The sequence below is a fragment of the Gracilinanus agilis genome, chromosome 2 (genome assembly GCF_016433145.1).
Source record: "Gracilinanus agilis isolate LMUSP501 chromosome 2, AgileGrace, whole genome shotgun sequence".
NCBI classification, from domain to species: domain Eukaryota; kingdom Metazoa; phylum Chordata; class Mammalia; order Didelphimorphia; family Didelphidae; genus Gracilinanus; species Gracilinanus agilis.
Window position 1 is genome coordinate 181,097,865 of NC_058131.1, and position 67,619 is coordinate 181,165,483.

At 37.5% G+C, this 67,619-nt stretch overlaps 2 protein-coding genes and 1 pseudogene across 2 annotated transcripts in view; 1 reads left to right on the plus strand and 2 right to left on the minus strand.

Moving 5' to 3' along the window:
- Nucleotides 1-8,558: 8,558 nt before the first annotated feature.
- On the minus strand, nt 8,559-20,134 carry BMP10 (bone morphogenetic protein 10). The gene is made up of 2 exons (XM_044660901.1): nt 19,801-20,134; nt 8,559-9,493 (listed from the first exon to the last, which is right to left on the minus strand). Exons 1-2 carry the CDS (start codon nt 20,132-20,134, stop codon nt 8,559-8,561), a joined length of 1,269 nt encoding a protein of 422 aa, XP_044516836.1.
- A 6,445-nt stretch (nt 20,135-26,579) lies between these two features.
- Nucleotides 26,580-27,250, minus strand: LOC123234895 (annotated as a pseudogene).
- A 31,348-nt stretch (nt 27,251-58,598) lies between these two features.
- The window catches only part of LOC123233440 (gastrokine-3-like), a 38,737-nt gene continuing 29,716 nt past the window's right edge, over nt 58,599-67,619 (plus strand). Inside the window, exon 1 of the mRNA XM_044659550.1 lies at nt 58,599-58,637. Coding sequence (XP_044515485.1) covers nt 58,599-58,637 — 39 coding nt within the window. The remainder of the gene's footprint in view (nt 58,638-67,619) is intronic.

Here is a 67,619-nt window from a genome sequence, read left to right on the forward strand (position 1 = left end):
CCTCCCCCCTCTCTCTTTTTAAAGTGAAATGAGGGGGCTGGAATAGATGCAGGAACTGAGGTTAAGGTGGAGAAGAAATCATAGTACTTAGAGCTAGAGGTGTTTTAAGTCTTGTCTGACTCTTGGTAACTCCATTTGAGACTTTCTTGGTAAATATACTGGATTTGTTTGCCATTTCCCTCTCCAGCTCATTTTACACATGAGGAAACCGAGGCAAAGATGGTTATTTATGCAGGGTCACACAACTAGTAAGTGTCTGAGGGCTGATTTGAACCCAGGTCTTTCTGACTCCAGGTCCCTCAGGCTGGTTGTAGTGGGCCTCTGCATTCTGATGAATTCTATATTCTAATACTTTCTAATCTGAATTCTAATTTGGGAAAGGTTCTTCTGCACTTTGTCCATTTCCCCTCCTCTCCTCACCAATAAAAAAAAATTGAGATAATACTAGACTAGAACCTATTAGTAGTCCCTATGAGATAGCTAAGTGATGTGGTGGATAAAGTACTGAGCCTGAAGTCAGGAAGACCTTAATTAAAATCCAGGCTCAAACACTTAGTAGCTGTGTGACCATGGGCAAATCTTAACTTCTGTCTGCCTCAGTTTCCTCAACTATAAAATGGGGATAATAGCAGCACCTACTTTCCTAGGGTTGTTGTGAAGATCAAATGAGATCATCATTGTAAAGTAAGTGCTTAACACAGTGCCTGGCACATAGTAGGTACTTAATTAATATTTATTACCCTTCACCTCTCCCCTGCAGCATTTTAGGATTAAAAAACCTAAATGTATGTGTTGTTGTAGTTAGATTGAGGAGAGGGTTAAGCCTGATCGAATAGGAAAGTCTTTTTGGTGCTTACAGTTCCTGAGTGAAAGAAAACCATAGTATAGGTTAATAATCCATCCATCCCTCCACCACCCAAAAAGCATTTACTAAGGACTTACTCTCATAGGCACTGTGTGAAGTGCTTCCTTCAGGGAACTTACATTCTGTTGGAAGAGATCATGTGCTTATTTAGTTGCATACAAGATACCTGCAAAATGAACACAAGGTAATTTTGAGGGAGAAAGACTTTAGCATCTAGAGCACCAGCAGAGTCTTCATTATGAGGAAGGTGGCTTTGGACCATTCACCTTTTTTTTTTTTTGTTATCATGAACACGACAAACAGCAAATGTGAACATTTTCATAAATGAAGAAAAAAAGAGAATATTATATGTAAAATTGGAAATTTCTATTAGGTACAACTTGTTTGTTCTTAAGCCGTTTGGAAAGAATTTAGGGATGCTAAAGGGCAGATAGGGTGGGAGGATGGCATTTCAGGCATGGAGGCTACCAGGGCAAAGGCACAGAAATAAGAGATGGAAATGTTCTGGGTGGAAGAGTTCAGAAAGAAAAACAACAACAAAAACAACAACAAAACCCAAACCAGTTTGATTGGACAATAACATATTGGTAGAGGAGCAATGTGTGTAGGCTGGCTGTAAAGGTAGGTTGGTACCAAGTTATGATGGGTTTTAGAAGCTGAAACATAACAATTTGAATTTTTATCCTAGAGGTAGTAAGGAACAATGGGAGTTTTTAGATAAGGGAGGGACATAGATAATTCACAGCTCTGAAGTTTTGGATTTTACATTGGTATCTTACGGATGGCAAATGAAGTAAAGCTTGTGTATTTTCTGATCTCCAAATGGATTGACTTATTGACAGAGATTCATTTCTCCTTGAAAATGCTCTGTAATGATTCTATGTGATAATTATCATGAATGAATCATTAAAAAAATGTTTGTCTAGACCAGTGTTGACTAAGTATTGGCACGCATGCCCAGCCAGCAGCACTCAGAGAACTGCTGTGTTCCCCCTCTTCCCAGGGCCTGAAGACCTTTTTGCATGTCCTGCCCCTCTGTCCAACTGCTCAAAGTGAGCACTTCCTCCTTTAGCTCTCTGGGGGTAATGCAGGGAGCTCACAGGCATATTGAAGTTGCAGTTTGGGCACTCAAACTTGAAAACCTTCACCAATGCTGATATAGACCAAGCTCCAAAAGGTTCTACCTGGTAGAAAGTAGAGGAGCCTAGAAATATACCCTATGCCTGTTCTAGGAATACCAGGATAGAGAAGTTGAGCACTAGGCTAGCTGCCATCCAATGTCGTTTTTTAACCCCAGAATGCCAATGCTTGGTGGGGATGCATTCTGCTTCGGTAGGGTGAGGAACCATAGTTTTGAAGTCATGGGCACTTGAAGTAGGGAAGTTGTGACAATAATACTCATTCCCATGTAGACAATAATTTAGGACTTTAGAAGAAGGGTTCTTAGTTGTTTTTGCTTTATGAACCCCTTTGGCATCCTGGCAAAGCCTATGAATCTTTTCTCTATAAGGTTTTTAAATGCATTCAATAAAATTCAGATTATAAAGGAAGCCAAATATTTGGAAATACCATTATCATTTTTTAAAAACCAAGTTTGTGGGCCTTGGGCTAAGAACTCTTGATTTATAGTATGCTCATATACATGTATGCATGATTTCACTTGATTAGGAGAAGTAGGAAGAGCAGAAATGACTCTATTGAACACATATGACTCAAGTGACACAAAAGACATTTCAATAGCCATTCCTTATTTTATTGTTTTCCCATGTCATAAGAGAGATGAACAAGTTTGCATTTTGAATTTTGTGCCCATATTGTGTTTATGATACATTTAAAATGTGGGGCAGTCTTACATTTTTCTTCCATTTCTTTCTTGATTTCAAATTTCATTCTCAATACCTAAACATGATAATCAAATATCACTGAAAACAACACTTAATGCTTTCCCTGAATTAGATATCACCCTAAGCTATTAGAAAGAGGACTGGTTTCAAAGTTAGAAGAGTTGAGTTCAAATCCCAGTTCTGCCACCTACTACCTGATTAAATTCGGGTAAATCAGTTCTTCCTGGATCTCAGTTTGTCCAACTGTACAATGAGAGGATTAGATAAGAACATTTCTATGGTTTTTTTTCTAACTCTAAAATCCAACAGCAAAAGAGAAACAAAGCAAATTTACTGAAGAATAAGACATCCAATCTCTAATCCATGCAAGTAGATAGTTGCCAACAATGAGAAAGTAACATTAGTTAGCAAAAGATGGTAGCGGTCAGCATGGGTGGTCTCAACATTCAGAGTTATCTGTTATCTGTTTCTTGAAATTATGTTTTGCTAAAGTTTTGAACTGAAATTGGTAAATGAATTTCCTAGTAATGTTCTATTCATGAAAGAGGAAACCAAATGGACAAAATTAGAAATGGCTTTTAAAGTTAAATTAAGCAGCAAACAGCATTTCCCAAAATACTCAGCTTCTATTTTTATTCTACAAGGTGACTTTTCTTGAATGCACATGTTTGGTTCATTAGCAGTTAGTTTCTGACTTGGTTTCATGCTAGGAATTAGTGTAAGGAAATTATTTTTCACAAGTGAACATGAAAGTAATGAATTAGATCCTGAATAACCATAACAACATTGATTCTTTCCAAAGGATATGTTTGTGGCTGCTCAGCAAATGAGCACCATTCCTTTATACTGATTTTTTTCCTTTTGAAAATGGATTAGAGGCTAACCAAGTCAAGTACCCACAGGAAGTAGAAACATGTTTATAATAAAAACAAACAAATATAAATTTCTGGTGAAAAACAGTATGATAATGGTGGGTAGAGAGCCCATTTTAGGACTAGGAAGGCCTAGGTTCAGGTCCTATTTTTGAAACATGTTAGCTATGTGACCTTGAGCAAGTCACTTAACCTTAGTGGCCCAATAATTCTCAATGGCTAAAGTTTATAGACAGTTGCCATTCTGCAGAGGTGGAGGGATTTTCCATGTTGAAGGTTCACTGTACTGATGAGTTCAGAGCTTCAGATAATAAACAAAACCATAATAGTGTGATAACCTTTAAGCTTTAGATTATGTACACAATAATGAATCTCTTATTTTCATATATAATAAATTATTTTCAAAATAACAAATTCAACAAACATTTAATAAGCATCTACTGTGTGTAGAACACAATGTATGAACTCAGGAAGGCACAAAGTCCAGATAAGACAGTCTGCTCTCATGGAGCTTACATTCTCGTAATTATGCAGAAAAGACAAACTTTTCCTTTCTCATTGCTTCTGATATCATATATTAATTCCTTCTGTCTAAGGCATCGATGAGAAATTTTCTTGGTTGGAGTAAGAAAAGTAAGCTAGCAGAGTTTATGCCAAGGAGTTGCTTTCTTTTTTCTTAGAATGGGGTTACTTGTAGAAATATGACTAAATTGAACCGATAGTAACTCTCTGATGTGATACTTGTAGCCTTAACAAAAGTAGGAAACATAGTATATGAATTATTTTTTTCTCTTCAGCCAGCCAATGATCATTAAGCAAACAATCAATCGATCAACATTTATGAAGCATCTACGAGGTGCCATGCACGCAGCTGAGCTCTGGGGATACAAAAAAAAGGCAAAAAATAATCCTTGCCCTCAATGAGCTCACAATCTAACCGGACAACTCGATAAAGAAAAGTAGGTCTTTTTTTGTCAGCTCTTTTAAGGATTGTCATGAGAAGCAGGATTAGGTTTGTTAAGGTTGACTCAGAAGGGTTGAATTTGGAATAATGGGTGGAAATTACAGGGAAGTAAATTTTGCTTCTATATAAAGAGGACCTTCTCAAATAGTGCCATATTCAATAGGAGAGCAGGATGCCGTGGGGATGTATAAGTGCTCCATCACTGGAAGTATTCCACTAAAGGATAAATGACCACCAGCCAGGAACATTGTGCATTGTGAGAGAATTCCTGTAATGTCTAGGCAGTGATGGGCAAACTATGGCCTGTGGGCCAGATGTGGCCCCCTGAAATGTTCTATCCAGCTGCAGGACATTATTCCTAATCTGATGGATACAATGAGTAGGATACAATACAATGAAAGAGTTGCCTTAGAAACAGACTGACAGATGTGCATTTCCTTTCCTTTGGCCCCCTCTTTAAAAAGTTTGCCCATCACTGGTGTAGGCTGTTGGACTCAATGATCTAAGATTCTACTCTTCAATTCTCAGTGGGTTTCCATAATTAATATTTCTAGTGAAGGTGATGAATCCTATAAGGAATAGTACATGATATCTTAGGAGATAAAGCTCAATTCCATTCAAACGCCAACATCTCAAGACTGAGGTTTTCAGTTAATTTTTCTCCAGGGCATATATCTAAGTCCTGCCCCAAGAGTAAATTAAATGTGTTGAGGCCACATCTATATGGGGCCCAGATGAGTCATTTGGACCAGTTAGTCAATTCCTCAGTTGATCCAAACTGCTTTACTCAGTAACTTTACAGAACTGACTGGCCAGTCCAGCAAGGTAGTCCATCTGGGGAAGAAAGTGTCTGAGGACCAAAAGAATCCCATATTAGTCAGGCCAATGGCTCTTGCTTTTACATTACTTTCAAACATCAGTAATCTGTGATTTCACTGATCCTCTCCACCCATTCAGATTACAGCCCATTTATGATTCAGAAGATGGTGTTCAAGAATTGCCATGGTTGAAAAATGCAGCATCCTTCTGTCAACTCAGTGATGAACTTCTTGCAATGAAGAAGAACCTCCTACTAGCCTTAAAGTATGTCTCTCCTTTTGGAGGCGTGTTATGTGAGCAATTACATTGCATTACAGAAAGGACAATATGATGACATACAGATATAAGACAATAGCACAAGCTACATTTACTGGCTAATCTTTTTTATAACCTTCCCACTTGAGTTCAACTTACACTATTTACAAAAAATCATTTATCTTGAGAGATTGATAGCATGCAAAATAGATGGCATAATGGGAAGGCTATCTAAAGTAATAAGAGTTCAAAGTGAGAAAAAAATCAAACTCCAGGCCACAATGTACCTACTATGAATGAGTCATTATCCATCTGAGAAAGGTGATAGTTGAGAAGCTTTGCCTAAGGTCTGATGTGTTCCATAAAAGGTTCCCCCCTACCCCAAGTGTGAAATACAAACAAAACAAAATAAACCATTTAGTATTCTACAGTATATTACAATAATAAATACATCAATAAATAGTGGGGAGAAGAGAAGAATTCACATGGGTGTTTTAGCTGTCAGCTGACAGTTTTTTTCATATGGATTCCCATAAATGGTTAGAATTAGCCTTTTAGGAGACAGTCCTTTATCACTTCCAGGGAAGATAATTTTGCCATAAAAATGTACAGCATATGCATGGATGCATGAAGTAGGAGTTGATGGTGACCAGAGAAGGGATCATCAGGCAGTTAGACTTTCCCAAGAATCTGACAAATTTGCACCTTAGTATAAATAAAGTGAAGGGTCTATTGTTTTTCAGCTCTGACACCTTCTTATCATCTCCATTTGTTGCAGAAGAGTGGTGGAAACATGGCATGTGACACCACTACACATGGGGGTGGGGAGGGGAGTGAGGAGCTTGCAGATGTTTTCATTCAATACATATGTGGATTGCTCCTTCTTTTTTTTTTTTTTTNTTGCAGATGTTTTCATTCAATACATATGTGGATTGCTCCTTCTTTTTTTTTTTTTTTCTCTCTCTCTCTCTCTCTCTCTCCAGAAGTCACCAAACTAACAGAAGAATAAGGACAAATTGCATCACAGCTCACTAGAACCCTCAATTCATCATACTTTTCTGCGTTTATTGTTTACCAGGAAAAGGCAAATCGCATCAAAACATGCTTATATCAAGGGTCTTATTAAAAATAAGACCAACAACAAAACTTCTAGAGATATCTCGGGTTTAGCCACCCATTTCACCATTCCAATCTCTCCCACCTTTATGACAGATTCTACCTTCCCTGACCACTCACCTTTCTGGGATGGGCTTGGCTGGGGTGACTATGACATTAATCTATGAAGTATCCTTTTAAAGTCTGTTCTCATCAGTGGCTGCCTCATAGTTGAACCTACAGCTGAGTCCCTCCAGACCATAATGAAATGTCCAGAAAAGCAGATACTAGCCAGGAACTCTGCTTTTCTGGGAACATGAAAGAAAAACGTAATTCCTACTGGCCTATGGCCCTGGGGATGGGTCTTGGTCTCTAAACATAAGTTCCAAATTCTTTCCTTTTTCCTTACTAAATGCCATCTTGACAAGCCTACCCATCATTTGTTCACCGTATTTGTCCCGTGTGGTCTAGGCTGACTCTAAATCAAGTAAATTCCCTATCAAACACTACCTCCCCAGTACAAATACTCAGCATCAACACTTGGTCCTTCCATTAGAGGGAAGGCCAACAGAATGGTAAAGACATTTTCATTTGAGATATGAGAAACTGTATTAGTCTGAGATAGAATTACAAAATTATGCTCAAATATAGAAAATTTTAGAGGCATTTATACATACATATAGATATACTTATCTATATCTACATGTATATACATATTTATATATATGTCTACCTGTATAGATTGATTATACCTGTGTGTTCTTGGGCAAAACATTTAACCTCCCTAGGCTTCATTTTTTTCATCTATAAATGATTGATTTGGACTAAATGATCTCTGAGGTTCTTTCTGTCCGTGACACAATGAATTTGCTATTTTGATAGGTACATATGGGTATATATTTAATGCATACACATATATTGATTACTGGAATCCTTTGATAAGTACTCTTGGTATGAAAGTGACCTTGGGTTCTTTTTTTTTTTTAATAAACCCTTACCTTTCATCTTAGAATCAATACTGTAAATTTGTTTCAAGACAAAAGAATGGTAAGGGCTAGGCATTGGGAATCAAGTGATTTACCCAAGGTGATACAATTGGGAAGTGTCTGAGTACAGATCTGAACTCAGGACCTCCTATCTCTAGGTCTGGCTCTCAATGCACTGAGCCACCCAGCTGCCCCTGGGTTCTTGAAGGCTACCGAACACAAATTCTAGCAGGTCCAATCAAATTGAAAAGTTTTGGAATACGACCCCAGCAATGGACTCTGACTCGGCTTCTGAAGGAGTAGGCTAACTAAATGCCTGGAGGCTCAACACTAGAGGACTAGCCACAAATAATGAATTTTCTTGGCCATAGCAACTAATAAAAACATCTCCCAAGGGGTGTAGGCATTTGAGACCTATAGCAGTGGGGGAACACAGAGGCGAAGACATGGTTCCTTGAAGTGCTATAGCATCTACATATACATACAGGTGTTTATGTACATATATGGATATGTATGTAGATGTACATATAAACTTTACTTTTCTTCTTGGGGACCATTTGTTGCATGAGACATTGTATGGAGGATGTGTAGAAATTGTATTTTGAATTTGCCATTTTCACTTTGAAGAAGATTGCCTGGAAATGGCCAACTATAAGGAAAACCCCCCAGAAGAAGCAGGCTGAATAGCAAAATAAACATTTTCTACAACCAGTCAACCTACCTATTCTTCTGAGTAAGTCTCCTATTTTCTTCACACCCCTCTTTAAATAATCTTATTAAATAGGCACTCAAAATGTACAAAATTTACAGTTCTTAAATATGCTACCACTTGTACGTGTCTGCTTTCTCTCTCCTTAGCTATCTACAGCCACATTCTGACACAGCCATGCCTTCATATTTAAACTTGTAGGTGACAACCCCTTTGTCTAAGTAGAGGATAGAGATGGGATCCAGTTTGGTGGGCACACAGCAAGCTTTGGCAGCTTTCTGAGGATTCTTCAGGTGGACTAGAGCTTGGATGATGGCATGTTTTGTGGGTGTTAGGTGCTCTGCCAGAGGGTAAGAACAAACTCCCCGGCACTCATATGCTTCATATCCTGGAGGAGCTATGATCCAGGAATCCCAACCAATTTCCTTGAAGTCAATATAGAGTGGTGTCTTTTTGCAATAGTTTCCCTTGGCATTTCTCCTAATTCGGGCAGTGGAATCATAAATAATATTGGATCTCATCTGCAATAGAGCTTCTTCACCAGGACCATCATGGAAATTATCGGTATCTAGGTTGTCCAGTTCCAGAAGGTCCTCATGATCTATCATGTCACTCAACTCCTCTTTCTCCTCCTTTTTGTCATTGCTCTGGTCATCAGAAAACACAATAAGCAAAGGGACATGCTTGTTGTGGGCACTGACATCTATCTCTGGCTGACTTCTTTCTGAAGGCTCAGCCCCCTCATTTCTGCTCTCTATGTGGACCTCTAGCCGGTGCGTAGTAGAATCTGACCTTCGCCAGTGTCTGATGGCATCCGTGACATCAAAAGCCTCCCACTCACTATTGGTTCCATAGATTTCTCCTGACACCAAAACCAGCATTTTTCTTTCCTCTCCTTCATTTTCTTGCACTTCAAAAATGGTGACTTTTCGTTCCAACCCATCATATAGTAGGTGGTTCCTCTGGGCCAAGGCATAGAGTCTGAGCTCAGCCATGACAATCTCTTCATGGTGTGGGATGGACACATTGAAGAGGAGTTGATATTTTTGGAGTCCATTAAAGTTGGTTGGTTGGGAAAACAGATCTGGAAAGGGACAAAAAAAACAGATGGTAGCTATTACCTCAAAACAAAGTAGCATCATTGACCATATGTAGGAAAAAAATGTTCAATATAGAATAGATGTTTAAGCTTGCCCCACATGAAAAAAGACCTATTCAGGGCCTCTTGTGTGTAAGACCCTCCACTAGACAGAGAGAAATATAGTACAGGTCCTCCAATCTGTGCCAGTTTATAATTCAAGAGTGATGGGATTGGTATGGGGTATGATATGAGTGAGTTGGGGAAAGGACAGCTATATGAATAATTATGATGTAAAGAAGAGTGAAATAAGTATAGAGGATTGTCCCAGGCAAAGATCAAAGAGAAAAATAAAATATGAGATATTTCTACCCATAGGGTTAATGTCAGAGAAAGCTCTTTTTAGGAGGTGACACCTGAACTGGACCATAAAAAGAGGGAGAGTTCAGCAAATGAAGATATGGATTGGAGAGAGTCAGGGGGTCCATTTCAGGCATGGGGAATTGAGAACAAATAAGAATGGACGATGGACAATATTCCAGTCTGGCTGGAAAAGCATCAGAAGAGGAGGGGGGTAGGAGATAAGGCTAGAAATGTAGTTTGGAGCCACATTATAAAGTGCCTTCAATGGAAGAGTCAGGCATTTTTGCTTTATTTGGTAGGCAATGGGGAACCATGTTCATAGCTCAGGAATGTTCCCTTTGTTATGCTCATCCCATCCCCATGGCGTCACTTCCTATACTTTTATTTTTTCATCCATCTGCTTTCGTTTTGCACTGAATCCTCCAACCATAAAGCCAGCCCATGTGAACTTTCTTGCATTGAGTAAACAGCTCTAATGGGAGCTAGAGGATTACATTCCCAGGAGTCATTTCATTCCTTGAGTTCTCATCTACCTCTGTAAGCTCAGCTGTCACACTCCCATCCAGCCCCCAAGGGAGGACAGCAACCAAGGCCCAGTGTCTCTGGTTTTTGCTGTATATCACCACCCAGTGGAGACTGTGAGCAGTACAACTTATCTCCCACCCACCACCACTGCTATGGACAGAAAACTCTCACCCCCTATAATCTCTACCCCCATAATTCTCAATTGCTCTGTACTTAGGAGTAAACTATCCTTAACACCTACTTCCTATTCTCTCTTCCTTATCCTCCTCAATACCACCTTTCTCATCTCCTATTTCAATTCTTCTCGTGCCTTCCACTGAGCCTTCAGGAATTCTCATTTCATAATAAATATACTTCTCTTCATTCTGGACTTCTCCTCATATTTCTTCCATCTACTTGCTCTCAGAGAACTTGCTTCCCTCACATAACTTTGAATCCCTGATCTTCCCCTCTAGACTGCCTAGAGTATATTTTCTTCTCTTACTTTTTAAGACATTGCATTCTGGAAAGGGTAGGGGTGTCTCAACATCCTTTGCTACCCACTTCTTCTTCAAAGTATTTTCAGTCTTTGTGGTTCTTCATTTTTCTGCTTCATTTGAAAATATTGACTACCCACTCTTCCTGAGTATTCTTTCCTTTCTAGGTTTTTGTGACATTATTTTCTCCTGGTACTCCTACTTCTCTCTCTCTCTCTCTCTCTCTCTCTCTCTCTCTCTCTCTCTCTCTCTCTTTCTCTCTCTCTTTCTCTCTCATCTTTGTTGGTCTCTCTTTTTTTCTGTCTCTGTCTTTTTGTCTATCAATCTTTCCATCTGTTACATTAAAATACCCAGTTAACTCCCTCTCTACCCATTCTGATTAGAGAAGACATAATTTGATAAAAATATACATATATATATAAAACTATAGCTTGTTTGTTTCTGCTTATCAATTCTTTCTCTGCAGGTGAACATACACAAGTCATTCTTCAAGCAACACTTTTGTTGCTGTATGCAATATAAAATGAATGTAGCCAAGATGAGAAAGAAATCCAAAAATATGGGGGAAAATTTTTATAGACAGTTTCTCAGATAGAAGACTCATATCTAAAATATATAGAAAACACTGTCAAATTTGTATGAATATGAGCTATTTCCCAATTGATAAATGGTTAAAAGATATGAATAGATGGTTTTTTGATGAAGATATCAAAGCTATATATATAAACAAAATATTAAAAACACTCTAGATCATTATTGGTTAGAGAAATGCAAATAAAACAACTGAGATATTGGCTCACACGTATTAGATTGACTAAGAGGATAGATGGACAAAATGACAAATATTGGAAGGGATGTGGAAAAATGGGGGCATATACACATGAGGGGCACTGTGACTAATCCAACCAACCATTTTGGAGAGCAATCTGGAATTACATCCAAAGAGTTATTAAACTGTAAATACCTTTTATTGAATAACTGTTCCATGGTGAGTCAGTTGCTCTGCCTCTGCCTGATAATAAATAACTTTAGAATCCCTGATGTACAGAAGGACCTCACACATGCACACATGTATAAATTGTTGCATATTGTATAGTTTTGAAAATAGCTTCAATTTAGAAATCAAGGATTGGGTCTGTACTTCTTACCTTCCTTTGAGATAACTCACAATTTAATTAGCTAGTTTCAGCATCGATGCTTTTGTGGAGGCTTTGGATTAACTTGTGCTTGCCCCAAGACAGGTCAAATTGGAAAAGGAATAATTTCAAGAATGCAGGGTTTTTGCTTTTGTTTTACAATTAGTTCAGGTAACATCTGAGTCACAGAATCAAAGAATCAAGCAATTCTAGCCTAACGTGACTCTGAATAGGGATGCCTTCTATTTTATAATTGACCATTATCATCTGACCACTACCAGGGAAGGAGACTCCACTGCTTCCTTCTCAAGGCAGTCTATTCTACTTGCAGATAGCTCTAATCAACTGGATTTTGTATCAAGCTCTTTGGGTAGCAAGGAGGCATAGCAGACAGAATTCTGAGCCTGGAGTCAGGAAGACCTGAGTTCAAATCCAGAAAACCACTTAACCCTTTTACTTGTAAAGGCAAACCACTCCAATATCTTTGCCAAGAAAACCCACAATGAGGTCATGAAGAGTTAGACATGTTTGAAACAACTGAATAACAATCAAACTCTAATCTATCTCATTTTGATTTGCAAATTGCTTTTTCTTCTGCCTTTTCAGCCCCGATAGAACAAGTTTCTCCCCTCTTTCAGGACACAACCTTCCAAATGCTTGGAAGTAGTTGGCAGATTTTTTCCTTCTTCCCCAACAAGTTTTCTCTCAGCTAAATAGCTCTAATTTTTGAACTTATCCTTTTGACTTCCTTTTATCAAATTATTTGCTTCATTCATAATGGTTTTTACCTTCATTTATTCCTTTCCTTTTCCATTGCTCCCATTCTAATTCAATTCAATCTGATTCATTTCAGTTTAATCCTGCCTCTACTACTTAATATCTGTGTGATCATGAATAAATCACTTAAACTCTTTCTGATTCACTCTCATCTTAAAATGAGGGGCTGGGCTAAATGCTTTCTAAAGTCCCTTCTAGCTCTAAATTTATGATTCTATTCAATTCAGTAAGCATTTATCAAATGTCTTCTTCGTGTCAACACTATTAGGCAGTGGGCATATAAAGACAGGGATAAAGCAGTCTCTATCCTCAAGGAGCTTATATTCTTCTAGTTTTTGTCACCTCCTACCTAGACTACTAGGTAGCATTGTATTTATTTGCTCTACCTGCCTCTAATCTACTGTCATATTTATTTTTAAAATATTTACTTTGATGAATATAATAATAATAATTTATATTTATATAGGAATAACAAAAATTTATATAGCACTTAAAAGTTTATGAAGCTAAGTCAGAGAGTGCAAATACATTTTACATAAGGGGCAACTGAGGCTCAGGGAAGTGAATTGACTTGGTTATCTAGCTAATAAGTACTGGCACTGCAACTAAAGCTCAGGCCTTCTTCCACTAACTCCAATTAACATTCTTCCTCTTACTCAATATCCTTATGGACTTCTCATTCAATACCTTTTGGTGGCTTTTCACCAGCCAGTGACTATTCCAAACACCATCTGGCCATAAAAGTTCCCCACATTATGCCCCTTAAAAATTTTCCCAAGCTTATTCCTTCCTCTTCCATGACATGAAATTCTGTTTCAGATGTCAACTTATTACGTCTTGAGCATGTCTTGCTTTTTTGTATTCTCTGCACAGTTGCTCAAGCCATTCTCCCTTTTTTAAAAAACCCTTACCTTCTGTCTTAGAATTGATACTAAACATCAGTTCCAAGACAAAAGAGAAGTAAGGGTTAGGCAAATGAGGCTAAGTGACTTGCCCAGGCTTACATAGCTAGGCAGTGTCTGAATCCAGATTTGAACCCAGGGCCTCCTGTCTCCAGACTCTATCCACTGAAGCACCTAGCTGTTTTCATTCTCCTCTAGAAATGCCCTCTCTTCTTTCTGCCTATTTTTATAATTAACCATCTTTGAAGCCAACCTCACCTCTTCATCTTCTTTGCCCCTTCCCCATGAAAATAATCTGCTTTTTCTGAGTTCTTACCCTCTTTGTCAAACTTGTACTTCCCATTATTTTAGTTACTTTTTCATACCTAGCTAACTTTGGAGAAGTTCAATATTATATGGTCACAGACTGACTCTCACAGGATGATGAATTTGGGGCTCCATGGAAGGTCTCCAGAACATCTACTCAGCTATAATATTAATGCATTGCCATATACATACATGTATTTATAGTGTACGTGTTTGTTGAATCAAATTGAGTTGAAGAGAGGAGCGAGAAGTTGCACTGGTGGAGTGGAGCCAAATTATAGTCCTTGAGGACTTTTCTAAGTGGGGGGTTTCTTCTTGTCATTAGAGGACAAGTTCCTTAAGGGTAAACATCATGTCCTAATCATAGATTTAGAATGAGAAGGAATATTAGAGACCATCAAGTCCAGCTTCTTCATTTTATGGAAGAAGGAACTAAGGTATGGAGGGAAATGATGTGACTTGTCTAGGGTCATACAGCGAGTATATGTTTGAGATGCAATTTGAATCCAGATATTGTTGACTCCAAACTCGGTGCCCTTTCTGAATGCTCCACAGCATGGGGCTGCATCTCGTAAAGTAGGTAGGTTAGGCAGCAAGACTCTTGCCTTTTAGTCAGGAGATCTACATTTGAGCCGTTTCTCTGACACCAATAAAGGGTGTGATGTTGGGAAAGCCATTTTTTCTTATCTAAGACAAATTTTTCTCATCTATAAAATGGTAAAAATAATAATCATTATTTTATTTCCTACCTCAGAGGGTTGTTATGAGGAAAATACTTTGTATACTTTGGAGTACCATAAAAATGAAGATTCTGATCATTAGTTACAAGCCATAGGCCATATACCTTTGCTGATAATGGGAAGTTACGTCATGTATACTTGCTTCAATATGGAACAGAAGAGTCTTAGGCTCTGGAGATGGAAGTCATTTAAGGATTATTGGATCCAGTGGTTCTCAAAGGCTGTGGCAATATCATTCAGGCATGGTACGAATTATGTGGAATGTTTTCACTTGCATTCAAATTTGCAATCTCCTTGGAACTGATGAGAGTTTACACTTGTGATCACAGGACCACTCAGGAGGCCCTACTGTGTGCCATGATTCTTCATGGTAAAAGATAACTACTGTGCTGTGAGCAAGAAACAGATTAAGAACTACATTTCTCATCCAACCTCTCACTTACAACTTAACTTTGCCATTATTTCCACTTAAGGAAATAAATTTAAATGCATAAGATATCATAATAAATCAATATCTCTTCATGGTTTCAGAGCTAGAAGGGACCTTAGCAACCAACTAGTTAATCCCCTTACTTTACAGATAAGGAAGCTGAGGCCAAGAAAATGGATTGACCCAAGGTTACATCAGTTGTAAGAAATTTAGACTCAAAGATAGGAAGTCACTTGGCTATGGTCATTCAGAAAATGAGCAACAGAGCTAGGATTTGAACTCAGGACTTCTTACTCATAGCCTGAGGTTCTTTCCACTGCAGCATTTTGAGAATTAGAGATGGCCTTACTCTGAAACTTTCTACTTGTTATAGAGTTAAGGATAACAATTATTTGAGGAGGACCAAATATGGGAGAAGAGAAAATGTTTTGTTTTTCTTTAAGATTAAAAATGTTTGAAGTTCTATAAGTATGCAAATGTAATAGATAGTCAATAAGGGTAACCACAAATTTATACATTTCTAGGGAGATTAAAAAATTCTTTATAATGATTTAATTTTTATAAGCTTTATATAAAGGAGACTGAAAGGGAAATAATAATAATAGTATTGAAAATAACAATAGCATTTATATATCACTTTAAAGTTTGCAAAAATGTTTTTTATATCTCATCTAATCCACAAAACAACCCTTTGAGATTTGTTGATGTTCTTCAGTCCTTTTTAGTCATGCCCAACTCTTCCTGGCCTCACTGAGTTTTTCTTGGCAAAGATACTAGAATGATTTACCATTTCCTTCTCTAGTTCATTTTACAAATGAGGAAACTGAAGCAAATAGGGCTAGGTTATTTGCTCAGGATCACACAGCTAGTAAGTGTCTGAGGCCAGATTTGAACTCAGGAAGATGAGTTTTCTGGACTCCGGGCCTGGCATTGTGCCACCTAGTGGCTCCAAAAGATGAGAAAACTGAAGCTGTGAGAAATTAAGGGACTTGCCAAGAGTCACTATTAACCAATAAGTAAGTATCTGAGGCTGGGTTTGAACTCTGGTCTTCTTGACTCTAAATCCAACTCTTTTACCTACTCGTCATTACTTAGCAGCTTAGTACCAGTGTTATCATCCCCATTTTACAGGAGAGGACTCCAAATCTCATATAAGAAGTGACAGGGCCTAAGGTTGACACAGCTGATAGGTTTTCAGACCTGTAATAAAATCCAGGTCTTCTGACTTCATGTCCTGTGATCTATCTGCTGTCTGCATTGCTGCCCCACTGCTGATACTTTACCTTTCTTCTACTGCTTCCTATGGCCGTGATATGGTGGCATGAGCTCTGAATTTGGAAATCAGAATGCCTACATTTAGCCATCAGCTTTGTTCCTTAGCATTTGTGTAACTTTAGCCAAATCTCTCCTATTCTTGGGGCTTTTGTTGCCTCACATGCAAAAATGAGGGAATTGACCTACATGTTCCTAAGTTCCTTCTAGTTCTGGATCTTATGATCCTTAATTATCTGAGATAGACTTTGGAAAAGTTTGATGTGCAAGCTGAGTTCAATTTTCAGGCTTTTGCTATCATTGGACGATTGTGGGATCTTTAACTCAAAATCTTTGGCTTGCATCTATAATAGATTCATTTTTACATGAGTTATTATAGCTAATCTGAATCACTAAGTAGAACCAATTCAATTAACTTTGCCATTATTTCATTTAAAATAAATGATTTTAAATGCATGAAATGTCATAGTGAATCAATCTCTCTTCATTGTTTAAGAGTCAGTAAGGACTTTAGTGATCATCTAGTTAATCTCCTTATTTTACAGATTAGGAAACTGAGACCCAGAAAAATGGATTGGCCCAAGGTTACATAGATTATAAGTGGTGGAGCTGAGATTCAAATCTGATTTCAAGTCCAGAACAATTTCTGCTACACATCCCCTTTGGTGTACTTTGTTTGCTCCTTCCAATGTGTATTTCTCCTTTTGTAAACAAAACAAAACAAAAATTCCCTTATCTTCCATCTTAGAATCAATACTGTGTATTGGTTCCATGGCAGAAGAGCAGTAAGAGCTAGGCAATGGGGATTAAGTGACTTGCCCAGGGTCACAGAACCAGGAAGTATCCAAGGTCACATTTGAATCTAGGACTTCCCATCTCTAGACTTGACTCTCAATTCACTGAATTGCCAGCTGCCTCCTATTTCTTCTTTTTTTACAATAATAATGTTCTCCACTTTCCTGATTCTGTCCTTCCCCCCAAATGTATTTGTTAAACATATTCCTTCTGGATTCCTTTATATCTCTCACTTTTATTCATCTTAATTATGATATTGCACTCCATGAACATATATATACATATACATATATATTGGAGTTTATTTAATCATTCTCTCACAGTTAGGTTTTGAGGTTATTTCTAGTTTTTCACTAAAATGTTAGAGCCAACAATAAGAATCGTGGATGGTGGAGGGGCTCCTTTTCATGCATGGATATGAACGATAGCACTCTCCAGTCTCTCAACAGATCAGGAGCCCTTAGGAGTAAGCACAGAGGTATGCAGCAGCACTTCAGAAAAGGTTCTGGAAGTGAGATTATTACTGAGTTTGAACTTGCCTGCTTAAGGTGTCTGTAGACATAAATGTCATTTGTCTTCTTTCACAAATTAGCGAGCGCTAAACCTTTTTTCCCTAAAGCTCCAGCAAAACTTAAAGGCAGGGAGCAATTACGATGCAAGAAAATTTATACTGTTTTAATAAAAGACACTATCCAGAATTAAAAGAACATTAAAAATAAACCTGTATGAGCAGAATCAAATATATTTGAGCTACTGGGTGTATGAATATTGGTCATGGAGTCATAGATTTAGTGCCAGAAAGGACCATTGAGAGATTATGGGCATGGTGGATAGAGGGTTACTCTTGGAGTGGGGAAGAACTGGGCTCAAATCTTGCTTCTGACATATTCCAACTGTGTGAAGGAGAAAAGAGAGAATACAAATTTCATAAGCTATATACCAATGTGATAGGATTTTATTATTGAAAAGCAGGAGACTGCTACTGAATCTAACAGTATGGATAAAGGCTTGTTAACCTTTCCTTTATTTCCTACCCATACCCAGAAGGCTCTTCTAGGCATTAAAATTTGATAATAATAATAGGTTCCATATTTAATTAAAAACTATAAGTAGTATTTTTAAGCCACTTGATCCAATGAATAATTTCAGTTCCATTCCATTCAATTCCACAAATATTTATCAAATCCCTACCATGTGAAAGGCAAAGTGTCTGGTCCTGGGAAACATAAAAAAACCAGTATTGCCTCTTGGAGGAATGCTGGTAAAGTGGAAAGAGAATTGACTCTCAGATATGAACACATGGATTCTAGCCCAACTGAGATCCTTACTACCTGTAATGCCCTGGGGGAATCACTTAATTTCCATGGGTTTCAGTTTCTTCATTTGTAAAATTAGAAGGTTGGACTAGACAGTCTGTGATGGGATTTTCAGCTCCAGATCAGTGACTCTCTGGAACTTCAAGGAGCTTCTTAGTTGGGATACTACTTGTACACAAGTAAATGAGGTAGCCTATAACAGAGGGAAAGGAGATAGGAACCTAAATTATTAACAAAAAATTTGGGGATATAAATCGTTCCAATTTGGCTGAATCATAGGGGGAAAGTTTTTTCTGAAGTGTGTGAAGATGTTTTTTTTCCCCTTCACTAGCATATTTGATTTAACTGCCCCTTCATTTCTACACCATTTCAGCTTTTCTTCAATTTAAATGCAAAGTAGACCTATTCCCTAGAAAATTGCCAGTCACATCATCCTGCTTTTTGGTTTGTGTTTTCAGAATTTTCTTCCTATGCTAGATTGACAAACTGAAGCCAATAAAAAAAGCTTGTCTAGCAGTGAGAGCTCATAGGCAGACTGACACAAAGGCCAATCTGTATGTTAAGGTATTCAAATAGAAATTGATAATCCAATCAGAAGAAAACAAACCCATTTCAGAGGTGGAATTATTTTCTCAGCTTGAAAGGTCTACTGGGACATCTAAAACCATGTGAAAAAATATTGTAAGCCCTTGCTGGCACTATATATATTTGAATATGTATTTATATAGAGAGAAAGACATCAATATATGTGTATATATGTATGTATCTATAGATACTACATTCACGTATCTCTCTCTCTCTCTCCTTCTCTGTCTCTTTTTCTCTCTCTCTTATCTATAAGGCTTTAGGGAGTGTGTGTGTGTGTGTGTGTGTGTGTGTGTGTGTATGCATGTGTATGCATATATATTGATATCTGTCTATCTATATCTATATGCAGTATGACCTCATGTCTATAAAACCATCCCTGGAGCCAGGAAAACATAGGTTCAAGCCCCCTTTCTGACATACACTGACTGTGTGATCCTGTCTAAGTCATAACCTTTCAGAGCAGTTGGGAATTTTCTAAGGCAATAGATTGTAGAGAAGATGCAGAAGCAGATACATAGAGTTTTCTCAACCCAGGAATTGGTTATGGTAGTGAAATATAAGAGCTAGTTGCTATCACTATCCCTATGTGTGTGAATATAATTTCTATAGTATGTATGTGTATATAGATAGTCCTTGATTTAAAAAAAAAACTTAGTTGAATTTATGATAATGAAAGCCCCAACTTACCTTCGTTTTTGAAACTTCTGATGATGTTGGCAGATGGCATGGAGGTCCGATCAGTTGCAAACCTGTTATATAGCTCTAACATGTACTCTGGTGGGTCGACCTTGGCCGAATTGTGCAGGGGGATGTCAGACAGGTTCAATGTCTTCAGAAATTCATTTTTCACGCTCTCTAGCAGAGTAGTAAAGTCAACACCATCCTGCTCTGAAAAAACATCATCCAGCAGGGGCAGATCTTCTTCCAGGGGAGAGACCTCCAGGCTCATGATGGGACTGCCAGATCCCAAGGAGGCTCCCAGACAGAGGACTACATACAGCTGTAAGACTGGGGAGCCCATGGCTTTGCTCAAGCCCCCAACCCCAGTGAATTTTAGGTGTCAGTCGTCTGAGTGGTCTGAATCCTCTGGAGGGGATTTGACTTATGTCATCCGGAGTTGCCAAGTTTGGAAACTCTTTCAGAAGCATTCCCTCACTCGGTCTGTGTCTCTTTCCCTTCTGTTCTTCCTCCCCTCCACCCCCCAATTGCAATAATTGGATGGCGGGATCGCCTATGGGAGCCTAGCCTTCCTTATCTCTCTAGTGTAAACTTGTTCACCAGATTTTGTAGCTATCTCACAATTCCTTTTTCTTTTAATGAGCATTTTGTAAACACTTCTACATTCTGACACTGGTGAGAAGATAGGACAATTTTCTTCTTGAAAGGGCTCTGTCTTGCTTCCTTTCAAGCAGCCTCACTCAGCGGACATGGACACTTTGTGATCTTAAAAATTTCTAGCTCAATGGGAAGAATGGAGAGTCGTGCCCAAGAATGCCATAGATATCAAAAATGAACTTACTTCATGTTTCAATACTTCTAGAAACTGTGATTTCATACATATCAACACCCTGTTGGTAGACACAGATTTTGACACATTTATGATTTAGTAGATATTTCTTAATAGTCATTCCCTTATAGCTAACTGCTGGGTGATGAGCCTCAAATAATAGGTATCCAAATCCATTGTCCATCTGTACTCAACGCCTTTTGGCTTGGTCAGGGATGACCAGAGCTTCTCTGCTCAAGACATGGCCATGGGTAGCCCAGGATTACCTTCAAATCATAGTGAATCATTAGAAGAGGACTTTGGTCAATGCTGTTCACTCTCACTTAAGTCATTCCTCCAAGGATCCAGGATTTCATTGCTCCAGATCCCTTTTCTACTGTTAGTTCCAAAACTCTCCATGCTTTAGTCATTGCCATTCTTGAGTTGCCTGGGTCTAAACAAAATTAACACAGTACACGAATTTATTTTTTAAAATAGTGACCCTTTCACATTTCTGAGGAACTGCCAAATACCCATCATCACTGAGCTAGTGAAAACTTTGCAAACACTGGATCATTTTTTTCAAGTCATTCTTCAGAATTAAAGTATTCTTCAGAATAAAGATCTGAACTCAAAAACCAAAAAAGAAAAGAATCTTATATTAAATAGACAAGAGACAGAAACAGACAAACAGAGAGAACCAAAGAGAAGTAGAAAGAGACAGACAGAGAGGGAGAGAGAGAGAGAAAGAGAGATAGAAAACTGAAGCACTCACAAATGCTACCTAGCATTTGTTTGGATTTAATTTTTATTTCCTGCCTGTCAGTCTGTCAGTCAACAGGTATTTTTAAAGCCCTTATTATGTACCAGGTGGGGCACCTGGGTGGTGCAGAGGATAGAACGTTAGGCCTGGAGTCAGGAAGATCCATCTTCCTGAGTTCAAATCTGGCCTCAGACACATACTAGTTGTGTAACTCTGAGCAAGCCACTTAACCCTGCTTGCCTCTGTTTCCTCATTTGTAAGATGGGTCTGGGAAGGAAATGGCAAACCACTCTAGTATCTCTGCTAAGAAAATCCCAAATGAGGTCACAAAGAACTAGACACGACTGAAATGACTGAATGACACTAACCACAAATGTGCCAGGCACTGTGCTAAGCAATGGAGAGAGGAGGAAAGGTGAAAACAGTCCTTGCCCTAAAGAAAAACACATTCAAATGGAGTTGGGGGGAATGACATGCAAACAGTTATTTACATACAAACTGTCAGCAGGCTAAATGGGAGGAAATCTCAGAGAGATCTAAAAGTGCCTTGCTCAACAACCAAATCAGATCTAATTGAGGCACTCATTTACAGAATAAAGAGAGAAGAGGTCAGGGCTTGTTCAGGGAGCCATTTCTACAGTGCCATTGGAAAGCCTGTTGGATTGTCCCTGAACTGGTCATGGTCTACAGAGCCAAGGGTGATAACTATTAGGATGATGTTGGGCTAGAAGTGGAACTTCAGTTCTGATTCTGTAATTTCTCTAAGGTCTCAACTGATTTAGAGGTGTGAGGGAGCTACCCTAGAGATCATCTGGTTTAGTCCCCACATTTGACAAGAAGGAAACTTATGAGAGCAGAAGTGACTTGTCAAAAAGCACAAAGCTATAAGTGGAGGAACCTGCATTTGAATTAAAAATTTTCCATGACACCATATTGCCTTTCTTAATATAGTACAAGCAACAGTAGGGGCGGTAGATTTGGAGTCAGGAAGATCTAAGTTCTAATCCTGCTACAAATACTCCTTGACTGTGGAATTCTGGGCAAATCACTTACCCTCATGAATCTCAGTTTCTTGATCTGTTAAATGAGGGGGTTGAACTTGATGACTTCTAAGACCCCTTTCAGTGCTCAATTTAAGATCCTTTGAACTATTGAAACCATTTCAATGACCCACCAAGTCCATTAGCTTTTATGAAGGCAGGGAAAAAAGGAATTGTCTGGTTGAATTGATTTTGCCTATTCCCTTTCATCTCTGCCTCAGTCTCTTTCTGACCAAGGTTCCAGTTCCTCCTCTCATCCCTCAAATCTGCAGGCTAGCTGTCCTTTTGGCTCTTTACTCCTTGTTTTCCAGAGAACATCCCTTCATTGAGATAACTTGCAGATATTGGTTCAAATGAGATTCTCTGGCAAAAGTCTCCTCAGTAACCTCAGGCCCTAAACTTGTTATGCTTGTTAAAAAAAAAAACTGTCAGTTATAGATTCCCAATAGGAGGGGCTCAGAATAGCCCCACTCCTGGGACCCAGGACTGGTCCTCTTTGCAGTGGTGCTAACATTTTAACATGAAGGTCTCTGACAGCACATTAGCCAGGCCTTGATTATCTCAGTCTGCATCAAAACAAGCATCCAACTCTCTTCAGCAAACAGAGGCTTGTCAACACACACTTCAGCAACCTGAATGGCAGGCGTATGCATATGGCCTCTATAGGCCTCCATGTGGGAGGAGCTTCACTCGTAAGCTGTCTCTCCTGGTCCGGGGAGGGAGGAATACAGACAGACAGAGACACAGACAGACAGAGACACAGAGAGAGACACAAAGGAGAGAGGAGACAGAGAGATACACAGAGAGAGAGAGACAGAGACAGAGACAGAGACAGAGAGAGATACAGAGAGAAACACAGAGAGACACAGAGAGAGAGGAGACAGAGAGAGATATACAGAGAGACAGAGACAGAGAGAGACAGAGACAGGAGACAAAGAGAGACAGAAATAGACAGGGAGAGACAGAGAGAAATAGAGACAGAGACAGAGAGACACGGACACAGAAAAAGAGACAGAAACAGAGAGACAGTGAAAAATAGAATCAGAGAGAGACACACAGAAAGATGAAGGAAGACAGTGACAGAGATAAGGATTGAGGCAAAGAGAGACAGAAAAATAGAGACAGAGAGAGACAAAGAGATGGAGAGATATAGACAGAGAAAGTCAAAGACAGGGAGACAGAGATAGACATGGAGAGGTATGAGAAACAGAAATAGGGAGAGACAGAGAGGCACACACACAGGGACAGAGATAGAAACATAGGAAAAGAGAAAAATAGAGACAGAGAGACACAAATAGAGAAAGAGAAAAAGAGATATAGAGATAGAAACAGAGACAAAGATAAAGAGAAACTGAAACAAAGGGAGACAGAGGGACAGGGATTGAGACAGAGATATAGAGACTGAGAAAGGCAGAGAGATGGAAAAAGACAGAAAAAGGCAGAACTAGAGACAGATGGGAAGAAACATATAGAGAGATAGAAACTGTGATAGAGACAAAGAGTCAGAGACAGATACAATGAGAAACAGAGAGATGCAAAGAGACAGAGACTGAGACACAGACAGAGACAGAAATAGTGAGAGATAATAGAGACATACAGACCTGCACAGAGGTAGAAAGTAAGATGTACAAATATATAATATAAACATATATTTATAAGACTGCAGAAACCAGTCTTTATGTTCACAAGAGTTCAGATACAAACTGATTTTGAGTGTCTCATATGTTATTCATAGTCTTTTGTTTACTCTGGGCTGGCAACAAGGCATTGTGGTGCAAGAGTAAGAAAAAGTCCTGGGATCAAGCGACCCTGGGTACCATTGTGTCCATGGTGTTTTCTTGGCAAAGATACTGGAGTAATTTGCCATTTTCTTCTATAGTGGATTAATGTAGAGACTGAGTGACTTGCCCAGGGTTACACAGCTAGTAAGTATATGAGGCTGGATTTGAACACAGGCCTTCCTGACTCTGAGCCTAGCACTCTATCCACTCAGTCACCTAGTTGCCTCATATACTCTACTATAAATGGGACTAATAAAGGGAAAAAGATTACTTGCCCTAGTTCAAGCCCTAGTCATCTCTCACCTTGATTATTGCTATAGTCTCCTGATTGGTCTCCTTATCTTAAGCTTCTCCTCTCACCTTTTCCCTACTCAAATCCATTTCCCATACAGTTGCCAAAGGAATATTCCTAAAAACATAGGATTGACCATGCCACTCCTTTCCTCAGTAAATTCCAGCAGCTCTTTATTACCTCTAGATTCAATGTATTTGGTGTTTGGAGCCCTTCACAAGCCAATTCCTACCTACCTTTCTAGTTAATGCATTTTCCTCCTTCTCACACGGTCCAGTCAAACTGGCCTTCAAATTGTTCCTCCCATGAATGCACTTGTTTCTATCACTACAGCTGTCCCCATGCTGTTAATGCACACCCTTCTCATCTTTACCTCTCAGAATCCATAGTCTCCTTAAAAGCTCTGGTCAAGAACCACTACCTACATGAAGCCTTTCCTGATTTCCCTAGCTGCTGCTGGCTCCCTGCGTTTTCCCTTCCTACTCCAAATTATCTTGAATTTGTTGGTGTGCGTTTTCTTTTTATTGATATGTCCTATTTCTTATATCACCCTATCCCATGTATCTTTCCCCTTCCACTCCTAGAGAACTATCCCATATGAAAAAGACTATTTTTGGGGAAGGAAAAAAAGTAAGAATAATTGATCATATATTGAAGAGGTCTAAAAATATGTGCATGTGTACCACGGACCTCCCACCTCCATGTAGGGATCAGTTAGGCGTATTCTCTCATATCTCTTCATCTGGTTCCTTTTTTTTTTTTTTAAATTTAGAATATTTTCCCAGGGTTACAAGATTCATGTTCTTTCCCTCTCTCCAAACCCCTCACCCCCATAGCCGACACACAATTCCACTAGGTTTTACATGTATCATTGATCAAAACCTATTTCCATATTATTGATAGTTGAACTAGAGTTATCGTTTAGTGTCTTCATCCCCAATAATATCCCCATCAACCCATGTATTCAAGCAGTTGTTTTTCTTCCGTCTGGTTTCTTTTTAAGAAAAACCCTATTATAATTTGGGACATTTACTTTTTAAAAATCCTAGTTTAAACATTTACTTTCTGACTTAGAATTAATATGGTTCCAAGGTAGAAGGGCTAGGCAATGAGGATTAAGTGACTTGTCCAAGGTCACAGAGCTAGGAAGTATTTGAGGCTAGAGTTGAACTCAGGACCTCCCATCTCTAGCCCTGGCACTCTATACACTGAACCACCTGCATTTACTTTTTGATTTCTCTGATGTATTATTCTTTCCATTTACATGGTTGTGGTTTCTCTATATTTGATTTTCTTGATTCTGCTAACTTTATTCTGCATTAGTTTATATAGATCTTTCTATGCTTCTCTGTATCACACTCATCATTCCTTGCAGCGTAAGAATATCCCAATATCTTAATATACCATAATTTGCTTAGCCATTCTCTAATTAATGGGCATCTATCTTCCACCAGTTTTTGGCTGTCACGAAAAGCAAAACTACAAATGTTTTGGAGAGTATGGGAATTTTTTTTAATCAATAGCTTTCTTGGGATATAGTCCCAATAATAGAATTATTGATTCAGAGGGTAAGTATATTTTAGACACTTTGTTTATGTAATTCTAAATTGCTTTCCAAAATAGTTGTACCATTTCACAGCGCCACCAACAATATATTGGTGTACCAATCTTTTCACCACTTTTCCAACACTGACTATTGCCACTTTTTGTTATTGTTTCCAAATTACAGGGTGTGAGTGAAGCCTCAAAGTTGTTTTGATTTGCATTTCTCGTTATTAATAGTGATATAGAGCATTCTTACTTGTGTATCACCCACAGACTTTCCATTTCCATGAAGGGGTAGGTTGGGGGTGTCTTTTCATATTTCTTCATTTGGGTCCTTCTTGACCTTTATAATTTTGTTACACCTACTTTTGATTTCTTTGGTGTGCTATTATTATTTCCATTTACACTGTTGTAATTTCTATATATATGTTTTTCTTGGCTCTGCTAACTTCATTCTGAAATACTTTGTGAATACTTTGCATATTCTTTTTTTTCAAATCTCCAAAGTTAATGATATTCATGTAGGTTTTAAGTGGGGTTTTTTGGTATGCAGAACACATCTAAAAACCAAAATGTCCATATCTGTCCAAAAATTCAAAGTCCGTTTTCTTCTTTCACATGAATTCATCTGAATCATTGCCATCCTGATTTGACAACATATTTTCAGATTTCATTCATGAAGAATAACTCCTAAGTTCATCCATTTCCTTCCTCTTCTTCAATTCTTCTTTCTCTTTCCTCTTCATTTCTTGGATCTGGGCTTTCTTCTCATTCCTTTCCTCTCCGTCTCAGCATTCCTTCTCTGCTGCTAGGTCTGGAAACAGCTCCATTTTGGTCTTTTCTAATTGGTTCAGAATCTCATTTACTTTCTTCTCTACAGTTACAATTTTCACATCCTTTTGTCTGTGAAATCCTATCTGTCCCACATCTATGTCTGCTGTTTTCTTCAGGTTAGACCATGGTGTATATACCACATTAACATCTTGCATCCTTGAATACTATTAGCCTTCACAAGGTGTGCACAGTCCATCAGCACTTCCTTTGAATGTCTTCTATCCTTTCCCCCTTGTGTAGCCGAAGATACACATGAGCTGAAGACAGTTCGTCCACATGAAACCGAATATCTTCTGGCCAGCCATATTTTATTAGATCTTCATTTACATATTTATCTTTTCTCATATAAATGGTGTAAACAGATGAATCAGCATGGATGGTGAAGTAGAACACCATGATGCCGCGCTCAGCTCCGAGGCAGAGACTCAGAGCGGCAAGCCGGGAAGCAGAACCAAGACCGTCCACTTTGCAGTTATTTTTTTTAATTTTTTAATCATTTATTAATATTCATTTTTAACATGGTTACATGATTCAAGCTCCTACTTTCCCCTTCACCCCCACTTTGTAGTTATTTTGAGAATACCTTGTTCCCATCTTTTGACCACATATTTTGTGGAATTGCTCTTAGTTTTATGTATATTTATTAATTGTTTATATATCTTGAATACCATACCTCTATCAGAGAAATTTGATACAATAATTATTTTTTCTCTTTCAACTACTTCTCTTCTTCTCTTAGATACATGTTCCTCCTCTAGTTTTTTTTTTTTAAACCCTTAACTTCTGTGCATTGGCTCCTAGGTGGAAGAGTGGTAAGGGTGGGCAATGGGGGTCAAGTGACTTGCCCAGGGTCACACAGCTGGGAAGTGTCTGAGGCCAGATTTGAACCTAGGACCTCCCATCTCTAGGCCTGACTCTCAATCCACTGAGCTACCCAGCTGCCCCTCCTCCTCTAGTTTTAAAGTTGCATATCCACTGAGAATATACTGTGAAGTGTGGTGTCAGATGCTAGTTTAAGTCTAATTTATGGCAGATTGATTTCCAGTTTTCCAAGCAACTTTTTAAAAATCAAAAATGGAGTTTCTCCCTTAGGTCATTTATATTTTCTACTTTGTCAAACAGTAATTTATCAAGTTCTATTGTTTCTGAATCTCCCTTGTTTAGTGTGTTCCATCAATCCATCTCTATTTTTTAGCCAAATCTAGATGGCTTTGATAACTCCTGCTTTATTATATAGTTTATGGTCTGGGTGTATTATTTCCTTTTCATCCCTATTTTTTTCATAGTTTCCCTTGATATTCAAGATCATTTGTTCTTCCAAATGAATGTTGCTATCATTTCATGAAGAACTATACACTATCCCCTTGGTAATTTGATTGATATAGTATTAAAATAAAAATTAATTTTGGAAATATTGCTATTTTTATTGTATTGACATAATCTACTCATGAGCACTGATCATTCCTTTAGCTATTTAAGTTATTCTTTATTTCCTTAAAAAGAATTTTTATAACTGAGTTTATACAAGTGTTTATGTGTTTTGATAGGTAGATCCACAGATTTTTTTTTTTTTTTTGCATTTTGTAGTTATTTGGAATGGAATTTTCCTTTCTATTATTTTTTCTTGTGTTTTGTTATTGTTATATAGAATTGCTATTGATTTTTGAGAGTTTATTTTATAGCCTACAAATTTACTAAAGTTATTGTTTCAATAGTAATTTTGGTGATTACCTAGATTTTTAAAGTAAACCATCTTATCATTGGTAACTATAGATTGCTTTCTCTCTTTTTTTTATCTATGTTCATGCCTTTAATTTCTTTCTTATGCTTATTGCTGTTGCTAGCATTTCCAGAGCTATATCAAATAATAGTGGAGAATGTGGGTTTCTTTGCTTCACTTCCATATTTATTGGAAAAGATTATACTATATCTTCATTGCATATTATGCTTGCTTTTGATTTTAGGTAGATGCTTTTTATGATGTTAAAAAGGTCTTTATTTATACGTATACTTTGTAGTATTTTTAGCTTAAAAGAATGTTGTATTTTATTAAAGACTTCTTCCACATTTATTGAGATGATCATGTGATCTTGAATATTTAGGTTCTTAATATGATTACGTCTATTGTTTTCCTAATGTTGAACCATCTTTACATCTCTAGTGAAAATTTCATTTGGTCATAATGAATGATTTTTCACTATGGTTAGTTTGAAAGGATTTTGTTTAACATTTCCGAGTCAGTGAAATGATATTGGTTTATAATTTTTTTCCTGTGTTTTATCTGTCTCTGGTTTAGTTATTAGGATCATATGCATCTCATAAAAAGTTTTAGTATAGTGCTTGATTTCTCAATTTTTGGAAATAATTTGTAAAATATAATACTAACCATTCTTTAAAATTTTGATAGAATTATCCTCTAAATCTACGATGATAAGACTGTTTTTCTTGGGGAATTCCTTTATAGCTAAACATAGTTCCTTTTCTGAGGTTGGGTTATTTAGGATATTTATTAGGTCTTTTGACAGTTTGTGTATTTTATATTTTTAAAGATATTCCTCTATTTATTTTGAGTTCTCAGTTTTTAAAAAGCATATAACTATATGTTCTGATTTTCTTTTATTCTAGTTTTATTGTGATTTCACCTTGCTCATTTGATAATTTATTGATTTGATTTTCTGCTCTCTTCTTTTTAATCAGACTAGTTAAGGGTTGATCACTTTTATTCTTCTAAAAGAACCAATTTTTAGTTAACATTTATCATTACTATCTTTTTGTTTCTAATTTATCTATTTCTCCTCTAATTTTTAATATCTTCCCCTTTTTTTACTTATCATAGACTTATTTGTTGGCTTTCTAATTTTTCCAATTTTTAAAAGTACATGTTCAGTTTATTAATCCTCTCTTTTTCTATTTTGTTGTAAGGATCTGATCACTCTACCAAGGAATGTATTAGTTGAATCCTAGAAATTTTGGTACGTTGCTTCATCATTATAATTTTTAAAAATCACAATTATTGTTACTATGATTTGCTCTTTAACACATTGCTCAGGATTTAATTTTTAAGTCTCCATTTGAGTCTGCATCTTTCGTTTATGGTCCCTGAACTAATGACTATTTTTAGTCTTATGTTCTATAAAGGATATATTAACTATTTCTGTTTTTAAAAAAATTGTTTGCAATATTTCTATGCCCTAGCATATGGTCAAATTTTGCAAAATTTCATGTAGTACTGAGAAATATGTATCTCTTCTTTTGCTATGCCATTTAGAAAATGCCATAGTTTTTTTTTTTATTTTATTTTTTTTAATTTTAAACCCTTAACTTCTGTGTATTGACTTATAGGTGGAAGAGTGGTAAGGGTAGGCAATGGGGGGGTCAAGTGACTTGCCCAGGGTCACACAGCTGGGAAGTGTCCGAGGCTGGATCCGAACCTAGGACCTCCCGTCTCCAGGCCTGGCTCTCAATCCACTGAGCTATCCAGCTGCCCCCAATGCCATAGTTTTTTAACTGTAGTCTCTCTAGCAGTTTGTTCAGTTACATATTTCCCTTTTTGTTTTTTCATTAAACTTCACTACAGCTGAGAGATGAATATTGAAACCTCTTGTTACTATTGTGTTACTATGTTTTCTTATAGAATGTTTCTTTAAGAATTTGGATGCTAAAGCATTTGGAATGTATAAGTCCATTACTGGTATTGATTTCTTGTCTATGATTCCTTTCAGCATAATATAGTTTCCTTTATTATCATTTTTTATTTTTTAATATTTGTTTTTTTTCTTTGTCAGAATGCATCATTGCAAATCTCACTTTTTTAGATTGCTTTAATGCACTGTAACAAAATTTTCCCCCATTCCTTCAGTTTTATTTTGTAAATGTCTTTCTTTTTGAGATGTGCATTTTTGCACAAAAGAGATTGTAGAGTTTTGTTCTCTTATCTAATTTGTCCCTTTTCATTTTATTGGTTTATTTTAGCCATTCACATTTTTAAAATCCCCTTTACCTTTTGTCTTAGCATTGATTCTAAGACAAGATTGCAACAAGGGCTAGGCAATTGGAGTAAAATGACTTGCCCAGGGTCACACAGACTAGGAAGTACCTGAGGCTAGATTTGAACCCAGGTTCTCCCATCTTTATGGCTAGCTGTCAATCTACTGAGCTACCCAGCTAACCCCAATCCATTCACATTTAAAGTTATGAGAGTTAGGTTTCAATTTTCCTCTGTCTCTAATATTTTTTCCATCCCAGAGCATCATACACCTCTTTCTATTCCCTGAAAACTTCTCTACTTCACATGTACCTTTCCATATTATAATGTACGCCCTGGAAAAAAAATAATTAATGAGATAATAATATATAGTTAGAAATGTCCCAGGCCCACCTAGTCACTTGGTGGAGTCACTCCCACCAAACTTCTACCTTTGCCCCTGCTTCCATATGTACATTTAGAAAGAAGTTTTTTTGCTGGTCTCTCTGACACTCTATTGCAGTTGCCCTCTTTGACGGTTGCATTTCTTTATTCCTGTATTTCTGTTTGGGTATTTGAGAAGCAAATAATCTCTTGATTTATAGTTTTCTTTCTGCCGGAAGCCATCAAGGCTGTGAGGTTAGCACGGCTACTCACAAGCTCTGACAATCCAGCACGGCAGGTTGTCAGGAGGATGGAGATTCCACACTCAGTTTACCCTATATGATTCTTTTTACAGTGACATTCACTTGCATTGAAATTATTGCAATCAATATCCTTATCCAGCTCAAAGGAGACACACAAAAACAATACAGGTTCATGGCAAGAACAATCACAGCCAAAGACTACCCACTATCCAAAAATAAACCCCTGCACAACCCCTTAGAGTATAGAAATTTCCCCTAGAATCAGCCCAGTAGAAAACCAGCAGTTAGTGAGTTAATGCAAGTTTCTAAAGTTCCCAGCAAGAAAATACCTGGCCTGAGTTTGTTCCCAAACTCCTACAGACCATAGAAACAGTGAAACACAAAGAAATTAAGGCAATGACAAATTAGCACAGAATCACCCTACCAGAACTGTATTCTTAGTGATCCTATAACAGAAAAAACACCATGGTAACAAAACATTGGACCAGACTGATATTATTGTATCTTATTGGATGTAATCAACTACCATAACTATCTCCTTGATTGATGATAGGAATGAATAGTATAACATAACTATATGCATAACATAATTAGTTAAAATATAATTAAATATTATGTTTAGCTAGGAACTGATGTACTTGTACCTTACGCATGGCTGAAAAGAATAAGTTCAAACTAAGCCACACTGTAATGAATAATTTTTGACAAGCTTGCTTCTTTGTTTAACCACAGTAAGATATTTGGTAAATGTCAATCTTGTGATGTTTCAAAAGTTAATATGTGATTTTGAATGTATGGGAAGAAAAAAACCTGTATGAGATCATAAAGAAAAGAGGGTATAAAAATTAAAATCAGCAGATGGCATGAGAGAGAGAGAAGGAACAGCTTCTGCAATTTTGACTTGTACTCTGGCTCATTTTCATTTCATTCTTCACCACACCACCCTACCTCCAGAGACCCAACCAAGCAAAGAGCAGGCTCTTCACATCTTTCTAAAGTCCTTTCAAGCTCTTCCTAATTTTAAAAACTCTATCTTTTAGTCTATATGGTTAAGTTCATATTTACCAGGCACATCGCTCTGGGCTGCATCCTGAACTTCATTGCTCTTTGAGACATAATATTTCATTCGTTTCTATGTTTTCTGGCAGGTACAGAATAGTCTTGCATTATTTCTATTTCCTTTCTTTTGTTTTTGAAGGTCTTTCTTTTTATTGTTTGTAGGACTTACTGTTTCTGACTATATGGAGTTTATAGCTTTGAATTTTTTTCCCCTCAGAGGAAATATGTAAATTCTTTCAACTGGTATTTAATTTCCTATGGTCAAATATTCTGGCCAGTTCTATTTTTATTTCTTTCATTATGGCATCAAGGTTTTTCATTCTGTCATATTCTTCCAGGAGACATGGGATCCTTAAGTTATCTCTACATATCCTCTTGTCAAGATCAATATGTTTTGCTTTTATAGTGAGGACAGTTTCAAAATGATATTGGGTTTTTTGGTTCTCTTCTTTTAGATTGTGTTTCACTCCTTTATATTTGTATTCTCAATTTTCATTTCATTCTTCACCACACCACCCTACCTCCAGAGACCCTTTGTTTCTTTGGTAACATTCTCTCCTTTGTTTCTTTGGTAACACTATAGCAGATCTTACTCTGCCAATTATTTTTGCTCTGTAGGTCATAAATTCTGCTCTTATGATTCTCTTTTCTCTTTGGAACCACTCAGGAACAGTAGATTGTAATTCTATGTTGTTCACAATTCCATGAGATACTTTGTCTCATAAAGTGTTCAGTTATTTTCCTTTCTTTGGAAGTATTTATTCATGGATGCCTAAATTCATTTACTAGACCTGAAGGTTGTATTTTTCTTCTGGTGTTATTGTTCTATCTGTTGATTTCTCTTCATAAGATCAAGGTCTTTGATTTTTCTTCTCCCAATCTTTGGTAATTTTGGTCTTTTTTGTTTTTCCTTTCCTCATTATACCCCTTTCACTTTCTGACTCTGTCCCTTCTTAGAGTAGTCTCCTTGGAGGCTGGCTCTCTAAGCCTCCTTCCACATGGGGCAATTCAAAGTTCACCAGTCTCTGCCCCATGTGTTTTTTGGGTCATCAGAACTGACCCTAATTGGATTCTGTGTTCCTTCCCTTAGGTGTGGTAGAGTCCTGAAATACCCAAGCCTACCCCTCTACCTAACACATACATGGTATTCTTCTATCTTGGTGACCCATACCACTCCCTCTCTTCCTCAGTTCTCTGGCTTATCACAGGTAGTTCAGAGCTTTGTGGTGCTGATGCTAATGTTTGTTTCCCCCAGCAGCCTTTTGCTTCTGAAGGGCTATTGCCACTGGGCTGTCACTGAGAGAAATTAAATACCAGTTGGAAAGATATGAAGGGGATGGAAGTGTAGCACATGGAACAGCTGAAATTGTTTTATCTTTTGAGCATAATTTCTGTTTCAAAGAGTTTTGAGAGGTCGGGGCGGGGGGGTCAGGAGAATCAGAGAAAATGTCCAGTTCCCCATATTGTTGCTCATATAACCCAGGACATATATTCCCAACCAAATAATAGATAGAAGAAAATTACAAAAGGTAACATAGATAACTTTGATTACATGTACTGAAAAGCTTCTTTAAAGACAGAATTAAGGCACCTTGGATAAGAAAGAAAACAGTCAAAGAAGAAAAAATATATGTATAAAATCTCTCTGATAAATTTTCTATGCTATTAAACATTTCACAGATATTATATATGTATACATACACACATATACATATATATCTATACATATATGACCAAAAGTCATTCCTGTGTCATTTGAAATTAATGTAAAGCCCTGAAAGACTATATCTCCCAGGGATCCCTGCTACAACTTCCCCGACACCTCCCACTTTTTTTGTGGAAAAGTCTGGCGCCTTTTCTTCCCCTCCCGTCTCTCCCTCCCCATCCCCCTCTCCCCTACCCTGAGACCCTGATCTCTCTCTTGGCACCTTTTTCCCTTTCTTCCTACCTCCTAGTTTTTCCTAGACCTTCCCTTTTCTAATCTAAATAAAACCTAGCTATTCAAATCCTAAAGTTGCTCTCTGATCATTAATTTGATCCCCTGAAGGGCTCTGGTCAATTTCCCACTTCCCCAGGGGCTGGGGACCTAAACCTTCCTTTCCCTTCCCGTTTCTTCCTCTCTCCTTTCTCCCATTCCATCCTACCTTCCTCCCTTCACTTCACCCCAATAGATAATAGGCCAAAGGATATGAAGTTTTCAAAAGAGCAATTACAAACCATTAACTACCACATAAAAGGACGTCCCAAATCACTAATAATAAGAGAAATGTAAGTCAAAACAACTCTGAAGTTTCACCTCTCATCTTGCAACCAGAGAGAGATAACAAAAGATGGGAAGAGTCAATGTTGGAGGGTTTGTAAAAATATGAACATATTAGTACATTGTTGATGGAATTGCAAATCAATACAACTATTTTGAAAACAATTTGGAATTATAAAAATAAAGAGATTAAAATGTCAATACCCTTTGACCTGGAGATTCTGTTGTTAGGTTTATACCAGGCTTATATACAAAGGAGGCCATTGTTAAAAAGAAAAGACTCATAAATATCAAAATATTCATAACAAGGGCAGCTGGGTGGATTGGCAGTGGATTGAGAGTCAAGCCTAGAGAAGGGAGGTCCTAGGTTCAAATCTGACCTCAGACACTTCCCAGCTGTGTGACCCTGGGCAAGTCACTGGACCCCCATTGCCCACCCTTATCACTCTTCCACCAAGGAGCCAATAAACAGAAGTTAAGGGTTTAAAAAATATTCATAGCAACACTTTTGTGGTAGAAAAGAATTGGAAACAAAGTAGTTGCCAGTCAATTGGTGAATGGTTACATAAATTATGGTACATGAATGTAATATAATATTGTCCTATAAAAATACAGAAAAGCATTGGAAGATCTACATAAACTGATGAAAAGTAAAGTAAGCAGTGCCAAGAAAACAATATACACAATGACAATTATGGAGGTGGAAAATCATTAAAAACATAGGAAGTGAATGTTGCAAAATTATAAAGAACAAGTACATATTGAAAGAAGTCATATAAGAAGAGACTCCCATTCCACATCTTTGCAGAAATGGGAGATCCAAAAGTTTTGCATATTTTACATGATTTCAAACATTTTTGAGATTTTGATCAGATATGCCGATTTTTCTCCTTTTTAATCTTCAAAAATGTTATTTGTTAAATGGGGTGGCTCTCTAGGAAAGGGAATGGGAGAAATATTGGGGAGAATTACGGTGACCTACAATACATGAATGAAACATTTTAAAATGAAAAAAAAGGCTAAACACAGGAATTTATATTTTATCATCAAGGCAAAAGAAAGCCACTGGTGTGACTTGAAAAGGGGAATCAGCTGTTCAGGTCTTTACTGAAGGTAAATTATTTTGGTAACAGTGTGTTGGATGTACTTGATTGTTGAAGGAACTGAATCAGAGGCCAATTAAGAGGCTGTTGCAATAATGTAGAAAAGATGTGATGAGGACCTAAATTGAGGTGGCAAGCTATCTGAATGGAAGGGATTGGATGCTCTAGAGCAGTGATGATGAACCTTTTAGAGGGGCTGGTGATGTGAGAAATGACCTCAGGTGTGCATAGAGAGGGAGAGGGGAGCAGCCTGTCCTTGTGCCCCTCTGGCTTTCTAGTAACAAACTCTGGTGAACTTTGTGCTGGGGCAATGGTGTGTGTACCACAGAGAGGGCTCTGAGTGCCCCCCCCCCCCGGCACATGTTCCATAGGTTTGCCACCATAGCCCTAGAGAGATGTTGTGGATGTAAAAATGGCAACAACTGATTTGCCAACTGATTGGATATTTGGAGTAAGGAAGAGTGATTCTTGAAGAAAACTGCCAAGGTAATGAATCTGAAAGACTGGAAGGATAGAGGATAGAAGACTGGAAGGATAGAAAGAGGGAGATCTAGAAGAAAAGAAAGGGTTTTTTGCAGATGTGGGGAAGGCAGGAGGAAGATAATGAGTCTAATTTGGGACAAATTTTTAAATTTAGTTGTCTTTGGAACCTCTAGTTTGAAAAGTTCAATAAGAAATTATTGATGGAAGACTCAAGCCATGGGAAGAAGGCAGGGACTAAGACTGGGATACACAACTAAGGTCTAGAAATATTAGTTGGCAATTCAGAGATGTTGAAAGATGAGGCTGAATAGATAGTTATAGTCAAGGATCAGGAAAGAGATATCCAAAATGCTGCTCAACACAATGAAAAGGAGATATCTGTATGTGTATATATGTTTATTTTTAAATTGTTGGTGCTTTTTTAGTTTATACACTATCACCATTCTCCAACAGAAGTCTCTCTTGATACAAAACAATTTGTAACTTTGCTAGAAAAGTGACTAAATTATTCAGGTTATTGATTCATCAATACAACCACTATTGGTCATTTGCTTCAGAGGACAAAGACAAAAAGACAGGTTCCAATCTGTACTAGAATATTTATAGCAGCCTCTTTTGTGGGAGCAAGAAACTGGAAACAGAGTGAGTGCCCATTAACCTTATGTAATAAATAGTATACTGGATTTGGAATCAGAAAGAGCTGGGTTCAAATTCTACCTCATCTATGTTGCTTGAATGTGAACCTGAGTCAGTCATTTAACTTCTCTGGACCTTAGTTCTTTATCTATAAAAGGAGAGGTGTTGGGTTAGATGTTTTATTAAAAAATCCTTTTTTTAGATCTAACTTGATGATTCTATGATTGATTAGGGGGATGACTGGATAAACCATGCTATATGAATATGTTCATTGGAATATTTTTGTGCCAAAAGAAATGGCGAATATGAAGAATTCAGAAAAAAATGGCAAGACTTGAATCAGATGAAACAGAGAGAAGTGAATAAAGCCAAGAGACTATATATACAAATGTGTATATACATAATACAGTGTAGTTAATATAACATTATATCATAATATGATATTAATGACACAATGCAACGTTATATAACATAACGTAACATACTATATAACATAACAACATAACACAATCTAATATAATTGTAATGAAAAATAACTCCCAAAAGACATCATGGTTCTGATCAATGCAATGACCAATCTTGGCTCCAGAGGGAAAATAATAAAACGCATCTCCCTCCTCTCAGTAGTGAGGTGGATAATTTTAGGTGCAGAATGTGGAGTATGCTGTCAGATATGGTCAATGTGTCTGTTTGCTTTATTTAACTGCATACTTCCTTAGCAAAGGATTCTAGGAGGAAGGTGTATGGGGGAATTCATCGTTATTATCATATTATCATTTTCATCATCCCTCCTGTCCATTGTATTCTCTAGAGGAGAAGTAGTAGAAGTAACTTTCTCGGTCATCCTACTTCCATAATCTTGATCCTATCCTATACTATTTCCTTCTTTCCCACTAATCATTTGTTACCAAGGTGAGGACTTGGGAGTAGAAGGAAAAAATCTGGCAATTATTCCTAAAGCTCTCTCTCCTAATAAGCCCCTGAATGCTGTGAATGAAAATACCTATTGCTCATGGAAGCGTTAGCAACCTTCCTAGGGAGGAATAAACTGTCCACCAACCTGCATCTTGGGCTCATTAGAGGTGTGTGACAGCCCCATTAAACTGTAAGGCAGAAGCTTCAGACAAAGAAGTAAGCCAGGGCTCTCTGCCACTAAATTCAGATAAGTTAAGCCCTTTAGCACCAGGGCCTGCTAAGGGTTTATTCCATCCTCTCAAAGAGATAAGCTGCCATTCACGCCTCACAAGACACTCAGATCTGGAAAGTAGCTCTGAGGAAATGCTATAAGATGTGAATAAGGATCTTTATTGCGAGGAATGATATTTATTCTTTCCAAACTAGTGTGGAGTCTGGCTTATTGGGGGAGATGACATGGAAAAGGACTTCGAAATAACAGATCCTGTTTGCAAATATAATAGGACCACTCACTCTCCAGATATCAGGGGAGGAGACAAACACTTGATGTATAGAGCAATTATATTGTTACATGCTATATGTTGTTGGCTTTGACTCACTGAATATCTGAATTCACATATTAATAAATAATAATAAAGTAGCCAAAGACTTTCTAAAAGCCTTATCTCATTTGATCCTCATAACATCTCTGAGAGATAGGTGCTATTATTATCCCTATTTTATAGATGAGGAAATTGAGACTCAACAAGGTTAAGTGACTTGTCTAGGGTCAAACACTTATTTATCTGAGGTAGTATTTGAACAAATAACTTCCTGACTTCAGGTCTGGAAATCTAGTCACCAAGTAACATTGCTTCTCAAAATAAGTAAGGAATATTAGGATGAGATTCTGCTGCATTAACTGTAAATTGGATCATTGATGGCAAATGTAGCCTTCAGAGTTGCTTGGTAAGCTTAGCTAAAATACTAAATCACTTACAGATTGCTTTTTAATTATATTTATTATTGTTTTGAGTTGTTGTTCAGATTGGGGTTTTCCTGGCAGAGACACTAGAGTGGTTTGCCATATCCTTCTCCAGCTATTTTACAGATGAGGAAGCTGAGGCAAACAGGGTTAAGTGACTTGTCCAGAATCACACATCTAGTAAGTGTGAGGTCAGATTTGAATTCAGGAAGATGAGTCTTCCTGACTCTAAGCCTTGGTCCTCCAGCCACTGCACTACCTCGATGCTCCTTTGCTCAAAATAGAAAGCTCCAATTCTGTTGTGCTTTAAGGTTTTATGAACTTTTCATAATTTCTTTATCTCTGATCATCTTTCCCACAGTAAACTTATGAAATTATGGAGTGTAGTAGTATTAGCTCTGTTTTACATGTGAAAAAACCAAGGCACTAAGAGACGATGTGATATCCCAAAGTCACACAACATCAAAAACTACATTTGCCAAACTCAGTTCTGAAACTCTTGGAGATAGAACAAATACTGTTATTCATGTCTTATTGGGAAAGGAAAAGAGTGTTCTAAAAGGGAAATTGACTTGAACTGACAATACACTACTCAGATTTCTACAGCGCTTTAAGGTTTTTAAAGTACTTTCTATATAACAACCCTGTAAGAAAAGATGGCACAAGTATTATTATCCCCATCTTACAGAGAAAAGACTAAGGCCTAGAAAAATGAAGAAACTGCCCCTTAGTCATTTAAGTGTCAGAGCTGGAATTCAAAGCCGGGGTTTCTGACTCAAAGTCCACACACTTTTTATAGGGCCATTTTGAGATCATTATCACCATCGACGAGGTTTACAATATGAATGGACTCTTTCTGCTATTTGAACAATCCCTTTGTATAAATTTGGAAAGAGCAGAATTTGACCATTCAAAGGTGGAGAAGATAAACAGGGACAGATCACACTTTGTGGTCCATTGCCTAAGATTTATATCCAGGTGAGACTTTAAAATGATTATCACAGGTAGACTGGGAAGAAAAAGGGGAGTAAGGAAGTGTCCTCAGAGGGAAACATACAGCTGGAAAGATGACTGTGGAAAAGGATCAGAGATGGTTGTTTCCAATCATGTGGCCCCAATCTTGGTTCTTTCTCCCCCTGCCCTCTCCATCATAGCCTGGTTTAATGGTTATGGGATTCAGAGTTTTTGTCATTGGTGGTGGTTTTTTTGCTTTCGTTTGTAGCTCTAGATGACAGGGCACCGGCAACATGCCCCCTAAACCTTTTTTGTTTTATTCCTCCTCCCCAGTGTCAGCTCTCTGGTCCTCCCTTCAGAATCACAAATCAGTATAGTAGAACATTGGACTTAAAAGTCTACAGACCTGACCTAGATCTTTCTCGCAAGGCAAATGACTTGATTCCTCATCTATAAAATGGGGGTGCTAATACTTCCTCTCTTTATCTCAGAGGGTTGGCATGAGGATTAATAATACCATGACTGGGAAAGACTTTATAAACTTAAAGATACTATTATCCTGGAGTTTCTCCAAATGTATGATCTACTGTTAATTTCTCCAGTTTGGTGTATACCCTAAGGAAGGTTCTCATGACCTCATCACATTTGTGTCTTTAAGATCTGAGAGAAATGCTATGAATAGTCTAAGGAAATTGGACTGATCTAAATGTATCCCAGGCTTGTCTGGACGTGTCTAGCCCCCCTAAATGTGGAAGCTCCCCCTGGGCCTTTAGAGCATGTCCAGATTACCCAAGTAGAGGCCTCTACTTTACCTATTCCATGGGTTAGTATATCCTCCTTTGCCTGGCTTCCTGCATCGTTATAACTGAAGAGACGGAGGTAGCCACTCTCTTTTTCTGCTGAGATTTTCTGCTTCTTCCAGGGGGTGAAGATTCCAATTCATCCACAGAGTGGAGGCCACGAACTAAATGGGTGATGAGAAAATTAGTTTTCCCGCTCTCCTTTTTTGACCCCAGCTCAGAAATTGATCTGGGGGTTATTTGTGTTGTTTGTCCTCCAAAGTTTCAGGTGCCAGTGGTGATCCCTACTGGACGAGAGTTCAAATCAAAGTGACCTTGGAGCTAGGGTTGGTGAGATGGTTAAGCCAGCTCTGCCAGTATGGAATCCCTGAGAAGCCAGGTTGCCTGGGACTCAAGATTAGGTGGGTTTTTGGACCAGAAACTGGGACTGTGCTCTCTAGGAACTAAGCTAAGCTATAAACCTAATCCTCTCATTTTCCCTAGAGGCTGAGATGGTACAAGAGGGGGAATGATAGCATTATACCTCCCATCTGGGGTAGCAAGTTTGTATACTTGTCTATTTTTTGAAGTAAATATTTCTTTGTAAAGATTAATCTGTTAATGGCTAAAAGGAACTGGTGCACAGAGGATTGAGACTCTACAAATGAGGGAACAACAGTAGTGGGAGCTAGAGCCATTGGTAGAGATCATAGATAGTTCCCAATCTCCTTAAGGGTATTAAGGTGATCAGGAGAAAAGGGAAAGATTCTATATGTTCTAAAATATTTATAGCAGCTCTCTTTGTGGTGACAAAGAACTGGAAACTGAGGGGGATGCCTATCATTTGGGGAATGGCTAAACAAGTTGTGGCATATGGTTGTGATGGAATACTACTGTGTTATAAGAAGTGACAAATAGGTTTAAAGAACATGGTAAGACTTTCATGAAATTACGAAGAGTGAAATGAGCAGAACCAAGAGAATGTTCTATACAGCAGCAGAAATATTGTTTGAAGAATGACCTGTGTATGTCCACCTCCAGAGAAAGAACTAATAAACAGAAATAAGCAAGACATAGTTTTATATATACATATATCTTTTTGTCAAATGATGACTTCTCTAGGGTGGGGAAGGGAGGGAGGGAGATATCTGGGGATTTTAATGTCACAAAAATAAATAAAATTTATAAAAATTTAAAGGGTTCTAGAAAACCTAGAGGAGGAATGAAACGAGAAATATCTGGCCTTAAGGTGGTGGGGACCAGAGTAGTCTGTTACATAAGGATAGCATGAGATCATGTATGTTATATGGATTGAAAGTATTCTGGTTCCAAATACCTTGTGGTTTTTCCATATTTAGTAATTTGAGTAATGATAAAGTCTAATTGAAGACAGAAACACATAGAAGTCTATTTAACAGAAAGGAAGCATTTTCATTTTGCCATTTGAAATACAGTCACCACAATGCCCAAATGAGAGACTCAGACAGATGAATATCCTGTATAGGCCGACACCACATTACGCCACCTCCCTCAGTTTAATTACTTTTAAATATCTTCACTCAGGACAAATGAATTCAATTGTCAGTTTGTGACTCTAGGCAAGTCACTGAACACCACATTGCCCTGTAGTTCTCTAAATTACAGAGGTGTTGCCAGTCTGAATCAGAGAGGGAGTTTCCACACCAATGAAATTATAATTCTGGTAGAGACAGAGAGGAAAAGACAGACAGAGACAGATAAGCAGAAAGATAGAGAGACAGAGAGATAGGAATAGAGGGAGAGAGGGGGAGACAGAGAGATAGAAATAGAGGGAGAGAGGCAGAGAGAGAGAGAGAGAGAGAGAGAGAGAGAGAGAGAGAGAGAGAGANGAGAGAGAGAGAGAGAGAGAGAGAGAGAGAGAGAGAGAGAGAGAGAGAGAGAGAGAGTGCACACAGACTTCAGTGAGCAACAATCAATTTTTCTGTCCTAGAATCATAAAATTTTCAAAGGGCCTTAGAGATCAACTTGTTTAATATTCTAGTCAACATAGAATTATGGAATTTATGAAAAGTGGGGGCCAGTTGGTGGCCCAGTGGAGAGAGAGCAAGGCCCAGAGATGGGAGGACCTGGGTTCAAATATGTCCTCAGACACTTCCTAGCTGTCACTTAGCTCCCATTGCCTAGCCTTTAATATTCTTCTAACTTGGAACCAATACCTAGTATTGATTCTAAATTGGAAGTTAAGGGTTAAAAAAAAAGAAATCATAAAGAGTGAAGGAATAGTGACCTTTCTATATTATTTGTAAGCTACTTTTGTGACTGTGCTCTCAACTTCACAAGCTCAGAAAGCTGCATACCACAAAGGGCTCCTTGAAGATCTACCATATCAGAACAATAGATAGCTTAAGTATGTTTTGCATCAGCTGTTGCTTAGCACCCAACATGTCTTTGTTCAATCAAAGTCTGTCTATCACTAGGGTCACTAACTCACATGAAACAGAATAGACTAGGGCCAGTAGAGCTAGTCTTCAATTGGGGCAATGTCATTACCAAAAATCCATTTGTAGACTCAATCCAATATCAAAACAGAAGAAGGAGGCTTTCTGAAGAATCTAAGAATTTCTTTCTGAAAAACGAATGTTTAGCACAGAATAATCCCTGAGCAAATCACACCTACCTCTACCCACACCATATGTATATATGTGTATAATATATGTATATACATGCATATGATGCCTCTGATACACACTGCCTGTGTGAACCTGGACTTAATGTCACTTAAGGCATTTAATATCTCAGTATTCCAAGGCAACTCTTTGAGAGAATATAAATTCCTGAGCAGGTACCAATCTGCCGTGGGATAGAAAAATTTTCTCATTGAGAGTCTCTTACATGTATGTAATTACAAGTTTTGTAAAATATATAACTGTGTGTATATGTACATTATATATGTGTGTATATGTTTGGATATATGCATGTATCTGTATAGGATATATAGGGTATTGGATACACACATATATGATACATATACGTTATATGGTTTGTGCATGTAAATATATATGCAATTATGTATCTTCATATATATTGATATATCAGAGGGTGGGAATTTTGCTCAAGAGCTCCTTACAGGTGAGTCGACTATAAAAAACGATGCAAGAAGATAAAGTGACTTCCCAGTTGTCACATCCAATATTGGACTTAAACTTGTTTGGGTGTAGTACTACTAGTATCAGAATCCTAGTCCTTCACATTTCTTTCAAAATTACTAATTGTTTCCCCATTGACACCAAGCGTGTTCAGGACACAACTGTTAATTCCCTGGGAATTTTGTGGGTTTAGTATTGATAACAGTCCTTCAATGGAATTCTCATTAAGAATAGCTACAAAATTCTTTAAATACTCAGCTAGACAGCTAAGGGGAGATAGGGCAGCCAATCATGGAGCAAAGTTGGAAATTTTTGTTAAGAGATTTCCGTCAGTCATCTTGCTTCTGTCACTGTCACCAGGGTTGTTATCCATTGACTTATCAAAGATGCAACACTCAAATGAATCCCGGAATGATGATGGGGAGAATTCCAGAGAAACTATGTATGCTCAAACCCTTCTTCTGGTCCATAGGATGGTCTCTGATAGAAACAAAGCAAATATTTATTAAAGGCCTAATGAATAGAAAATTTCCAGGAAAGTCTGAAAAGAAAAGCATTTTCTTTTGATTAAACCAAGAGACTCTATAGTCTTGTACAGAACTTCTGGTGCATCTTTTGTGGAGGAATCCAAATGACCTTAATAAGAAAATTCAATAATTAAATAGTATTTTACATGGTGTGCCTACAAATAATGAGAAAAAAATATTAGTAAGATCAGAAGTAAAAGTACTCTTTTCCCTTTTTGTTAAGGAACAGTTGAGGTCAATTCAGAGTTAAGCAATAGCATGACATATCACTAAACACTGATCTGCTCTGAGCTCATATCCCCAATTATTCCTAGTATAGAGAAGTTAGAGCATATTATTATCAATAATAACTAACTAGTACTAATGTAGGAACAGCTAGAGTGGCACAAGTGGATAGAGTCTCAAATCTGGCATCAGGAAGACATCTTTGTGAGTCCAAATCTAGCCTCAGTCACTTACTAGCTGTATGACCCTGGGCAAGTCACTTAACCCTGTTTACCTCAGTTTTCTCATGGGTAAAATGAGCTAGAGAAGAAAATGGCAAACCATGACAGTATCTTTGTCAAGAAAACCCCAAATGGAGTTATGAAGAGCCAGAAATAACTGAAGAGTGAGTGACAAAAAAAATTTATATAGCACTTTAAAATTAGCAAAGCACTTTACATATATAGAACCTCATTTGATTCTCACAGCTACTTTGTGATACAAGAGTTATTGTTACTCTCATTTTATAGCTGAATACATTGAAGCTTAGAGAAATGATTTGACCAGGGTAATATTAGTATTTAAATTTTGGCTTTCCTGACTCCAGCTTTAGCACACTATCCATTGTACTACCTAATTGCCTCTAAACAGAAACTTTAAATTATTTCCTAAATTTAGAATCTGAAATCTAAAACTAAGCATAATTCAGTTAGAGTGAATGTGAGTTCTGAAGGAAACCAGTTTTTCCAAACATCCCAGCTTCACAGAATCATTGGATTTAATACCAGATTGGACCTTATCAATTGTTTCCAATCTCTACAACATTGCAAAGATTACTGACAACTGCACAGCAATCGCATCTTGTTCTTTCAGCAATCTGGTTTACCCAGTTTTTCATAATAAGTAGCATTGTTTCCAGTTTCTACAAGGATTTCTGGGAATTACCCCCATTGATAAATGGTCAAAAGATATGAACAGACAGTTCTCAGATGAATAAATTAAAACTATTTTTAGTCAGATGAAAAAGTTTTCTAAGTCACTACTGATTAGAGAAGTGCAATTTATGGCAGCTCTTATTGTGGTGGCAAAGAATTGGAAAGTGAGGGGATGTTCATCATTTAGAGAATGGCTGAACAAGCTGTGATATATGATTGTAAAAATATTTGCCATTAGAAATGACAAACAAGACAATTTCAGAAAAACCGGGAAAGACTTCTGTGAACTGATCCAAAGTGAAATGAGGAGAACCAGGAAAACATTGTACACAGTAACAGCAATATTGTCCAATAATCAACTATGAATGTAATGCAAGGATCCAAGAGAACTCCAAAGGACTTATGATGAAAAAGGCTATCCACTGCTATAGAAGGAACTTATGGAGTCTGAATGTAGATCAAAGCATAACATTTTTCATTTCACTTCTTTCATGAGTTTGTTCTTGAATGTGTGATGTGTCTTTTTTCACAAAATGACAAATATGAAAATATATATTGCATGATAGCACATGTACAACCTATATCAGATTCCTTACTGTCTCAAGGAGGAGGGAGGAAAGGAAATGAGGGAAAGAATTTGGATTGCAAATTGTCAGAAAACAAAGGTTAAAAAAAGTTTCTATATGTAATTGGTGAAAAAATACAATAAAATATTACTGAGAAAAAACAAAATGAAACAAAAGAATTTCTGGGAATTGTTAGTGGATTCAAGTCCTACTTCTGACAATATGCTTCATAAGACACAACTTTCTAGTTCCCAGATAACTCTTTATGGTGAAAAATTGTAAAGTGTGCTTAATCTGTATTGGTAAAGGGAATCCCCTTCCCTACTTGGTGGTGTTAAAGTCAAATAGAAACAATCCTTCAGGAGGCTCATTGACTTAGAAAACTGCAAATTAATGTTATCTATGTTTTATTTTTATTTATTTTGTTAAATATTTCCCAATTACATTTTAATCTGGTTCTGACTATTGGGGGCCACAAGGAACCTGCAGGCATGATTTTGATATCTCTATCCTACATCAACAAACTCAAAGTTCTAGTACAAACCAACTCTCCTATACCCCTCATGAAACAAAATTATTTTCCTATTCTCTGATCCATTGTTGTTCTTTAATCATTCTTTAAAATATCTCTTGCAGCTTTGTTTTCTTTTTTTGGGGGGGGCTTCCATTATTTTTCTGCAGTAATATATTGAGGTCATTTTTAATTAAATTGACACTTATTTTATGCTACCTATTATGTATAGTATATGGGGAAAAATCTTGAATTTCAAAGAAAAGTAGGAATGAAAGGGGCACAACCAGATCTCAGTATTATAAAACAATAGACATAAGGACTGTTTAAAAAACAGAAAAGTAGGTCAGTGGAAGAGACTTTTAAAAAAGTAGAAGCAATTAACAATGGCATTAATAAACCCAAGAACTTAAATTAATTGGAGGACTCTTTTCAGCAAAAACTGCTTTGGGAAATGAAACATTAGTCTGACAGAAATTAGATTTAGACTAGCATCTTATACCACATAGTATAATAAACACAAATCATTATGAAACTTGATTATTTAAGGTCAAATCATTAGAAAAAAATTCAGAAGGGAAAAAGATGAGCATGGTTCACAAGTATGATTTGGGTGGAGAATTCTTTCGGTAAACAAGAGCTAGAGATCACAAAAAACAAGATAAGCAATTTTGACTACAAAAAATTTTAAGTGTTACATGAATAGAATCAAAGTAAAGAATAAACAGCAGAATTGTTCATTGAGAATATATTTGCGTTAAATATCATTGACAAAAAAAATCTGGTATCTAAAATATATAAGGAACTAAAATAAATCTATAGCAACAAGAATCATTCCCTGAGTGATCAAAGAATAAGAACAAAATTTCAAAAAAGAAGAGAAAGCTATAATCTCTTTAAAATATTCTTCAAATTACTACTAATAAGAAAAATGCAAATTAAAATAATTTGGCTTTTATCTTCTATTGTGCAAATTGGTAAAAGTGCTAAAAATGGTCACCAAATATGGAAGGAACTGTGGAAAGATATATACACAGACATAACTCTAAATGTAGTTGTGAACTGGTCTATCCATGCTGCCTTTCAAAATGGAATTTAGCAAGAAAAGTAATTCTATCCTGCTTGAGTCAATAATCCTATTATTCTTGGGAATATATACAAAGAGACCCAAAGGTCCAGTGTGCCCCAACCATGAATAGCAATCTTTTGTGGTACCAAAGAACTGGAAACAAAACGAACACTCACTCATTGGAAGTTTAATAAATTATGTTATATTTTGGAACATTATTATATAGTAAGAAAGAACTAATATGATCAATTTAGAGAAACATAGGGAAGGACAGCTATGTAGCATAATGGAAGAATGGCAGACATGGAATTGGGAAGTCTTGGGTTCAAATCTGACCTCAGATACTTTCTAGCTGTGTGACCCTGGGCAAGTTGCTTAACCACCATGGCCTAGCCCTTACCACTCTTCTGCCTTGGAACCAATACACATTCTTGATTTAAATAATAATTTTATTAATAATGGATGTTCTTATTTTAATTGATTATTAATAAAATTATTATTTAAACCAACAATGTGTATTGGTTTTATTATTTATTAATAGCATTAATGTTCTTAATGTCAATTTTACCATATTAGCTTTATTATTAATGTTATTTTATTACTTAACTTTATAATTAATTAACATATAACAATTAATTAATATGAAACAAAAATAATCATAGTAAAGGGTTAAAAAATAAGAATATTGATGTTAAAAATGTAGACCCTTATTTCAGGGAAAAGTGTGGGTCATTAAAAGAACTTTGCTATTTCCCAAACAAAATGACCTGTTCTCTTTCTCTTGTTCAATTCTGGACCTGCTCATTGTTTCCTTCTCCTTCTCAGAGGAAGGCACTTAAGTGGTCATTCATCCCCCTTTCCCAGTCCACACTCCAGTGCTCTCCTCCCCCCATCCCTTTTGACTCAGCTGGCAACAGCAGCCTGGCAAGCCAGAGGAAGGGCAATAATTCCAGCTTTCAGTCCAATTGCCTCTGGAGCAGCAGCACCCAACTCTTAATGTGGTGTGTGAATTATCTGGGACAACCAATGGTATTGATGACATTTCATTTTGTGAAGGTAATCAGAGTGGATGTGGGCTCCTTCTGACACTAGCCTGACTTCACAATGCCTAACCTTGACCAGATAAATCGAATTGAACTGACTGGTTTCCCTCACCTTTACTTATCTTTTTCAAGCAAATGCAGAAATTCATGCTATACGTGTATTTTTAATTGTTCTTTTAGAAAATGTTTTAAATTTTTGTAGCTTTACTAAATAAAAAATAAAACTTTAAAAAATATTGCTCATTTCATCTTTATCTCATCCTTTAAATAATTTATATATTATCAACAATTATATGATTTACAAAAATATATTGTATATACACAATAAACATTATATATGGATTTTCGTGTTTACACATTTGCATTGGTTTTTGATTTTTTGTGTATATCTAAAATTTTTTTATTGATAAAGGTGCACATTTTTTAAAAGTTTGGAGACCTCTGGTTCAAATGATGTATATTCTTCCACCATTTCATCCATTTCCTTTAGGAAGTAGGTCAAATTCTTTCAAATGATTATAAATCTCAGGAGGCGCTAAAATGTTCTAGAACTTCATGGAATCAGCCCAATAATATCATCCGCAAATAGAAAGCATGTGGAGGAACTCATATAAATGATATAAAATAAAATAAATATAAATAAAATAAGAAAAACAAAAAATAAAATAAATGTAAATAATATAAAAACATTTCATTAATAAAATAACAATAAACTTTATTTGAAATAATAATAGTAAAATTTTACTTTAAAAATCATGCTAAAAGATGATGGAAAGTTTGGAAGTAACCTTCATTGGGTTATTGTGAAGAAAACACTGCAATTTTGCAGTTGTTTAGAAATAAGAGACAGGTAAGGAGTGTGTAGAGTGTGCACTGGACCTGGAGTCAGGAAATATGGCCTCAAACTTTTACTAGCTGTGTCACCCCATGTAAATCACTTAATTCAATCTTATTCAGTTTCCTAATCTATAAAACTAGGGATTATAATAGCAGCTACCTCTCAGGGTTGCAGTGAGAATAAAATGAGATAATAATCATAGAGTACTTTAACTATAACACTATATAAATACTAATCATTATTATTATTTTTATTTTAGAGCAATGGGCTTGGATCAGAAAGACCTGAGTTCAACTTTTGCCTTAGACATTTACAAGCTGCTTGATGCTGAGCAAATCATTAAACCTGTATCTGCCTCAGTTTCCTAATCTGTAAAATAGGGATTACAATAGCACCCAGTATTTTGAGTTTCAAATGTGATATATGTATATATCTTTGGAATGCTTTGGAAACTTGAAAGAACTATCTAAAGACTAGATATTATATGAGTTACTACTATTACCACTCTTTTCTTAACTACGATTTCAGACCAGGAATTTATTGTAGATAAAAGTAGCATCACTTTGTGAAGAAAGGTCTAATGAACTAAATCAATCTGTAATTTTAAGGCAATAAAGGATCATCCTTTTTGAAAATGGGGTAGAACATACTTTGGGTCCATCCTAAAGGAAGATCTAGCTACTCTGCAGAGAAATTGCTTGATGGACTGAGCTTGCTGGGATGGAGGGCCCTGGGCTTTGTAAGCCTTCTAGCACTACATTATTATTAGACACCTGGTCTAAAGGAAATCAGGTCATTCCAAAAATAGTTCAAGTAATAGGTGAGAGCATTGTAACCGGATCAAGGACCTTGGATTTAGAGCTAAAAGGAGTCTTAGAGAACATCTCACTTAACTCACTCATTTAAAAAAAAAGAAAAAAATGGGGATCAAGTAAGGTTGAGATGTCTAAGGTCACACAATTAGCAAATAGCAAATTCAGGTCTCGTCTTGGTCTTTTGCTTCCAAATCTGTTGTTCTTCAGACTGAAAATCTCCTCCAAAGAGCTGTATTGGAAATTTGCACCATGGGAGTAATTTTAAAATCACTATCTACTCGATAGTGCTTCAATTAAAACATCATTTAAATAATAATTTTAAAATCCCTCTTTGTACAGCGTGTACTTATTTAAATTAAAATCTACCTTTGGTGACTCATAATAGTGTAGAAGTGACTGCATTCCTGAAGATGTTAGCAGGTGTTACTGAGATGGAATTTGTGTTCAGGCTCAATAATAGATGGCGTTCTGGACTAGTCTTGACTCAGATCAGTCATTTTGTAGTTTATGTTCCATATTGGATCTAAATGACTTGTAGTTCATTAAATAGTTAATAAAAGGAGTTTTATTTGACCATAGCAGGATAAAGATATTCCGCAAGGATATAGCAAATCGATTCAGCTTAACAAAACTCCCTAGACATCTCTGAGTTGCTATCAACCAAGCATCGGATTGAGGTTTGAGCTCCTTGGTGCTGTTTTGTGTTAAAAGGCTAGGAAGCGATAGTAAAAACCTTAACCTTTAGTCCCTGAGTCAATCAAGTCTAGGATAGTTTCAGCATCTTTTAAGGAAAAATTAGCATAACTTTCATGAAGGATATTGTTCTCACTAAAACCAGTATGTCTATCATTTGTGAAAAGGCTGGCTTAGGTCAGAAAAATTATCCCCATGCTGGATCCAGGGTAATTCATTTTTTGGTCACAGAAATTCTCTTACCCTGTCCCCCTTTCTTCTTTCCCCCCTTTCTTCCCTATCCTCTTTTCTCCGAGTAATTCTCAAAGACCTCCTACAAAACCATAGATTGCTTGTGATTGTCATAGACTGAGGGAGTTGTAGTTTTGAAGTGTCTGTAGTGTTAACTTGAAAATATTAAGCTATATTTTTAATTATCTCAAGATTGGTTTGTTAACATTTAAGAAGTAGAATAATGAGCAAAAGGAAGATAATAATACAGCATTTCCCTTTTAAAAGAAGCTTTTGTGGTTTTTTTAAATCAGTACATTTATTGAGCTATAAGGTATTATACTTCATGACTGAGAGAGAGTAGGGAAATCTACTTTACCACTACTCTCTCCTTCAAAAAATATCCATTTTAAGAATGTATCATGCATAGTGGTATGTAGACATCCATTCAGGAATGGGCGAAGCACTCAGCTACCTACACGATGGGTTAAGGGCAAGCCAGCTGTGCCATAGAACTGTTCTTGGGGAGTATCTGTTGCTGGCGATGGACTGATAGGGTGATGGCTGGAAAACTATAGAACAGGATGAGAATTGACAAGAGAATTCAGTGTTGGGGCACCATCTTGTAAATGTATTATGTTTATCTGGGTTATTTCTTAATAAGGGCAGATGAAGAGAATGCTTCTTCTCCAGAAGGCTATGTAAAGCTTTTTGGTTCTCTGCCTTGCTGTCCATCTGTTGTGTTCTCTTATTAGCAAGAACCTTAGGTAGCCTTGCAGAGTAGTTGACATTTGGACCACTCAATGAGAATCCTTTCAGAATAGACCATGTATGGGGAAAAAATATAGAGGATGACTGTCATTCCAGAGAAGACGGAAATGAGAATCCCAGATTGGAAACTAATTTTAGCCATCTTGCCACATGCTCATCCCACTGTCACGTCCTTCTGTATCTCTCCTGTCTCGCCGAATGGTAGCTCATGTGGCAGTCAGTCCTGCATAACATTTGTAGGCATCCCCATAATAATCCATAATAATTTCCCCAGCATGCTTCAGGGGAACTTTTTGTTGTCCATTGCCACTGTAACTATTTACCCAAATGGTCCGGGCATCACCACATTGCCCCAAAAGGACAATACAGGAGCAGTTGTCAGCATTCTGAAGCAGCTGAGAAAGTAGCGGCTGGCATCCAACTGGCAGCCAGAACTTTCTGGACAATGGATAAAAATGGTAGTCCTCTAGGAATGTGAATTTATCATGAGATATTTTATCATTAGATGAATATTTTAAGATGACCTCAAAAGTTTCCAGCAAAGGGGGAAACTATTTCCTGACTGAAGGCTGCCAGAATCATATAATCAATGAAATCCAAATACGGCGCATACCAGATGAGGAGAATTCACTTAAAGCTCTTGGTGGCACTTCTTTCATCCTTGTTTTGTTTTGTCATTGCTACTTAGAGGGTAAAGCATTCTACTGCCCTCTGGCTTCCACTCAAGACGTCTGTGAATGTTTAGACCAAAGTGCCCTTCCTTGACTACCATCCTGGATACTCGCTGCTTCTCCTTAATGGGATGTATATTTTTTGAGGTCTGTTTCACTTTTGTTGTTGAATCCCTAGCACTTAGTTCACAATATGCCTTTAAAAAAAACGACAAAAAACCCCCTAACTTCCATCTTAGAAACCATACTAATTATTGTTTTTGAGGCAGAAGAATGGTAAGGGCTAGCTAATGGAGGTCAGATGACTTGCCCAAGGTCACAAAGCCACAAAGATTTGAGCCCAGAAACTTCTGTCTCCAAGACCTGGCTCTTTATACACTGAGTCACCTAGCTGCCCTCCCATAATATACCTTGAATAAATGCTCATTAATTGATTAATTTAGCTTGTCCTCAGTCTGTGTCTTGTCTCCCCAACTAGACTGCGATGTCCCAGAGGGCAGAGACTAACTCTAATTAATCTCAATTTTCTTCATACTACTTAGCACAACTTTAAGAAATGTATTGATTTTATTTCCTTCACTGAGAGTTAAGGCCAAGCCAGAAAGTGACCTATAGACGTGGGAAGGGATTAGACTCATGAATCTGCGTTTCAGTTTCTTGGAGTGGCAGTCAAAGAGATCAATAGCATTTCAATGAGCATTTATTAATTAAACAGTTGCATACCCATTGGGTGTACCATTTTGTGCTCACCCATGAGAGGCATAGAGTTTTTAGAGGATGCTCTACCTGGCCTCAAGGAGCTTACAGTTGCCAAGAAGATAACTAGAATGCATTATACACCTCTCCTTTCTGGGTCTCAGGTTCCTTAACTGAAAAATGGGAGTGGTGAATTAAATGACCTCAAAGGTACTTTCCAGCACCAAATCTAGGAACTGCAGCGTATCAGACTTCAACTAAAGACCTATGATAACTTGTTTGGTGTGAAAAGGACTATTTCCAGTAGAGTGAAAGCTAGGGTAGGCTCTAACAAGAGGGAAAAGCTTCAAGTATGGGCTTGATGATGTTATCTAAATTTTTTTTAAACCCTTACCTTCTGTCTTAGATCAATACTAAGTACTGGTTTCAAGGCAGAAGGGCAGTAAGGGCTAGGCAATGGGGACTAAGTGATTTGCCCAGGGTTATACAGCTAGGAAGTGTCTGAAGTCAAACTTGAACACAGGACCTTCTGTTTCTAGGACTGTTTCTCTATCCGCTGAACCACCTAGCTGTCCCTAACTTAATTATGTTTTGAGGGAACCTTCCTTAGGTTAGACTCAGGGTGAAGAGTCTTTCAGCTAAAGTAATTCAATTATTTAAAATTTTTTCATTGATATCTTATTTTTATGACATTTTCATTCCAAATGGCAAACTGTTCTTGTATCTCTGCCAGGAAAACCCCAGACAGGGTTGCAAAGAGTTGGACATGACCGAAATAATTGAACAACAACAACCGGAACAGCATTGAGGGTGGTGAGAGAAGGTCAAAAACAACTAAAGGAATCCTTTTTTATCCTGAAAGGATTCATAGAGAAGATAACATCTGAGTTTGGCAAAACCACACATGTGTTTATACTTGTAGGGTTGCTGTACACACTGCTTTACCTAAAACCAGTGATTTCTGGATCCTGTTGACAAGTGGTGAATGAACACAAGTAAGAGGAAAGCACAGGGTCAGAGATGAAAGTTTTTGGTGTTTTAGGGCATCTCTGCTGCACTTTGAGCTAGAAAAAAGTGAGATCAGGTCCCTCAGGGCTGCTGCCCTCTCTCCATATGCAGTGACACCGATTCCTTGGGGAATTGCATCACAATTAGGGGGATCCACAGATGAGAAAGCTAAGAAGTGCTCAGTGAGAGAAAGAACACTAAGGCTGGTGTTGGAAACTCAACTTTGTGTTTTAGTTCATGGAAATTGTCATCTCTCCAGGTTTGCTTCACTTCTGGGGGCTGGGTTTCCTCATCTGCAAAATGAATGGGTTGAATTAAATGACAGCTAACATCCTTCTAGTGTGAACATTCTATTATTCTGTAATTCTATTGACCTAAAATGGTGAGATCCTGGTCATTGGGGGTGTTAAAATAGAACCTTTTGGGATGTTTCTCAGGTAGGGGTTAGACTGGATAACATCTGAGGATCCATCCAGTTCTAAAATCTCACGAGTCCATAAGTTCCTCCAGACATTCAACACAGGATGTGATTTATAAATATTTAATTTTTCTCCTCACTTTTTACCCAATTCAAATGCTGCCTCCTCTATGAATCCTTTCAGGATAAGAAAGGATTCTTTTATTGGTTTTTGAGGCTTCCTTCCCCTCCTTCAGCCTGGTTGTTGTTCAGTTGTTTCAGTTATGTCTGACCCTTTGTGGTCCCCTTGGGGTTTTCTTGGCAAAGATACTAGAATGGTTTACCATTTTCTTCTCTGCTTCATTTTATAGATGAAGAAATTGAGGCAAACTCAGTCTCATCTTTGTTTTTAACTTGGCAACTTTATTGGCCCCTGCATTAATAGCACATTGGACTTGGGGTTTGGAAGCTTGGGTTCAAATTTTGCCCTCAGACACTGATTATTATGGACCACGAGAAAGTCATTAAACCTCTCTGAACCTCAGTTTCTTCATCTATAACAGTGATTCCCAAAGTGGGTGCTATTGCCCTCTGGTGGGTGCAGCAGCAATTCAGGAAAGTGGTGATGGCCACAGGTGCATTCATCTTTCCTATTAATTGCTATTAAAATTTAAAAAAATTAATTTGAGGGGGCTAAGTAATATTTTTTCTGGAAAGGGGAAGGTAGGCCAAAAAAGTTTAGGAACCACTGATTTATTAAATGAGATACTAATACTTGCATTGTCTACCTTACAGAGCTATTATGAGGAAAACTTTTTTTTTTTTGGTGAACTTTGAAGCTAGGTAGTGCAATAGATAGAGCACTGGACTTCGAATCAGGAAGACTCATATTCATGAGTTCAAATCTGACCTGAGACACTTGAGACACTAGCTATGTGACCTTGGCCAATTCACTTAACCATGTATGTCTCAGTTACTCATTTTATAAAACAAGCTGGAGAAGGAAATGGCAAACCACTCCAGTATCTTTGCCAAAAAAACTCCAAATAGGTTCACGGAGAGTCAGACATGACTGAAAAGACTGAACAACACTAACAAAAGTGCCTAAATATGAGTTGTTATTAAAATGGGTCACAGATGATAGAAGAACTCAGGTAAGTTGAATTGTGAAATTAGCTAAAGGAACATTGAGGAATACTTAGCTACAGACCAAATGCAAAAAAAATCTAAAGGTAGAAAAAAATAGAGACTTTTAGGATTTCAGGAATAAAGAAACCCGTAGCTCATTAAAAAGCCACTGATTATCTTAATCTCTGACACTTGGAATTTGGGATTTACTGTGGTGCCCACTGTGGAAATGGATAAATTATAATACATAAAGACTTCTGTGGACCCTTGCTTAAGGATTAGTGTGGTTCAGTTACGTCCAACTCTCCATGATCCTGTGGACCATATATCCATGGGGTTTTATTGGCAAAGATACCAGAAGGGTTTGCCATTGACTTCTTCAGTAGGCCACACAGATAATAAGTGTCTTAGGCTGATTTGAATTCAAGTATTCTTGAACACAAGCCCAGCACTCTATCCACTGAGCCATCTAGCTGCCCTTGCTCAAGGGTAACCAAATGCAAAAGGTTGGACATCTCTACGCTGGAACTTAGTCCTTTGGGATTCTATTCCATGTGTTCAAAGATATAGATCTGGAGGAGAGTTCATGCCAATCAATTCCCTCATTTTATAGATGAGGAAACCAAGACCCATGGAGGTTGTGACTTGCCCAAGATCACATTGCTAATAAGCATTAGAAGACAGATATGAATCAAAGTGGATTTTTTTTTCCCATCTACAGACTCATAGATTTGGGAAGGTTCTCAGAGATGAACCCAACTCTGTCATTTGACAAGAAGAGAAAACTTGGTTCTAGAGAAGGGACTTGGCTTTTCTAGGGCTACACCGCTAGTGAGTAGCAGAGCTAACATTTGAACATGACTCTTTTGACTTAAAATAATATCTGACATTTATGTAGCAATTTAAGATCTGCAAAGCATTTTACCTACATTAATTCATCTGAATCTTCCTGATTCCACTCCCAGTGCTCAATGTGAGGTAGCTGCTGTTATTCTCATTTTAGAGATGAGGAATCTGAGGCTCACGAAGTATTTTACTCAAGTCTTCCTGACTCCAGGTCAATAAACTCTAGCAGCTCCCTATTACCTCAAGGGTCAAGTCGAGGCTTCTCTGATTCTTCACAACCCTCTACCATCTTATTTTTCAATTCTTCTAACATATTACTTCCCTCCTTGTTTCTAAGATGCTGATATTCTGGCTTCCTTTCTATTCTGGTAAATAGGGCAGTGGACAGAACACAGGGCCTGGAATCAAGAAGATCTGAGTTTGAAGCTTACCTCAGGTAATCAGTAGGCGTATGATCAAGTCTCTTAGTCTCTGCCTGCCTCAGTTTCCTCATCTGTCAAAAAGGGACACTAAATGACCACACCAATGTAACTATCAATAATATGTAAATAAGTCTTGACTGATTACCCGTGTTAAAACCAGTGGAAATGCGCATTGGATAGGGGTGGGGTGTTAAAGGGGGAGTGAAGGGGAAAGTAAAAACCTGAATCATGTAAAAAAAATAAAAAATAAAAAGGGATAATAATAATAGTAGTGAATATAAAATGAAAAAAGTCATATATATATATCAGTGAGCAAGATATTTGTAAAGTGCTTTGCAGACCTTAAAGCATTATGAAAATTCCTTTATATATATTTATCAGTGAGCATGAAATAAAATATTTGTAAAGTACTTTTGCAGACTTTAAAAGCACTATAAAAATTCTATTATATATATTTATTAGTGAGCATAAAATGAAATATTTGTAAAGTACTTTGTAGACCTTAAAACATTATGAAAAGTCCATTATGTATATTTATCAGTGAGTATAAAATGAAATATTTGTAAAGTATTTTTGCAGACCTTAAAGCACTACAAAAATTCTAACTATTATTATTATTATTATTTTATAGAGAAGGAAACCGAAGCCCCCAGCATGAAAGAGACTTATTCAAGGTCACATAGCACATAACAGCTGGGATTTGAATCCAGGTCCCCTGATACCAGTTTCAGCACTTTTTGCTTTGCATATCTGATCAGTGAGGCCTTTACCTCTTCCTCTTCCTCTTCCTCCAACAAGAACAAAGGTCAGCAGAGCCCTTCTGAAAGGCAGTCAAGTCTCAGTCTAGGCTGAAGCAGCTGGAGCTCCTTTCCTCCACAGAATTGCTAACCTATTTCTCAAGCTCAGGAGATTTCTTCTAACATGCACAGGTGCTCTCACATTCCCCAACCGCAGCATTCTTTCTGTCTATTTATAATCCAAATTTAAGGCAAGAGTTCAGGATCTAGGGCTATCAGGGGACCTGTCCCCAAGTTCGAGGGAAGAGCCAAGCCAGTGATTGATTCTCTAAAAAAAGAATTTCCTTGAAGTGAGGCATTGTGGTGAAGGGGTTGGAAAAACATCAGAAACCAGGGGTTGGAGGCTTGACTGATGCTTTCTCTCTATGTGACCTTGAATAAGCGACTTCCCCTCTCTTTCCTCAGTTTCCTTCCCTCCAAAACGAGGTCTCCTGAAGGTCCTTTCTTAGCTCCAACATTGAATGATTCTGCAGTTTCAGAGGTGAGAAGTCATTGAGCCTGGCCCTCCCCCCACAGCCTCTTAGCCCTCATGCGGATCACACCCTTTCCATCATGGGGTATCATCAACCCTGACACGTCCCAAGCTCTGCTTCGCTTTCCAACCTTTCAGCACCAAGCCTAGGACACACATTCCTTCTGAGCCCAAACACAGCCCCGTTGCCTTGTGCAACAAGGGGCCCAGCAAACAGATACACACCAGAGTCCGCCATGAGCAGAGTGGAACAGGTTATCGGAGATCAAATTCCTGTGAGAGCCATTTCCTCCCAAACTGAAATCCAGGTCCTTTTTTTGAGGGCAAGGATGGATGTAATCCTTTGCTATCCAGGCTCGGGCACAGGAGGTTTCTTTCTCTGGAAATCTAATCGTCTGCTTGCAGCTAAGGCCAATATCAGATATTTTAGAAGATATCATGGAATTTGACCATGGAATGATAGACTGAGAACTGAGAAAGAATTTAGATAATACCTCAGGTCTAACATGTTGCAGGGAAAGGAGCCTTGTGTTTGAAGTTGGAATGGGTTCTAGTCCTGGCTCTGACATTTATTAGTGATTTGTCCTTGGAGGGGGGAGGACAAAGAGCCTGGTAGAGAAGGGAATAAGCATTTATTAAGTACCTCCAGATGTGAGGCACTGTGTTAAGCACTTTACAAATGTCTCATTTGATCCTCACAACAATTCTTTGAGGTAGGTAGTGTTATTATCATCATTTTGCAGTTGAGGAAACTGAGGCAGAGTTTTAAGAGACTTGTCTAGAATTAGGAGTGAGCCTCTTTGAAGCCAGATTTTGAACTCAGGTTATGACAGTTCATGAAAGGGATGTACTGTGCTATTATAGAAAGAACATTGGATTGGAAAACTGGAGGATCTAAGTTCAAATCCCACCTCTACTACTTACTAGGGGGCAGATAGGGGTCCAGTGGATAGAGTATTGGTCCTAAAGTCAGGAAGACTCATCTTCCTGAGTTCAAATATGGCCCAAGACACTTACTTGTTATGTGATCTTGGACAAGTTATTTAACCTCCTTTGCCTCAGTTTCCTCATCTGTAAAATGAACTGGAGAAGGAAATGGCAAACTATTCCAGTAGCTTTGCAAGAAAACACCAGATGGAATTGCAAAGAATCAGACATGACTGAAATCTTCTTGACCTTAGTTAAGTCACTTAACTTCTTAGTTTATAAGAGATTTATAAAATTTTTTTATAAATATATAAAACAAAAGGGTTGATCTAGGCAACCTCCAAGTTCCATTCCAACTCTGGACCTATGATCCTATAAGCCTGTCCCAACAGTGTTTTGAAACAGAAAAAGGCTATATAGTCAGTCAGAAGGCATTTATTGAGCATTTACTATGTGTCAGGATTATGCTAAGAACTGGGGATGCAGAGAAAGACAAAGGAAGGTAGGGGACAATATACAAATAACTGGGTGCATACAAGACCGTGCTTCAAAAGTCTGGCTACAATTTTAAGGTCTAGGAGTTTAAAATTGCACTAAGATGGCAAAGAATTGGAAATTGAGGGGATGTCCAGCAATTGGGGAATGGCTGAACAAAATGTGGTACATGTTGGTGATGGAATACTATTGTGCTATAAGAAATGATAAGCAAGATGATTTCAGAAATAGCTGGAAAGATCTACAGGAACTGGTGCAGAACAAAATAAGCAGAACTGATAGGACATTGTCCAGAATAACAGCAATATGAGACAATCATTATCTGTGAAAACTTGGCTCCTTTCATCAATGCAATGATCTGGGACAATCCTGAAAGACTTATGATGAGGAATGCTACCCACCTCCAGAGAAAGAACTGCTGGAGTCATCTTTTGCACCAGTGTTATTTACGGTTTCATTTTTTAAGAGTTGTGCTCTTACAACAATTACCAATATGGAAATGTGTTTTGTACAACAATAAAAATTAAATTAAATAATAAAATTTAAAAATTAATACATGTATTCTATACCCAGCCCCAAACAAGAAATTAGCCAACAGCTCAACTATATAAAAATAAAATTTTCATCTCAGAGAAAAAAAAACTACACTGAGACTTTTGGGACACCTTATATCTCTGGTATAGATGGTAGGTAATTAGAAATAGGAAAGCATTTCAGCTGAGGGCACTGGCAAAGACTTCCTGTGGAAGGCAGGGCTTTTAACTAGTTTACAGATGATACCCAGCAAGGAAAAGTGATTTTTTTTCCCGGGCCACAGAGTTATTTACTGACAAGACAGACCTGGAACCTAGATTTCTTGACTCCTAGTTCAGTACTCTTTTTATTACATCATTAATCACTGCCTTTGGACTTTGCTAGAGAAATTCTCTTAGACTCCTCATTCCAAAATAGATTCTCTAACTTCAAGGTCAGGCAACAGCAGTATGTTAAGACGGACCTGCTTCAATGGAGGTCTTCAGTAGAGTTACCAAAGTTTCTGCCATTAGACTTACGCTGATTAACTCTTTTATTAGTTCCTTGGATAAAGATATGTCTGGTATCTTTGGTAGATTTTTCAGATGACACAAAGTAGGGATGAAGAGTTAAGATCAAGGATAGCAAGATTAGGAACTCAAATTAGAAACAAGGCTAGAATAACAGGATGTATCCAATAAGATTAAAAGTGATAGGGGCAAATGGAAGGTCCTACCATTTGGTTTTAAGGAATCTACTATCCATATAGATATATGGATATAATGAGGGTGACTGGACAAAAATTCATGTGAAAAAGATTTGGGTGGGCAGTTGTATTTACTCTAAACTAAAGATGCCATTCTATCTCTATCAGCAAAGGATGTGTCAGCCAAGAAAAGCTAATGCCATTTAAGATTGGATAGTCCCATTATCATTTGCCCTAGTCAAATTCAATTTATGACATTGAATTCAATTCTGGATATCGCATTACAATGAGAGTGCTAAAAAGCTAGAGTGAATCTAGAGAAGAGTGATCAGAATGGTGAAAGAAACTGGAATTATGCTATATGAAAACAGATCAAAGAACTTATGAATTTTAAATCCAGGAAAAAGAAGGGTTGGGGGGTAGGGAGTTAGACTGATACCTGTTTTGAAATACTTAAAGGAACCTTGTAGAAGAGAAATAAATTGTTATTCTTGACTTCAGAGAATAAAATTAGAGAAAGCGATGGAAATTGCCAATAGACAGATGTTAGCTCTAAGGGGAAAAAAACAAACAAGTTTTAAGATTCAGTTATCCTGAAATGGAGTTTCTCCATTACTATAGGATGAAGGGATGTTTGTTTGAAATATGTGGGATGGGCTGGACTAAATAGTTTCTGCAATCTCTTTCAACTCGGAATGTTTTTTGATTTTTATTATTTGGTATGATTGTCCTGAGATACTGGACCCAGGGGTTCTAGGAGGCAAGGTTCTGAAGATCTATTTCAGAAATACAGAAGCCCTTGATTAAAGATGCTCTTTCAAAGTCCAAATTCTTCCCTTTTCCCATTTCCTTAATAGTCCTCAAAAAATATTTTCCTTGTACTGTAAACCAATGAATGAGCATTGGTAGAAGTTTGAGTTTCTACATTTGATAAAAACCAGAGATTCAGTCCAAAAAACTATATATTTCAGGTATTATGGTAAGCTCTAGAGATACAAAAGTTAAAAAATAAAATTGTCCTTGCCTTCAAAGAGCTTACTTTTTAAAAAATATTTTTAAAATCTTTATTGATTTTTTTAAATCAGCAATCCATTTCCCAAGTTTTCTTCAACTTACCTTTCCAGAGAACCATCCCATATGACGAATATTTTTAAATACAAAAAAGGAAAAGAAAAAATTATCAAAAGTTTATCAATACTTCACAGAAGTCTGAAAATATAGATAATGTTCCAGACTCATGGACCCCTGCAAAGGGTGGCATAGGGGCATCTTCTTTTTTTTCTTTTTCTTTTTTTTAAACCCTTAACTTCTGTGTATTGGCTCTTAGGTGGAAGAGTGGTAAGGGTGGGCAATGGGGGTCAAGTGACTTGCCCAGGGTCACACAGCTGGAAAGTATCTGAGGCCAGATTTGAACCTAGGACCTCCAGTCTCTAGGCCTGACTCTCAATCCATTGAGTTACCCAGCTGCCCTTGGGGCATCTTCTTGAATATCTTATATGGAATCATGCTTCTTTGTATTTTGCAACATTTACTTTTTCTTTTTAAGCATTATTAAGTTAATACCATATTGTATTAACTTTGACAATTTGCAGGGTGTGATGTGAAACTTCTGGATTGTTTTGATTTGCATTGGTCTTAATATTCATTAATGACTTGATGTATCCTTTCATATGATAATTAGTAGTCTGCAATTTCTCCTTTGAAAACTTAATGTCTTTTGACCACTTAACTATTGAGTAGCGTTTTTTGATTTGAACTGTTAATCATTTCTATATCTTGGATCTCAATCTTTTTTTTTTTTTTCAGAGAAATCCCCCCACTGTAGTTGATTGTTTCCCTTCTTACTCCAAGTGTATTGATTCTGTTTGTGTAGAGCTTTTCAATGTTGTATAATCAAATCAAAGTTTTATTTTTTAATTGCTTCTGTCCATAACTTGTTCCTATTCATAACTATGAAAGCTATATGGCCTGTTTCTAATTTTTTTAGTGGTATGGTCTTTAATATTCAGACTATTTAGAATGTATTGTAGAATATAGTTCAAAATTCAATTTCTTTAAGTAATTTTAAAAAATTCTGAACTTTAACACCAAAAAAAGAAACATTTCCATGCATGTAGCAGAAAACAGAACATATAAAAAACTGTGAGCCTCCATTTCATATAGCAGTGAAGGCAATTGGATCATGCACTGGAGACAGGAAACCCAGAATTCATCTGGCCTCTTAAACCTTATAACAATTAGTATTATAATAATAACTAGCATTTAGGTAGTTCCTATATGTGCCAGGCATTGGGCTAAATATTTTATAAATATTATCTTTTTTGATCCTCACAAAAGCTCTGAGGGGGTAAGTGCTAGCTGTGACCCTGGGTAAACCATTTAAACTCTGTTGGCCTCAATTTTCCCAACTGTAAAGTTGGGTTAAAATTAACATCTAGAGTTTTTGATAATATCAATTGGGATAATATTTATAAAGTTCTTAGAAGAGTTCCTGGCACATATCAGGCACTTAATCAAGTAAAAATGTGTCTATATTTCATACTTTAAAAAATTAAATAAACCTATACTTTCCTTTAAAAAATATCTTGCTTGCCTCTGCTTTCTTTTGAACTTTCTTCTGCTCTCTTCTGTACATTTAAAAAATGTTATAATGACCCTCTTTTTTGCATCACTATTATTGATATTATCAGGTAAGACTCTTATAAAGCACTTAGCACAGCTTGATACATAGTAGGTACTTTATAAATGCCACCTCCCTTTCTCTTCCCCAAACTGAAAAATGAAATAAAAATTCCTTGTCATAAATAAGGACAATCAAGCAAAATAAATCCACACAGTGTCTGTGTCTGACTGAATTGCCAGAATGTCTAAATCCAAAAGGAAGAGATGGTCAATGTATGCTTGGAATTGGGGAGATACCATTTAAAAGTATGTTACAAATTTCCTATGGACACGTGGGGACTATGAGACTACATTTCCCGTGATTCCTATGGGTTTCCGGTTTCTGGTTTAAGGCGTCAAGCATCCCCATGTATGGGGCAATTTAAATTTGGAGGAGGGCCTGGAGAAAGCCTCTTGGTTTTGCTGAGTGGCTGACTGGCATTACGAGAGGGACAAGATGGGCTCCGGCGGTAAATTTAAAAGTTAGTCAGGTGCAATCATATATATTTTACCAACATGGCCATGGCTTTAATTAAACTACTAATTTCTCTTATTATATCAGTCTTTATCATTTTTAATCTTAACACAATCTGGTTCAAAGTGCCAGAGAATCCCTAAAGTCTTTACTTAATAAATGACATTCCCCTCTTGGGTAGCTCCATCCCTCCCTGTTTTCAATTTTTTCTTCAAGAACTTTTATTCCATTTTTAAGTCCTATGCCTCATTTTTTTAGGTATACACACATACACATACCTAATTTGTTTCTTTTGGAAAATTTGGTTTTTCCTTTGAGTCTCTCATTGCAATTGTTATGATGTTAGGTACGTAATGTTTTTATACTAGTCAGTGTTTTCTTTGATACTTGTCTCTCCACCTTTAGATCCTGAATTGGGGCTTTACACCAAGGCCAGATTCCACGCCCTGCTATACTCTTGTGTGGAATAGTTGGACCTACATGGTTTTCCCTTCAATTTTCAGAGTCCTTTTAAGGCTAATGATAAATACAGACCCTTTCCCATTTGTTTTTCTAATTTCTATCATATTTCCTAGTTGATTAGTGCCAAGACATGCAAATTGCCTTGACATCTCAAGAAAACTTTAAACATGTTAGAAGGAGAGGGATAAAATCTGGAAACCTTTTGTGACATTCCTGCCATTCCAGCAAAGTCTCTGTTTCCTTTATAGCAAGATGGGTCCAAACAAAGTGTATAATCAAGTCCATGGAAACTGGTGCAATGTAAGTTTAAGAATCAAAGCTTTGGTACAAGGTATTAAAAAACAAACTATCTAGACCAAGAAAACTGCAATTTGTTATATTCACAGGTATAGGTACACAAAACTTCGAATCCCTGCCTGTTTATGACAGAGCTTATCTTCCAACTTCTCTGGAATTTTATTCAGCTCCCTGTGATGGAGAAAAGGGGGTACACTAAAGTTGGGAGGTGCTCTCCTTCCCTTGCTGAGTGATGGAGGGGTAAAAGGTGATTGAGGTGATAGGAGAGGAATGAAAGGGATGGCTGAGTTTAGGGAGGAATGGACAAGGCAGTATTAGGATGGTAAGGGTACAGGGTGAGGTGTTCAGGAGAGGCAGCTAACACAGATTAGACACCCAAACTAGAGACAGAGGATACTGGAGTAATAGGCTGAACCCTTCTAGGCAGGAAAGGTACTTCTACAGACACAAGGAATAGAGCCAGTCAGAAATGATTGGTAACTGACTTGAGGGCTTTCTTGTCAGTTTCTCAAGTCCTCAAAGGAGGAATCACAAGGCTCCTCCCTGTTAGTGAAATTGGAGGGATTCAGGAGGAAGCGTTGGGTAACTACTTCCTCCCAAGATGGATGCCTCCAGTTTCCCTCAAGAAATAAAATAAAATTATTCCTTCCCCTTCAACCCTTGCCTAATTCTTCAACACAATGAATCTCCAGAGGGTTTAACTAGATAACAAAGGGATTTATTGAAGTTCAGGGTTGGTCAGGAAGGAGAGAGGGGTTTGGGGTTTCTGACAGCCACTAGGGAGAAACTCAAGATGGGGGAAGGTCACAGGAATGGGTTAGACTGAGAGAGGACCTGCTTCTCTCAGCCAGGGAAGATTTGGCTGCTTTAAAGTAGAGGGTATACTAAAGGGATAGTTTGAGTTCAAGGATGTCCTACTTGCCTATTGGGGAAACTAAACCCACAAAGTCTATTCACTAAAAACCCAAAAGCCACCCTGTCTCCCAGAGCCCCAGGAAGACAGGAAAGGAAAACAGGGAAATAGTATGGAGAAGGTCAGGGAGAGGTCCAGAGAAATTAGCTAGGTCCAGAGACAAAGCATAGGCCAAAAGCAAAACCAAAGGCCAAAGCAGAGTTCTAGTTGATCCTTCCGCTCTGATCAAGCCTCAGGTACCAACTTACTTCCCTCCGAATTCTAAGGTTTCTAACTGCCAGGAGTTTTCAGTTGGCCCCCTGCAAGAGCAAAAGCCTCTCTTGCATCTTTTGCATTACATCCCCTACTATTGACACCCCTTTTTACTCATGAATTTCTATGGCTTTGCTTTCAGTCTGAATCAGAAATTATACAGCTCCTTCTCTGATCTCTGACATTATTTTCAATTTGAAATCTCCATAGAGATATAGGCTCTTCTTGGATCTTCAAAGCAATATGGAGCTTCTCCTTAGAAAGAAGGAGTTGTTCTTATCTCTCAGAATATTTATCCAAGTGAAATCTGGTTAAATCAAACCAGAAAGGGAACCTCAGGAGGGGGTAAGAGGAGTCCTAAAGGGGATGTGTATGGAAGGGTTAGGAAACATTTTCATCTCTTTTTCTTAGTGATTATGGTGGCTTGATGGGGTTAGGGTCATGAGATTATTGTATGCAATATAGTCTTAGAAAGGGAAAATTTTCAACTTTCTAATTTTGGAGGGAACAGCTGGAATAAAACATAATTATTGCAAAAAAAGAAGAGAGTATTTTACTTCATATTATAAATTACTTTAGAATATATTAGTCAAAAAGCCATTTCTTACTCAAGCAAATGCTTGAGAATTACTAATCATTCACGTGTCCTCCTGTGATCACAAAAGGGGCATCTCAGATGGAAGACCATGGGCAATCACCCCAATACACTATATCCTCTCAGGATGACTCTGTGTATTTTTTTCTTTTTTCCTTTCCCCTTTCCCCTTTCTCCTTTCTCCTTTCTCCTTTCTCCTTTCCTTTCCTTTCCTTTCCTTTCCTTTCCTTTCCTTTCCTTTCCTTTCCTTTCCTTTCCTTTCCTTTCCTTTTCTTTCCTTTGCCTTCCTTTCTGTCTACCTAATAGAAAACATTCCCAAGTTTCTGCCTAAGGAAAGGAAAGGAAAGGAAAGAAAAGGAAAGGAAAGAAATCAGGTTCTGAGTGGAGTGACCCATACACATTTTGTAAAGAATTCACCCTGCATCGTAATGGAAATCAGTTCTTGATGGATGCTACTGTTTTGCAGATGCTTGGGCAGGGCCACCTCTCATCATTTGATAAAACTTTCTTCTGCCATGAATCCTTGTGTTATCAAAAGTGAATACCTTAATCATAGGAATAAGCCTGTGATTAGGTTCTAAGAGGGGCTGTCAGGTCCCCAGATTGTCAGGACTCTTGCTCTTTGAAACACTAGAAGGAGCATGGTAACCAGCCTGGCAACAAGGGCTCAATGAACACAGAAATCCATCAACAGACAATTCAAAGGATCATAGGATCACAGATTAAGAGCTAGAAGGGACCTTAGAGGTCATCTTGTCCTAGCCCTCTTGTTTTACATCTAAAGATTTAAACTGCTGCTGGGGCCCAAGGGACTGGGACATTATTTTCTTTCTGCCTTTCTATCATTCTTTCATTTTTTCTCCTCTCCTCTCCTCTCCTCTCCTCTCCTCTCCTCTCCTCTCCTCTCCTCTCCTCTCCTCTCTCTCCTCTCCTCTCCTCTCCTCTCCTCTCCTCTCCTCTC

Coding starts and splice junctions, on each gene's coding strand:
- BMP10 (XM_044660901.1), bottom strand. CDS start 20,134: ATGGGCTCCCCAGTCTTACAGCTGTATGTAGTCCTCTGTCTGGGAGCC. Junction 9,494..19,800: donor CAGAAGTTTCAAAAACGAAG/GTAAGTTGGGGC, acceptor GTCCCTTTCCAG/ATCTGTTTTCCCAACCAACC.